Raw genomic sequence first — 72089 nt, 5'->3', positions numbered from 1 at the left:
GATGGCATTGGGATTACTTGAAGTGGTAGGTGAGTGGAAAGAAAAAGGTTGAGAACCACTGGCCATTCAGAGAATATATTTTGGTTAAGTAGGAGTTATTTCTTTTTGAAAAAGTGAATAGTTTCTAGTTCATTTATAAACCTATGTTCTTGTTTTCTTTTTCCACAGCTCTGGGAGACTTCCATTTAAGTTGTTATTCAATGGATCTGAGCTCTAAAGATTTACTTTCAATTTTATAGAAGGCAGCCTTATCATGATGTATTTTAATTAATGAATCAATGAAGCATCAGTGAGGATTTTGGAAGAAGGAGCCTAAAATGCCAACTCTTTCTGCTAACTTCAAAGACTAAGAATTCTAAATATAAAATAATAAATAAACTTTGACTCATCATTAATAAAACGATGTTGTATGAAGAGTCCGCGTTCTTGTGTAAAATAATGCACTGAAAAAATGATCTGGGAACAGGAACTCATTCTGGAAAAAAAGACAATAAAATTGCCTGTCTTATATTTACATATTTTCTGGTGCTCAGACTCGTGGAAGAACATTGAGAGCCCCTTTTTCAACAAGGCTCAGTTGAAAGCTCCTGGGCACACATCCACTGCAATGAAGAATACTACGCGCATGGATCCCATTTGAGACCAGTTCTTATATTCAGTAAAAAAAAATGTTCTTGCCTAGACATGTTTTATTTCCAAAAATTATGTTGGATTGAGTGGATAACAAGAAAAATAATTGTATTTGTAAGGGTTATTGTGTTAAAGAAATGGAATATTCAAATGAAGATCAAAATCTTATATTTGATACTTGCAGATGCTTGCTCAGAAAGTGTTTTGTAAATATGTACAGTTTTTTTGCCCATGTTATCTGATGACATCAGGCAATGGTCACTTGCCCTATTAATCAAAACATGGTTATGTTGGACTTAACCTTACAGTGATAGATTTGGTGTTTTTATGCATATAATTTGAATTTCCATTACACCAGAGATGGAGAAGCAAGCAGATAACTTAGTGAATTAAAAAAAGAAAATGCTGGAGATACTTTCCAGACCAGAAAGCATCTATGAAGAAAGAAACAAGGCTATCATTTTAGGTAGGTGACCATTTATCAGCTTTGGGAAAGTGAGAAAATAGTGTGTTAAGGGGAGAGAGAAAAAAAACGTCTCCAACTTATTGCACACCTTTCCTTTGTTTCTTTTTCCCCACCACCCCTCTTCCTCTGCTATAGATTTTCCCAGGTCTGATGAAGAGTCATGAGCCTGAAACAATAAATGCCTCTCTTACTACAGATGCCAGCTTATCTGCTCAGTGCATCCCTCAGTTCTCTGCTTTTATTTCAGATTTTCAGCATCTGTAATTTAAGAAGGTGTTCGGGTGTATGTGTACTTTATAAAACATGATTCTGTTTTTATGTCCAAACTTCATGCTGCAATGAAATATGATCAATGTTATACCACAAATTAAATAGCCAATTCGCACCAACAGGCAAAAGTATCAGCTTTTCACAATTGAATAAGATTTTAATTTTAACCAGAAGAAAAATCTTGGGAGTCATTTTAACAGTTTACTGGTATAACAGCTGAAGGAAATTACTCCACCTTGCAATTTAGGCTCTGATATCTCAGTGGTTATAGCACTGGCATTGTAAACTAGGTGTCGTGAGTCCATTCCTCGCTGGGGGCTCATTTCTGTGAGGGGCGCAGGACAAAATGGCAACTCTCTGTCTTCCTTAAGGTAGACAAAGTTAAATATTTTCATGTATGTTATAGTCTAAATGTAGTATTACGTGACAATAATGGAACCTTTACCTTTCGTCTTTGGTCCACGTTTGGACCAAGACTGTGGTGATATGAGGAACTGAGTGTTCTTATTGAAACCTAAACTGCACAGTGGTGAGTAGGTAAATGCACTGTCAACCACACCTTCCTTTCCTGATGATGATCTCTAATTAGATCTGTCCAGTTTTTTTGTGGAAGGACATAGCTGAACCATATTCCACATAGTTGGGTAGCTGCCTCATTTGGAATTGTATTGCAGCTGTATGGCAATGGGAATAAGTAGGTCTGGAGTGTACATCTTCAGAACCATGGTGACCTATTCCAGAGATTTTGCTATGTCTATTTCTGTCAATTATTTCTTATTATCACAAGGAGTGAATCAAACTGAGGCTGTGATTGAGGAAAACAATCCACTCACTATTACTGGCAGAACATTATTGTGAATGCTTTCACCTTTAGCACCACCTCTGTTGATAATGGCAATGGTCCTGAAGCTTCCTCTCAGCAGTTCTCCACTACTTACTAGATGTGGGAGGACAGCAGAGCTTTGATCTGATTGATTGTGAGATCACCTATTTCTGTCTGTTCCCCACAGACTACAGATGCTGGAATCTGAGGCCAAACAAACCGTGCTAGAGAAACTCAATGGGTCAGGCAGCATCAGTAAGAAGAATGATTGATGTTTAAGCTGAAACTCTATATCAAGACTGTGGAAATGTAGCACAGAAATCAGAGTAAAGAGGACAGTGTAAAATGATCCTCTTTACACTGGCTTCTGTCCATTTCCTTGATTAAAAAGCTTTGGCTCAAAATGTCAACCATTTTATCCTACGGGTACACTTGACCTGCTGTGTTCCTCCAGCAGTCTGTTTAGCTTATGTCTGTTGCATGCTGTTTTAACTGTTTAACATGCATGAAATTCTGTATTGCAGTTTGGCATTACATATTTAGGTATGTGCGATACCACATCCAGCATGCCCTTCTACAGTCTGATTCATAATAATGGTTAAGGTTTTATCTTGAACTAATACAAGAACTTAGCATGCTTGGATCTGGTTCTGATCATTTAGAAAAAGGATTCTTTTTCCTAGGTTAGCATAACCAAAGATTTGAACAGTTTCACTACATCTTTCAAATGTATAGACTCAGCCTTTTCAATACTTGTCTGTTTGGCCTGCCTCCCTTTTCTTCTGAAGATTAAGCTCACCTTAAATGCCAATGGCAACCTGATGCTGCAAAAGTCCCTCTGAGGTGTTGCTTCTGACTATGTTGACAGTCAGTATTCCAAACTTAAAATTCCCTCTGTGCTCTATCCAATAGCCTAAATCTATTTAATTGCCAGTCTTCTTCAAGACTCATGACCAATGCCCCCTTGTCCTTTTAACCTTCATCAATGCTTGATCAACACCGTTATTCATCTAAAACTGTAGTTTTCAAACTGCCCCCCAAACTCACATTCCACCTTCTGCAATCCCTATGCCATAAGTGCTCTGTGATTAGTAAAGGATTGCTGAAGGTGGTATGTGAGTAGAAAGAAAAAGGTTTGAAAACCACTGCTTTAATTGAATCTAATTGACTCGTTATGTGCACAGTTTCATAACTCCAAAGGAAATGGGCCAATGACAATTTTTCTTAAGCAAAATATTTCAGTAATAATTGGGTCTAGAGCAGTGGTTCTCAACCTCACCTTCCCACTCACATACCAATTTAAGGTATCCCTTACTAATCACAGAGCACGTATGGGATACGGATTGCTTTAGGTGGAATGTGGGTTTAGGGGGCAGTTTGAAAGCCACTGTTCATTGTTTGCTAATTTCACTGCACCATTAACATTGGGGTCTGGACATCTGATGGTATTTTTTTCCTTAAACTGTGCTGATCCTATCCTGTAAGTGCTTTATTGAAGCCTGACTCTTTCACCCATGACTGTCCGTCCTAACCTGGTTTCACATTCATTAATTATCCTTGTGATGCTTGAAGATACTACCTTCTACTAAAACCCAGTACAATTTAGTTATGTATTTTAATCCAAACATATAAAATCACTTGCCTAATTTTGCAAGTAGGTGAGCTGATTTAATTAGTTGTTTTCATTTAAAATATTAAGCATAATATTTTAAATATGTACATTGTGTGATATTGTTTTTGAGATTTCTCAGGTCTAGATCTGGCAGTTAAATTAGTGGTGTCCTCCATTAGAAGTATTCGTTGGATCCCTCTTAAATGAAAATAACCACACTGTAGTTCTACCTCTAATAATCAATAGGTCAGATAGGAGCAAACTAGTAATTTTTGCTTTGCAATGTTTGCTCCAATCTCATAAGATATAGTGGGAGAAAGCTGAAACTCCAGATAGAATCTCAGGTGCCACATGACTACATCACAGATAACAGACCGTAGTTATAGTGGTTTCATTATGTTTAATAGCTGCATTTGAATCCAAGTATCTTTGTATAATTTAGTGATATAATTTGAATGGGTAACCTATTTAAATATCTTAAGCAGATCAAAATACCCCTGTTGTATGTGATTCCATAATGATGGTCACATACATTATGTTTAGTTTTCTGTAGAGTATGATCAAATTATTTCAGTCAGCTTTCTCTCTACTTTTATAAAGCAAAAGGGGAGGAAATTTGCCTCGAGTTGCTCACACCAAAGCCTTATTATCATCTGCCATCATTATTATCATCATTTACTACTCATTTCCTGAACACAGTTACATTAAAAAATACGAGGTGGTGAGTGCAATTGATAGCCATGTACATTTAATGTCAGCACTCAAAGGCAAATCTCTCTCCTACAATAATCAAATAAACAATTTCCCCAAACTGCTTTGTACCTGTAACAATTTCATTGTAACATGTAACATCTTCACCTCATCAATGCATACAAATCACAAATTTGCTCAAAGTGTGGTCAAATTGATTGGTGTGCATCAATGAACCTCTCCGGCATTTTGTGGGTTTTTTTTTAACTTCAACCACGCTGTCTACAGAATTTTGTGATTTATTCTTGTGTGCATCAATGAGATGAAGATGATAACGGAGCAACCCATGACATTCTAAAGCATTCTCGTGCTTTTTTTGTTATATCCTGAAGAATTAGTATCATCCATATCAAGGAATGGTGTGGAGAGTTTTTTTTTTAAATCCCATTATTTCATCTTTACAGACAAATTTATGAGATTAAATAATTTGGATAAGATGCTTAATAATGTATTGGCTATAAGGTCAGTTAATGGTAGGTGTGGTCCTGTAAGGTGGATTCTTGTGATTTATAAAAATAATTGGTTTCAACATTAAATCTCATCACAATCAAACAAAACAGGGCTCCACATTGCTTTACAGCATTTTTAGTACCATTCTTTGAACTATTACTTCGACCTGCAAACTTGTGATTGCGCACATAAAATTCTGTCTGCCCACTTTCATTTTGATATGACAACCAACCGTATTGTAGCACATCACTGCAATCAAATATGATGTATATATAGACACATACATAATTAGGTCTATAGATAGTAAAATAACATGCCACTGTATGACACGAAGTAGATTTCTGTGGAAAAAAAAAATTGGAATGGCTAGAAGTTTCCCACTGGATACTGGAAGTGCATGTTAAATTGTTCCTCTTGCTTTCAGCCATTCTGAACTTCTCTGCACCACAGCAGCATTGTTTGCTTTACCACATCTTATGCATGTCAAGAAAATAATGTCATGTCACCATACAATTTATTATGAAGTGCCATTTAAAAAAAAACAAGTGAGCTTTAATATTTGTCTAACTATAGTGCTACAGATGCAATTGTAACAGGCTGGCTACTAATGTAATTGAGTGGAAGAGTTGTGGCAACTTTGTTGCATTGTCTTTCCATTCACCTTTCAAGCTTTCACCACTCACTCCATTTACTTGTATGAAACAGTTATAGAATTTAACTCCAATTGTATATTTCTTGTTGGCTGTGTAATGACCTAGAAAATTTTCCTTGGCTGAGTATTAAGATTCTACTGACCATGCTGTTGTATATAAAGCAACGTTTTAGATTAAAGCTTTTCTCAAACAATATTATTGTAATATTATCTTAACTAAAAAAAACCCTTCTGTTTAACTTGTAAAATAGCAGATTTCAGGTTAATGATCCTATCACCTCTGGAATGGATTTTATTTTGGTTCCAAACTGTAAATGATGGAATAGATTTTTAATTTGCTATACAAGTTTGTGAGCTAGTAGCTCATTATTACCTGACTTTAGTGATAAAAATTAATAAAAAAGAATTCTTGGGTTTTCTCCAGGATAGTCTGCTGAATTTGGTGGCAGGTACTTTTTTCGAACTGGTTTAGCTGGAGGTTCTGTGGTTTAATTCTCTTGGCCAGTAAAACATAATGTAGGATATCTGCTTGTGTTACTTGAGGTGTTTAGGATTTTCTGTAGTACCACAGCAGCCAAATACATTGTGGCACAGGGTTTGCACCACTCATCAAATGAGGCATTATCTCTGCTGAAGCTACTGTCGCTTATACAGTAGAAATAGAAAGAGAAAAAAGTTAGGTCCTTCAGCTGTTGACAATTCATTAATTTTTAGAGCATTTTAAAATATGTCAAAAAGCAAGGTTTATGACCCTTACAATACAATAATTGCTTCGCAGTCTGGTTTTTAGGACTTGTTTCACCTTTTAATTCAAAACAAAACCTATAGTAGGGTAACATTGGCCCATGCGACTGTACCACCCAAATATTCTAATTAACCTACAACCACCATAAATTTTGAATGGTGGGTGGAGACCGGAGCACCCGGAGAAAACCCATGCAGACATGAGGAGAATGTTCAAACTCCTTACAGACAGTTCAGACTTTGAATCCAGGTCATTGGCTCTGTAATAGCATTGCATTAAGTGTTATGCCAACCTTGCTGTCCTGCTATCCCAAACTGTGATATGAAATATTACTGGAATGCCGTGCAAAAGGAAGTGACCTGCAGGTGGTCAATGAGCTGACAGCATCATTGAATGTAAGATTATCTAATCCTACAGAATGGATTTCTCAATACCACTTCTTCCTGTACTTTTTGTTCTCATTGTCAATCATAGCACAGAATGGAGCAGGCCTTTCAAATCATGGTCAAAATTTCAGCTTATGACCATCAACGTTGGTAAAGGCATCTATAAATCTCAAGTTGAGGTTAGAACATTACAGGGCATTCAGCCTTCAATGTTGTGCAGACCTATATATTCCTACCAAAAAAAAAGAACTAAACCCTTCCTACCTTATAACATTCTATTTTTCTTTCATAAATGTGCCTGTCTAAGAGTTTCTTAAAGGTTCCTAATGTTTCAGCCTCCATTACCATTCCCCACCCCCCCCCCCCAAGACATGCTAGGCACCCACAACTCTTTATGTAAAAAACTTACCCCTGATATCTCTTCTAAACTTCCCCCCTTCACTTTATAGAGATGTTCCCTACTGTTTGCTATTCCTGCCCTGGGATAAAGGTGCTGGTTGTCCACCATATCTAGGCATATCAAAATCTTGTAGACCTCTATTAAGTGTCCTCTCATACTTCTGCGCTCCAAAGTGAAACTTCCCAGCTCTGCTAATCTTGCTTCATGAGACTTATTTTCCAATCCATTCAACATCCTGGTAAATCTCCTCCATAGCTTCCACATCCTTCATGTAATGAGGTGACCAGAACTGAATACTCTAAATGTGGTCTCACCAGAGATTTGTAGAGTTGCAACATGACGTCTCAACTCTTGAACTCAATCCCCCTATTAATAAATACCAACATCCCATAGGGCTTCTTAACTATCCTATCCACCTGTGCGGCGACCTCAAGTGATACATAGATTTGGACCCCAAGGTCCCTCTGGTTCCTCCACACTGTTAAGTATCTTACCATTAACCCTGTGCTCAGCCTTCTGGTTTTACCTTCAAAAATTCATCACACTTATCCAGATTGAACTCCATCTGCCACCTTTCTGCCCAACTCTGCATTCTGTCCATATCCTTTGCAACCTATAACAACCTTCATCATTCGCCACAACTCCTCCAACCTTCATATCAATTGCAAACTTACTGATCCATCTTTCCTTTTCTTTATCTAGGTCATTGATATAAATCACAAAGAGTAGGGGTCACTGAACAGATCCCTGCAGAACACCACTAGTCACTGGCCTCCAGGCAGAATACTTCCACTACTACTCGCTGCTTTCTGCATGCAAGCCAATCTTTTACTCCATACAGCCAAGGTTCCGTGGATCCCATGTCTCATGACTTTTTGAAAGAGTCTCTCATGGGGGACTTTGTCAAATGCTTTGCTAAAATCCATATAGACTACATCTACAACCTTAATTTCTTATATTACATCCTCAAAATACTTAATTAGATTTGTACGACACTACCTTCCCTTCACAAATCCATCTTATCCATGAATAGACTGTTCTTCATCAAATGATCATAGATCCTATCCTTAAGAATCTTCTCCATTAGTTTGCACACATCTGATGTTAGACTTTCCCAGGATTCTCCCTATTACATTTTATAAAAAAAGGGGACTACATTTGCTATTCTCCAATCCTCTGGCACCTTCGGTGTGGCCAAAAAGGACTCAAAGATCATAGTTACTCCCCCAGCTATCTCTTCCCTCCTTCCCACAGCATCTTGGGGTTCGTGTCTGGTCCCTGGGACTTATCAACATTAACATTTTTAAGAAGATCCAACACTTCCTCTTCCTTAATCTTAATTTTGTACAGCACACAAGCTGCTCTATTCTGACCTCACCTTGATCAATGTCAGTATTCTGGTGAATACTGAAGCAAAGTATTCATTTATGGCCTCCCCAGCCTCCTTCACCTCCAGACACATGTTGCCTCCTTTATCCTTAAGTGCCCCTTTTGTTCTTCACATGTGCATAGTATGCCTTGGGGTTCTCCTTAATCACACTGGTCATAGCCCTCTTATGCCCCCTTTGAGCTCACTTAAGTCCACTCTCAAGTTCCTTCCTGGCAACCATATAATTCTCATGAGCCCTTCCTGTTTCCTGCATCCTATATCTAATGTATGCTTCCTTTTTCCTTTTAACAAGCTGCTTCACCTGTTTTGTCAACCTTTCCCTTTTCCTACCCTCTTCCCTGTGCCAGTGGGTTATACCTATCCTTTATTTTTAAAATATCTTTCTTGAGATTAATAAAAAAATACACATTAATCCAATACATGAGAAAAAACAGATAATGTTTTTCAAATTATACCTTAATCATACATAATATAAATTGTGTATCCTACTCAATCAAACCCATTTTAACAACATATCTTAAAAGAAAAAAAAACCCTATCAATTGATCATAATTGGTTTTCAGAGAGAGAGAAGGCAAATTTACATATTATATTAGGAAATGAAGGATGATATTCAGAAACCAGACGTTGCTCAGGAGCCTCAATACAGCCTAATCCGTTAAATTATGGTAATACACCATGAATGGACCCCATGTGTTATAAAAGTTCACCTTTACATCTTTAACATTATATTGTGGCAAACTGCACCACTTCATTATCAAACCAATGTCTGTAGTTGTGAGCCCCTGCAGAATCAGGAGTTCCCAGTGGCTGGAGCACAAAGAACTGGGAGGCGGGTGACTTCAGAAGTCGGATGATTGTGATAGTGTGCCAAATGTAATTATTTAAACTTGTGCGAAGATTCCATAAAGCAGTTCTCTTGGTTCAGCTCACAGATAACTTCTGTTGTGCTTTATTCACTCCACCACTCACGACATTGGTGACCCCCGACAGTCCAAACTACATTTTGGACTTCACTAAGGATGCCAAATGCCGTTGCACCCAAACTTCCAGTATTTTGGACCTCACAGTCACAGGTCTGCTTCAAGCAGCCCGAGGCTCAGTTCCATCTACGCCAGATTACAGCTGACTCAACTAAGCACTATTATGTCATTGCATCGTTGGACCAAGACACCACGGTGCATATTGTCAATTTCTTATGCCAGCCTCCAGCCAACAACAGGTACGAAAACATCACAGTCCTGCTCATACGTATTTTTGACCTTTCCTGATGCAACAGGGCAACACGACTTCTTCATATGGAAGGCATGGGCAACCATACTCCTTCCGAAATAGTGAACAAGACCCTGGTGCTTAAGGATGGACACAAGCCTTATCTGTTTTTCGAGCAACTTTTTCTCGAGCAAATGCCAGAAGACATCTGTCCATTTTCTGCTTGAAGATGAAGACTTTAACGACCCCTGTCGCTTAGCAGTCCATACTGATGAGTTGTGATATGGTAAGCAGCATGGTAGACTTTCAGTTGGCCATGTAGTGGTGCCTCGGTAAAGGGCACGAATCCTGCCCATTCCAGATAGCGGTGCAGTGACAGACTTGACCAGATTCAGTGCAGAGAGAGAACAGTGGTGCTATTACCATCAGAGATGGGGAGCTGCAGCCCGCTACTGCAGCCATCCAGGAAGCGCCAAGGCTGGCCATCGGTAGTGGCCATGAAAGCTGGCCACAAGAACAACCTCCTTTTCCTCTGGGATCAACGCTCAGGCCAACCTCCAACACTGGAGTAGAGGTTAGCATATTTCCCTCCTCCGGAAAATTCAGGAACGAAGGGTCCTCCTCTGATGGCCGCCAACAATAACAGCATCTGTACGTAAGGGTCATGAACAATTCCACTCAATTTTGGCTCGTCACAGTTCAGCTGGTCCTTCACCATTGCTGATGTATCACAGCCACTCCTGGAAGCAGATTTTTTTTGTGAGCAGACTCCCTTCTAGTAAATCTCGAAGGTTACTGCCTAGTTATTTCGAAGATTTTCGAGTTACTTGCTTTGCACCCCGTGGTGTTTGCATCACCTTGCCTCAACTCAATGACGCTCATGAACAATGAATAAGCCAGAATCCTAGTGGAATTCCCCAGCATTATTACTCAGCAGTTCTAGACAGCCCAACTGAAACATGGAGTACAGCACCAGATTTCAACTCATAGACGTCCCCTCCATGCTTGAGCACGTAGGCTACTGTGACAGAGTATTTAGAGGTGTTTGGGAGGAATTGTTAAAGCAGCTTGCACACACACATTTTAAAACACAGAATATTTGCAGGACTTTTGCAGAATGCTTTTTGTGGAAGGCAACAAAGTATGGACAGCAGCTTGCCTGGGAAAGCAAGTGATCTTTGCAGGCAGAGAAGGGTTTTGCTCTCTGAGAGGGAGGATGTGAAACACAGAGAGAGAGAGGAGACAGAAATCATTTCTTGAAGGACAGGCTGGCAAACTTTGGAAGGCTGCCTGGTCGAAGGAGAAGACTGGCGGCGTGAAAGGTGACTTGAAAGAAAGAGGATCATCTGGAGAACCCTGAAGGGGGCAAGTTTCGTCAGAAAGACTGATTGAGAAGGAATTAGTTGTGGATGAACAGGAAAAGGAATCTCTCTCTGAAAACCAGCAAGAACCCTCCTGAGTGGTAACCATTTGCCTGTTAAGACCAAAGACTGGTGAACTTTGTTAATGCTAACTTCTGTGTACAGAACAAGAATTGCCTGCAACCAGTGAGATTAGACTGTGAACCACAGAACTTTTCTAATCTTAAATATATATTACACACACCTGCACTTAGTATTAGAGGGGGATTAGTAGTTAGGTTAAGTAAGTAGGTTAAGTAATAAGTTAAAGTTTAATTCTGTTTTCTTGTTCAAATATAATTAAAAACTACTTTTGTTTAAGTAACCCTGTGTTGTGGTGCATGTCTATTGCTGCTGGGTTTTGAGGTCCTCTGGACTCCAAAACACTACCTCCAGATAAAATGCAGTTGGCTAAAGATGAATTTCGACACATGGAGAAAATGGGGATTGTTCGCTGCTCCGATAGCCCTTGGGCATCACCGCTGCATATGGTACATAAGGCACATGGAGAATGGAAATCTTGTGGGGTCTATCGCCCAACATTACTGAACAACATTACTGCAGCAGATCGCTACCTGGTTCCCCATATAAGGATTTCACTGCAATCCTTCACAGTACTAAGATTTTCTCCAAAATGAACCTAGGTACCATGAGAGCTCAGTTCACCCAGATGACATTGCTAAGACTGCCTTGATTATCTCGTTTAGACTATTTGAATTCCTCCGTATGCCTTTCGGCTTAAAAAGTGCAGGCCAGACATTTTAATGCCTAAAGGACACAGTTACCTGGGGCCGGGATTTCATGCTCACGGCAGCAGCACCGGGCCCATCTCTGTCAACTATGTCAGTGGCTAGATGATCACAGGTTAGCGAACAATCTGGCCAAGTGCCAGTTTGGCCTCTCATCAATCGATATCATTGACCACCAGATCAGTCAGCTTGGAGCGGTTCCGCTACCTTTCAAGGTTGAGGCCATTTGCAAATTTCCAGTTTGTTGGCATGATGAACTTTTACCATCATTTCAGGCCAGCTGCAGCCAAAGTTATGCAGTCTCTTTTCAAAATCTGTCCAGACTCCCAAGGAACTTAAATGTGATGACGAGGCCACGGCTGCATTCAAAACTGCCAAGGGAGCGCTAGCAAGAACCATTATGCTTGGCACCCAAGGGTTGACCTGCCAAAAGCTCTTGACGTCAGGCTCTGCAATAGGCAGGGTCCTGGGGATGCTCATCAACAGCACCTGGAAACCCCTAGCTTTCTTTAGTCATCATTTGAGGCCACTGAAACAAAAAATACAGTGCCTTTAACAGGGAGCTCCTTGCCCTCTACTTGGCCATTGTCATTATTTCCTAAAGGGCAGAGGGTTCACAGTCTACATGGATCACAAGCCTTTGACTTTCACTTTCACCAAGATGTCGGATCCATGGTCAGCACAACGACATCAATTCTACATTTCAGAGTTTACGACTACGATGAAACACATAATCGGGAAGAACAATCTAGTAGCCGACACACTATCCTGCACCACCATCACTTCCATCCATTTGCCTGATCCCAGTTTATCGGGACTGAAATTAGAGGACATACGTTTTGGTCCAGCAAATCCCTCCCTATTTTGTAACTTATCCACCAGCCAACTGAGGCGCATTGTACCTGATGCATGGCGATGTCAGATGTATGACGCCATGCACAGGTTGGCTCACCTTTCGATTCATGTGGCATGGTCTGCCCAAGCAAGTCGGCGCTTGGGCAAGGATATGCATTCAGTGCCAGATTTTAAAAGTTCATTTCCACACCAAAGCCCCAATCCAGGTTTTTCCACCCTCACTGTGCAGGTTTGATCCCATCCATGTGGATACTGTCAGCCCATTGCCCCTGTCCGAGGGCACTACTCACCCCTTCACAATAGTAGACTAATTCATGAGATGGCCAGAGGTCGTCCAGCTCTCTGACACCTCCACCTCAGCTTGTGCAAGAGCCTTCATACCATTTGGATAGTGCATTTCAAACTATCAAAGCATATTTCCTCTGTCAGAGGAGCTCAGTTTATGTCCAGGCAATGGTCTACAATCGCCCAGTTGCTGGGCACACAGCCGCATTGATCGATGGCCTATCATCCCGGTCCAATGGCTTAGTGGAACCTTTTCACCGTCATATCAAATGAGCTCTTATGGCATGTCTTAAGATTGGATAGATGAACTGCCTTGGGTACTTTTAGGTGACCGTACTGCACCAAAGGAAGATCTAGCTATGTCCTCTCCAAACTCTGGTATGGGGGTGGGGTATGCGGCAAACTGCGCCACTCCATTATCAAACCGGCATCCGTAGCACAGGATCAGGAGTTCCCAGTGGCTGGGTAGCATGTGACTTCAGAGGTTGGGTGATTGTGATAGCACACCCACTGTCATTATTTTAAACTCCTGTGAAGATTCCAATAAACAGTTCTGTTGGTTCAGCTCACAGACAACTTCTATTGTGATTTATTCACTGCACTGCTCACTACAATATCTGTTTTTTTCCTAAACTTAGGAAAGACATTACCTCCTGTAACCATTGAGAATGAGTAGGTGGAGTGTTGCCTTTCCATTTCATCAGAATTGCCCATCTCGCTATCAATGAGGTAAAAGCTAAAATTCACTTCTGAGATGGAGTCAATTGTATTTCCTCATCTTGATAAATATCAATTAGAGCAAATAAGGAGTGGTTCTAATTTGACCCTAAAAATAACTAATAGTTTGAAAATAATTTTTCAAACCAGGTCAAGCCCAAAATGAAGCCTCAAAATTTTACATTTCGCACATAATGAATCAATATCAGAACAATACCGAGATAGAGCATATATTTCAAAAGTTAAACTATGTCCCACTTTGAATTGCAACAATGTTGCTCACAGGAGGATTCATTAATCAAATTTAGAACAATATCCCAGTTCTCATCTGTAATCAACAAATAAAGTTATGATCCCAATCACAAGTTTCAGATTCTACCATTGGGTGGTCAATATACATAATTGTTTCTTTTGTTCAAATTTCAAAAGTAAGTTGACTGCCCTTCTTGGGTGTAAATAGAATTGAATTTTTCTAAAAATACACGTATGTTGGCAGTCTTAGGGTTCGTTTTCTGATAATGAGGCATAGGTTTGAGAATATGGGCACAATTTAGAAATTTTTTTTGGAATCCGTATTTTTCATCCTTTTTTTTAACTTCTTTGTCATATTTAGGGAGTAGTATAGATTGCATATCAAAAATTTTAAAGATCTTTTTATTTGAGATCATTTCACTTCTTTTGAACAATTGAGAGCAAAATTTAAATTATCCAAGTCATTTTTTTCAGATATCAACATTTAATTCAGTCCATACTTTCTGATTTTCCCATTCTTGATTTACTTTGTGACTTTCAATTTTCTCATAGAGGCTTAATGTCAATTATAATAATTTGATGGACTTGAGAATAGCTTCGCTAGTTAAGATCAAGTGTGATTGGGAGCATGTCTTGGATTTGTCACTTTCAGACGAGGGTCATAACCTATCCTAAACCCAGTGTAAGTGGTCCCTAAACTTCCTCCACGTTCTGCGCTTTCACCCTTGAACATCTTTCCAATTTACCATGTTCCTGCCTCGTCCCATGGTAATTGGCCCTTCCCCAATTGAACACTTTTCCATTTTGCCTGTATTTATCCTTGTCCATAGCTACATTGAAGCTAAGGGAGTTGTGGTCACTCTCACCAAAATGCTCCCCAACCTGACCAGGTTCATTACCCAGTATTTAGATCCAGTATGATCTCTCTTCTCGCCAGCTGGTCCACATACTGTGTCAGGAATCCATTTTTTAAAATATTTTGATTTTCACAGACTCATATAAATTCAAACATACAATGCAATGCAATCTTTTCCAACACCAGTTTAACATCTGCTTTTTTTATTCCCCCCCCATCCCCTTGCCCTAAGAATAAAGTAATATTAATTATACAGATATGAAAAACACAAATACAGGTGGGGTCAACGATCCCTAGGAAAATGCCTAGGAGAGAGAGAAAAAAAAATCCAAGGCAACCGAAGAGACAAAGAAATTAAAAAAAGAAATGACTAACAGAGCACATCACCCACACCACGTCACATATCATTAATATCAATCGTTTCTCTGTTGGGACTGATTGTTCCATTACCCTTATTCTGAAGGGGGATAGTCATATCTGTAGACCCATATACTGCAGATAAGGTTGCCACACTCTAACAAATATGTCATATTTCCTCCTTAAATTGTACATGATTTTCTCCAGGGGAATACAACTCTACATTTCCATATTCCATCGTGTAATATTTAGTTGGGAGATGGACTTCCATGTGACCGCTGTACATTTCCTGGCTACCACCAAGGTATAACCTTTACAAACTGAATTTGGTATTTGGACAGTGTAAAACACTCATCCATAATGTTTCCCAGATGGTACAATTCCAATCTTGTGGAAAATTCTCCCTGGCAATTTTTTTCGGAATATCCCCCAGGTCCTCCCAGAGGATTTCACCTTTGTACACAGCCAGGTTGAATGGATAAAGGTTCCAATCTCCACACCACACATAAAGCACATTTCTGCGATTCCTGGTTTAGAGGTGTGAGGTACAGTTGCTGCAGAAAATTGTATTGCACCAACCCGCCTCCACGCTCACGGCTCTCTCCACTCCATGGTCGCACGACAGCGCTCCCGCCTTCATGCTCACCCTCCCCACTCCATGATCGCCCGATGATGTTCCCAATTGCACTCCTGCCTCCATACTCATGGCCCTCTCTAGGCCCCCTCGTACTCCTGTTTCTGCCATGCTGACTTCACACCCCACTGGGTAAGTTTTTGATCCATAGGATGATTCGGGGCTCCACTCCCACTGCTGCCGATGTCTGCTTGTGCCCGAGGTTTGCCTCTTTCCCCCTTCACCAAGATGCGATCCTCTCCCATTTTCTCTTCTATCTTGATTTGTTGCTTTATTCTTTCTTCCCATCTCTCTTGATGTTTCTTTATTATTTCTTCAATGTTTTCTTCCTTTACGTTCTTTGGAAGGGGTTCTTTTTCTCTATCTTTTTCTTCTGGGGAGCTCTGCCTCTCCAGCACCATCTTGAAAACCCCATCAGGAAATCTTCTTGAACCAACCTGATAAATTCAGCCCCATCTATCCCTCTTGCAGTCAGGAAGTGCCAGTCAATATTAGAGAAGCTGAAGTCTCCCACAACCACAACCCTGCAATTTCTGCATCATTCCAAAATCTGCCTGCTTATCTGTTCCTCAATGACCTGAGAGCAATCTGAGGGTCCAGTGATTGCTCCTTTCCTGTTTCTGTCTTCCACCCACACCAACTCAGTGGACATTCCCTCAGCAGCATCCTCCCTTTCTACAGCCGTGATACTATCCCTGACCAGTAATGCTACTCCCTCACTGCCACTTCTCTTACTTTCCATCCTTTTACACCTAAACTCCACTAGATTAGTGGTTCTCAACCTTTCCCTCCCTCTCCCCCTGCCCCCCCCACATACCACCTTATGCAACCTACGCTATAGATCGAGTGGCCAAACTTGCTTAACACAAGTCACATATGATAAACCTCAGATGTGAGCCGTGAGATAAAAAAGTGTTACTTACATGTTTTTTCACTCTTCCATGCATAATTTATATAAATCTTATATACAGAAATTCATGCATGTAAACTGCTGTGTATACTGTAGATGACGTAAAACCACAACGCTGAAGAAACACAGCAGGTCAATGAATGTATTTTATCTTTGGCTTGGCTTCGTGGACGAAGATTTATGTAGGGGTATGTCCACGTCTGCTGCAGGCTCGTTGGTGACTGACAAGTCCGATGCGGGACAGGCAGGCACGGTTGCAGCGGTTGCAAGGGAAAATTGGTTGGTTGGGGTTGGGTGTTGGGTTTTTCCTCCTTTGTCTTTTATCAGTGAGGTGGGCTCTGTGGTCTTCTTCAAAGGAGGTTGCTGCCTGCTGAACTGTGAGGTGCATCCTCCTGAATGGGCAGCAGCTCACAGTTCAGTGTATTTTATATAGCACAGATAAATATACATAGCCAACATTTTTCGGCTTGAGATTTTCTTCAAGGTATTTTCAAAATCCTGACCGATTTTCTGTGGAAATCTCTGCTCAAGGAAACAGTAGCGGCTGCCTCAATAAATATATGTAAGATACATAGGGAAATTAAGGGTTATGGTAGAAAGGCAGAGATAGGTCCATGGCCAGATCAGCATTGATCTCACTGAATGTGGGAGCAGGCTCAACAGGCTGGATGGATGACTCCTGCTCTCGATTCTGAAATGTTCTCTTTAGGAAAGCTGTTGTCACTAGTGTCCGCAGACACCTGCACCATTGCAACATCTACAGCTGATCGCATGATGCAGGAAGTGACCTGATACAAAGCTGCCTCCTGTGGCAGGGCATGGCCAGGGAGCCCTCAGGTCTGCTCCCCCCTGTTTTCTCTTCCCAGTTGTTGGCAGGATAGAAGGAACAGATGCTGGAAGTGGAGGCTGGTGTATGGAGCAATCTAACCTCTGCACTGCCTGGTGCCAACTCTCCACCTGGTAGGGCCAGGGATTCCCATGGCCATGGACAGAACCTTCATTGCTGCGACCTGGCTTGGCACCTGGATGAGGTCCTCATTGGGGACAGCCTCCAGCCTCTCCTCCCTGTCTCCATCATCTTGCTTCCCCCTGCCTCTGGGGCAGGCCCAGCCCCGGTTTCCTGACCTCTGCAGCCTCTCCCTGCAGAGGACCCTCAGCTTTTGCCCGATCCTCCTACTGCACATTCCACGTTGGCGGCATTCTGCTGTAGTGTTGCCTGTCCTGATCAAGCAGTACCCGACTCTGATGTGCGCTACTTGCCCCACTCCTCTGTAGGGGTTGTTCCTCCAGTACCCACTCCCTTTTCCCGCAGCCTGGGATGTGACTGTCTTGGAACCCCTTGGTCTGACTGCAGGTATTCGGAGTGTCCTAGAGCGGCTTTGGGAGTGTTGGTATCTCCTTCAGCAAGCTGTACATTACATGTTAAAGAGTAGCATGTGGGTCGCAAACCGTAGTTTGACCTCCTCTGCCATAGGTGCTCTGTGGCTAGCAATGGATTATTTAAGGGAGTGTTGGGGGGGGCGGAGTGGAGAGAAAATGTTGAGAACCACTGGGTTAGATGGATTTAGCTTTCTGAAAGCTTGGCTCTTCTGTTGCGTGTCTGCAGCTCCTTCATCAGCACATTTGTTCCTAGTACCAAGCTTAATTTCAATAGAAAGCAGAGAACTCTTTTTGTGGACATCTGAAGCAAGTATCAAGGTCACAATCCAAAGCAATCCCCAAAATGCTGGCCTGCTTTAGAACGCTTAGTTGAATTGATTTTAAACCAACCCTCCTCCCTATTCCTGCCATGGCTCCCACAAACAATACAGATGAGCAAAAGAGGATAGAGCAATAAAGGCAATGGCATGATCTGTAAATTAGGATGTTCTTCACAGGAAAAGCACAGGCCTGATTGGCCAATGCAGTCTTGTGCACAGCAAATCTTTAATTATGAAAAATCTATTTTATTGAAAATGGTCTTCGATTAATTTGCAACCAGTTTTACCACCTGTCCTTCACAAATCCTTTAAACATAAACAAAATCTGAGCATAAAATGTCAAATTAATTGCATCTTTTAACTATGTATGTGTTTTCCCAGAAGACTCAGCAGCCCCAGTCCTGATAATTAATGGCGTAAATATTTTCAACATGTGTTCGAATGCAAACTCTGTAGTTTTTCAAGCCTATAATATTCATTTTCTAGATCATTCTGATCATCCAGTGATTTTCGAATACAGTTTTTCAATTCTTTAATTCCATTTCCAGTTACTGCAGAGACTGGGATGATGTGCTCAAATTGGAATGGTCTCATGGGAATTCTCTCTTCTGGTGTTGCGTGAGAGAAGTCTATCGGGAGAAAAGAAAAATACGTGAAGACACAAGATTAAAAAAACATTTAATGCCTTTCTTTTTTAAACTGCAAATAACAATTTGAATTCAGAAATGGTAGCTGGGAGCTATTATGAAATTAGGAAATGCTAAATTTCTGGTCAGTAAATTTTATCAGTCAGCTGGAGCCAAGGGTTTAAACTATGTGTTAATATAAAATAGACAATTATCAGTAGTTTCTAATGTGTATTTTATTATTCAATGACTCATATGCACTAATATTGTAATACACAAAGTACATGGAAGGTTTTACTTTTAATCCAATAGATGTTTCAGACCTAAAACAGAAAGTTGCCTAATTAAAAAATAAAACTCTGTATTAAATAATGCATAAATGGAAAAAAAGTTGCTCCCCAACATACATACATCACAAATTTCCCTCCACTCTTCTAGTACAGCTGATTAAAAGTAACTATTGGAAGAAATATGTAAACTCTGTTACACTGTCTAATTTGATGGGGCAAGAAGGCAATGTTCATGGGTATATAAAACCCATGGTTCCCAAATATTAAAAACAAGTTCCCAAACCACCAGATAAACTGGGTCAGAAATTTATGCGTCTCAAAACTGCCAACACCTCTTCTTTCATAATATTGTTATATTTCAAGATATAATTGTTCTCTTCTCTGAATGTCCTCCCTTCTATGATCTTTTCTCTCCATGATAAATACAGGTGAGTCCTCTCCAATCTCCCATGCCTCAACACATAGATGATTATATCTCAAGGGGCCTACTCTCTCCCTAGTTACCAACTTCTATTGCCACATTTTTGATACATAAGATAATAAACTTGAATTTGACTTGAACTTTTGGGATTTCCTTTTGTAAAGTTTAAAACTCTGTGTTTTTAAACCCTTAGCTAATTTTGTGCATGTCTCTTTAAGAGAACTATTGTTTATAGTGTTACCATAGTGACTATGATGTAATATACTGTTATATCCACCCAAACTAACGGCTTGCAAGATGTGAAGGAAGGCACAAGAAATTTTTCTTTGAATTGTGTATCTCTTTAAAGTTTTTGTATTTCTTTAAGCTAGTATCTCTACATATCTTTTGTATCATTATACAGTAAAAACTTTGTAATGCATCGTTATGAAAGTCTTAATGCAAAGCTATACAAACTGTTTATCCGTTTTATCAACAAATTAAAACTACATAGAGAAACAGCCACAGAGTTTGATTTGTTGGATTAAAAAGATCTAAATTCGGAATATTGCAGCTCACGCTTTGGAAGATGATACTTTGAAATTAGGATATATTAGAATAAGGAAAGTGTCATCTATATTTTGATTCAAAGAAAAATTTAATTGTGAACTTTGTTTGGAAGAAAGGCTTGTAAAATTTGTCTAAAATAATTAACAACCAGATTTAAAGTCAAGAGGCATCTACTCTGTAATAATAGAATATTCCATTAGTCTTTGGGAACATGTCTGGGAATTGCGCAGTTTGAAATTGAGCCAAGGTCTGGCCAGACACCTGCAACCTTGAAAAGATAAGCCAGAGCTTTGGTAGAAGAATTGGCAGGAAGCCCAGAATGTGTTATTATAAACAAAAACAACCAGAGATAAGAAAGTCTGTGTGTAGAAACAGAGACAATTAAGCCAACAACTCTCTTAAAGGGACTAAATAAAATTAAAAAAAATCACTTACATCTCCCAGGACCAAGGGAAGCCAGGTTGCAGTGTGAAGAACTCAAGATGGATAAGAAGTCTCATAGGGCTAAAGACCTTGAGCAAACAGCTCCTCTCGAAGAACTGTTTGATCATGATTTGAGCCAGCAAGGCGGACTCACAACACTTGGCAGGAGGTTGGAGCCAGTAGCTAAAGAAGAAATGGCTTCAACTAGCAAGCAAGAAGACGACTCTGTCAAGGCATTGCAGGCCTCATTCACTGGCTTAAAGGTTAGTGGAACTGGAACAGATGAATGCATGTTGCAAAGTCCCATTGGTTCTATACCAAGCGATATGCAGAAGAGAGAGACTCAATCAACAGTATCTGAAAGTTCAGATGTGAATCCTGATGATAGCATTTCCAAGGTTATGAGCACAGGAAGATCTTCAAAGGCATCTAGAGCAAATACAGCTTCATGTGCTTCAAACAAATCAGTTCTGCATGCTAAGGCGCAAGCAGGCTTGGTTACTGTCTGTGCACAACAACAGTGGTTAGAGAAAAGATATGCTTTAGATGATAAGAAGGTTCAAATCAAGAAACAGCAAGAACAAAATAGATTATTGGTTAGAGAAAAGAAAAGACTAGAGCTGGAGGAACAATGTGTTATGAATATGGCCTGAGCATTAGTTCAGGCTTCTGCAAGGTTTGTCACTCAAAGTGATATACACAAAGCCATGGGTACCGGTGGTGCTGCTAGTGGTCAAATGACTACGACCAATCCTATGGAAAGAGCTAACAACATTCAATCTCTCCAGAGGGCACAATACAAGAATCTTCCTGAAAGGACGGTATTTTTAAAAAATTCAACCACACGAGTTGATCATACTCAACCATTGATAACTCTTCATGTTGCTGGAGAACCAGCTACAAACCAAAGATTGCCACCAATGTCATCACTTACAACCCATGGATTCCCAGCACTCCCATCACTTACAAGTCAAGGTTGCTTAACCTATGGTACCAGTTCAAGATCCGTTTTCTCCATTCACCTTAAGAAAACCAGTCACAAGCCATGGTGGACAAGACAATATAATATCACTTATAGCAAAACAAAATGAAATCTCTGCTATGCTAGTACAGCAACAAGGTTAATATGGTTTATCCAAGAAGGAAATTCCAGTTTTTAAATGGAGATCCATTACAATATCTGTCATTCATTAAATCTTTTGAACATCACATTGAAAGTAATACTAAAATCACTAAAGATAGTCTTTATTACTTGGAAGAGTATACTGGAGGATGCGTGAAGGAGTTGCCAATAAATGAATCCAGAACAAGGTTTTAAAAGTGCAAAAGAATGATTGCATCATTATTATGGGAATGAACACAAAAATCGCAAGGGCCACATCTTGGTCAGCAATAAAATCAGAGGACACAAAGACTTTACAAGCATATGTATTATTTCTGAGAGGATGTTGTAGCGCAATGGGAAGTGGACATTTGCAACAGCTGAATTTGCTTGCTAATTTGTTGATTATTATAAACAAATTGCCTTATAAGCTGAAGGATTTATGAAGACCCAAAGTTGCAGAGCGAAAGATTCTTCCCAGAATGGACACCACTTTTGAGGATGCTGTACAATTTTTAGAATGGCTTGTGCGTGTTAATACTGTACCAGTATTTCAAAATATTAAGGATACTTCAATAGTTCCTAAAGATGTAAAGAAGTCTAAGTCATTGTCTCAACAGAAACCAAAGGGAAGTACCTTTGTTACTGTTGTGTCAGATACAAGCACAGGAAAGAATGAGGAAACAAAGGAGAAGGAAGATCAGACTGTTTGTATTGCAAAGATAAGCATGCTTTAGAAAGATGTTCACGATTGGAGAAAAAGTCACATGACGAGAAATTAAACCTTTTTAAAGAACGGAATATGTTTTAGCTACTTGTGTAAAGGACACACCACCAAAACTTTTAATAAGCAACTCAGTTGTGATATATGCAGTTTAAAACAACCCAAGTTACTGCAAGCTCAATGAAGTTAAAGATGTTCACGATTGGAGAAAAAGTCACATGACGAGAAATTAAACCTTTTTAAAGAACGGAATATGTTTTAGCTACTTGTGTAGAGGACACACCAGCAAAACTTGTAATAAGCAACTCAGTTGTGATATATACAGTTTAAAACAACCCAAGTTACTGCAAGCTCAATAAAATAAAGTTGAGAAGGAAGTAAAACAATCTGAATCCAAGACTATCAAGACAGTCAGAGAGGATGCTTCAGCTTTAGTTCAAACAGTCTGACTGAGGCCAGTGACAAAGCTCTCTTATTAGTTCCTGTGCAGGTTAAAGCTAAAAAGGGGAGCTTCATACTGAAGACTTACACATTTTGTACTGTTGAATTAATGAATAAACTTAATCTTCATGGAAAAATATCTCAGGTCTTATTGAAGACAATGAATGATGAAAGGAACATTGAAATAACATAGTTTCAGATTTAGAGATTGCTGGATTGAATAGCAAAAAATTTTGTAATCTTCCAAGTGTATATACTCAGAATATACACTTGTGAATATATACTTCTGCGAATAAGGAGAATATTCCAAATCAGGATGATATCAAACAGTGGGCTGATCTAAAAGATGTTTGGTTACCCAAGATTGATGCCAAGATCGAGATGTTAATTGGATTAGATGCACCAAAAGCTCTCAAACCTCTAAAAGTCAGAAGGAGTCAAAATGACAGACCTTATGCTGTGAGAACTTTGCTTGGATGGACAATTAATGGACCATTAGGAGGAAAAATAAATAATGATCAAGAGATATTGAAAATGAATGTCAACAGAATTTCAGTTGTGAAACTTAATGATCTGTGGGAACAACAGTTTAAAATTGATTTTCCTGAATATCTCACAGATATTCAAGAACCTTCAAAGGAAGATAAGCAGTTTCTGGATTTAGTTTAAAATTCTGTTAAACATGTTCATGGTCATTACTGTATAGCATTACCTTTGAAGAAAAAGGAAATATGTATGCCAGATAATAAAATAATTGCAGAACAGTGTATGCTAAATTTAAAGAGAAAATTCAAGAGAAATTCTTCCTTTCATTTGGAATATACAAAAGTCCTGTTGGACGTGATAGCCAAGGCTTACATAGAAAAGAGATCAGAAGATATCTTGGAACGTAAAGATGGTAAAAAATGGTATTTACCTCATCATGGAACAAACTTTGCATAGTATTTGATTATGGAGCATCATTTCAAGGAGTTCCATTGAATTCTCAACTTCTACAAGGTCCAGACTTTCTTCTTTCTTTGACTTGGCTTCGCGGACGAAGATTTATGGAGGGGTAATGTCCATGTCAGCTGCAGGCACGTTTGTGGCTGACAAGTCCGATGCGGGACAGGCAGACACGGTTGCAGCGGTTGCAAGAAAAAAATTGGTTGGTTGGGGTTGGGTGTTGGGTTTTTCCTCCTTTGTCTTTTGTCAGTGAGGTGGGCTCTGTGGTCTTCTTCAAAGGAGGTTGCTGCTCGCCGAACTGTGAGGCGCCAAGATGCATGGTTTGAGGCGATATCAGCCCACTGGCGGTGGTCAATGTGGCAGGCACCAAGAGATTTCTTTAGGTAGTCCTTGTACCTCTTCTTTGGTGCACCTCTGTCTCGGTGGCCAGTGGAGAGCTCGTCATAGAACACGATCTTGGGAAGGCGATGGTCCTCCATTCTGGAGTCGTGACCTACCCAGCGCAGTTGGATCTTCAGCAGCGTGGATTCAATGCTGTCGGCCTCTGCCATCTCGAGTACTTCGATGTTGGTGATGAAATCGCTCCAATGAATGTTGAGGATGGAGCGGAGACAACGCTGGTGGAAGTGTTCTAGGAGCCGTAGGTGATGCCGGTAGAGGACCCATGATTCGGAGCCAAACAGGAGTGTGGGTATGACAATGGCTCTGTATACGCTAATCTTTGTGAGGTTTTTCAGTTGGTTGTTTTTCCAGACTCTTTTGTGTAGTCTTCCAAAGGTGCTATTTGCCTTGGCGAGTCTGTTGTCTATCTCGTTGTCGATCCTTGCATCCAATGAAATGGTGCAGCCGAGATAGGTAAACTGGTTGACCGTTTTGAGTTTTGTGTGCCCGATGGAGATGTGGGGGGGTTGGTAGTCATGGTGGGGAGCTGGCTGATGGAGGACCTCAGTTTTCTTCAGGCTGACTTCCAGGCCAAACATTTTGGCAGTTTCCGCAAAGCAGGACGTCAAGCGCTGAAGAGCTGGCTCTGAATGGGCAACTAAAGGGGCATCGTCTGCAAAGAGTAGTTCATGGACGAGTTGCTCTTGTGTCTTGGTGTGAGCTTGCAGGCACCTCAGATTGAAGAGACTGCCATCCATGTGGTACCAGATGTAAACAGCGTCTTCATTGTTGAAGTCTTAACCAGTACTTTAATAGGTGTTCAGATAGATTTTGTAAAGAGCCTATTGTAATTTCTGCAGATATTGAAGCGATGTTTCATCAAATGAAAGTACCATCAGAAGACCTGATTTTTTACAATTGTTATTTGGTCTAATGGAGATTAGATGAAAGATATGATTGAATACAGAATGACAGTGCATCTATTTGGAGCAACTTCGTCACCGAGTTGTGCAAATTTTGCTCTCAGGAAATGTGCTGAAGATAATGAAGAGCAATTCAGTTCTCAAACTATAAACATCATCAGGAATAATTTATATGTTGAGGATTGTCTTACTTCAGTGGTTTCAGAAAAAGAAGCAATAAATCTTTATCAAGAGTTAAAGGAGAACTGTAAATAAAGGATGTTTCTTCCTTACGAAATGGATTAGCGACAGTTGAGATGTATTAGCTGTTATTCCTGAGGCAGAAAGAGTAAAGGAGTTAAAACATCTTGATTTGGATTGTGATGTTCTACCTGTCGAAAGAATTCTTGGGGTGCAATGGTGTGTTCAATCTGATGGTTTCAAATTCAAAACTGTTCTGAAAGAACAGTCTTCAACATCAAGAGGTATTCTTTTGATTGTAAACTTAACATACAATCCTTTGGGGGTATTGGCACGGGTAGTATTAATAGTCAAAAACAAATTCTGCAAGAACTGTGCAGAGGAAAATTTGGATGGGATGCAACTATACCAGAATCCATTGCACAAGATTGGATAAATTGCATTGGGAGTCTTAAAATGTCAGAAAATTTTGAAGTCAACAGATGCTTTAAACCAAAAGACTTTGGAATTGCCACATTTGCTCAATTACACTTTGCTGATGCAAGCACAGGTGGTTTTTGTCCTGTCGGTTATTTAGTACTATGAAATAACCAAGAGTGAGTACATTGTGGATTGTAATGGGAAAAGCCAGAGTGGCTCCATCAAAGACAGTCACCATACCTCGAATGGAATTGACTGCTGCTACTATGGCGAGCAAAATGGACACTATGTTAAGAAGAGAATTACAGATGGAATTAGCAGACTGTATATTTTGGACTGATAATGCATCAGTACATTAATAATAAAACGATAGGGTTTCGTACCTTTGTGAATAACAGAGTTAATTAAATCGAAAAGGTTTCACATGTAATCAATGGAGATATGTTAAAACAGTGGATAATCCAGCTGATATGGCTTCACTAGGATCAAAAGTTCAATCTTTTCTGAAAAGAGCCAACACATGGCTGTCTGGTCCTCAATTTCTTACGCCATATCAAAGAGAGTGGCTTCAAAATCCAGAAGAGTTAAAAAGAAATTTCAATGGAGGGTCCTCAAATCCAAAACATTAATGTAAATACTATTCAAATATCTAATGAAAATAATCCAATCACTCAATTAATTTGCTATCAGTCTTCATGGTTTTGTTTGAAAAAGGCAGTAACGTGGATGCTTTTAAATTGCATCAAGAAAGAGAATCTTGAGACTCGAAAGAGCTGTTACCTAACAGTTGATGAGTTGGCGAATGCTGAATTGGAAGTAATTTGTTTTTGTCAGAAAAAAGTGTTTGATAACGAGATATCAAAATTGAAGAAGAATCTGAATGTTACAAAAACAAGTCGTGTTTACAACCTAAATCCCATTCTTACAAATGAAGTATTGAGAGTAGGAGGAAGATTGGAAAAGGCAATAATACCAAAAGATATTTATGCAAGATGCAGATGGAAACGTGCAATTTATTGCAGATTTATTTTGGAAAAATGAATTAAAGATTATCTTTCATTATTACAAAAATGACAAAAATGATCTAAAGCTAAACACAATTTTGTATGCAGAGATGTTATAATTATCATGGACAATTCTTCACCAAAAAATTCTTGGTTGCTGGGGAAAATTGTGGATACAATTCCAGACAAGAAAGGTTTCATTCAGCATGTGTGAATTAAAACCAAGACTGGTTACTTAAATAGACCCATTACTAAAATACAGGAAGCTGAAAGTTTTGATTTCTAATTTTATACTTACTATATTTACTTTGTGTATCTGTAATAGTAATTATTATATATTAGCCATTAATGTCCATTATAATAATTATGGGCCGGAAGTAAAGTTTAAAACCTTGTGCTTTTAACTCTTAGTTAATTTTGTGCCTGTCTCTTTAAGAGAACTATTGTTTGTAGTGTTACCATAGTGACTATGATGTAATATGTTGTTATATACACCCAGACTAATGGCTTGCTTATTATTTTATGAGATGTATCTCTTTAAAGTTTTTGTATTTCTTTAAGCTAGAATCTCTACATATCTTTTGTAACATTAAACAGTAAATACTTTGTAGTTCATTGTTATGAAAGTCTTAATGCAAAGTTATGCAAACTGTTTATCCGTTTTAACAAAAAATTAAAACTACATAGGGCAACAGCCACAGAGTTTAATTTGTTGGATTAAAAATATCTAAATTTGGAATATCGCAGCTCACGCTTTGGAAGATGATACTTTGAAATTAGGACATATTAGAATAAAGAAAGTGTTGCCTGCACCTTTATTTTATGTCAAGGACAACTTCTGTCTCTTAAAATGTTTTACATATAAAGATACAACACACTAACAGGCTCTTCCAAGCCACAAGCCCATGTCACCAAAATATAGCAAGACATTCAAACCTCATTATGTTACTGGAGGATGGGAGGAAACCAGAGCACCTGGATAAAAACCACACAGGCACAGGGTGAACATACATATTCCTTACACACAGTGCTGGATTCAAACCCTGTCACATTGTGCTAACCATCCTACCCTTATTTTCTTCTCCAGTTTATTCCGACATTCCTCATCCTCAAAGGATTTGCTGGATCCAACCTGTCTATACTTGACAGTAGCCACTTCATTTTCCAGACCAGAGCCTCAATAACACACACTGCCAGTCATGCCATTCATTCAAACAGGAACATATTGGCACTGAACTCTCCTCATTTCACACTTAAAAGCCTTCCACTTGCTAGATATCCCTTTACCTGTACCTCCCCACCCCCCCATGCCACTCATAGTCTCTGCCTGAAATTAACAAGGCAAATAATAGCAGCAATCCTTAAAAATGGTCCATTGTTGGCTCCAAATTACAACCAAGGCTCTGAATGACATTTTAGTTAGAGCTTGCACACTGTGAACCCAGGGCAATGCAGTCCTTCAATGTTGATAAAAATAATCTAGGATTTTAGAACATAGAACATTATAGCTGAGTACAGGCCCTACAGCCCACAATGTTGTCCCAACTTAATATAAATTAACTCAACAATCTAAACCTTCCTTATCTCACATTAATAATCCTCTATTTTTCTTGCATCCATGTGTCTGTCTAAGAGTCTTTTAAATGTCTCTATTGTACCAGCCTCCACTACCAGCCCCAGCAACACATTCTAGGCATCCACTAATCTGTTTTTAAAAAAAACTTACCAAACTTTGTTCCCCTCATCTTAAACAGATGCCTTAAGGTATTTACTACGGTGGCCCTGGGAAAATAGTGCTGGTTGTCCACCTTATCCATGCCTCTGATAATCTTATAGACCTTAATTAAGTCACCTCCCATTCTTCTTTGCTCCTAAGGGAAAAGCCCCAGCTGCATTCACACGTTCTCCAGTCCAGGAACATCCTAGTACATCTCCTCTACACCCTCATCAAATCTTCCACATCAATCCTGTAATGTGATGACCAGAACTAAACACAATTGTCCAAGTGTAGTTGAGCCATAGTTTTATTGTGCTGCACGTTACCTTATGGCTCTTAAACTCAATCCCTCGACTAATTTATGGCTAGCATACCATAAGCCTTCTTAACTACCCTATTAACCTGTGCAGAAACCTTAAGAGATCTATGGATTTGGATCCCGAGGTCCCTCTGTCCTTCCACATGGTTAAGAATCCTATCTTTAACCATGAATTTCACTTTCAAGTTTGATCTCTCAAAATGCATCATTTCATAATTTTCTGAACTGAACTCTATTTGCCATTTCTCCACCAAACTCTGTATCCTGTTATTATTCTGTTGTAACCTAAGGAAACCTTCTACACTATCCACAACATCTACAACCTCCATGTCATCTGGAAAATTTACTGACCCAATCTTCCACTTCTTTATCTAGGCGAGGGGTCTCCAAAGTGGCCCAGGGGTCGATGGAACCATCCAGAAGGTCGATATTGCAGGGTAGGGGGGGGTCAATTTAAAATAGCGCCTCCACCAGGGAGGTGGGGGGCGCGAGTGGGGGGGAGAAAGCTTACCCGCCATGAACCTTCGGGCACTGCCATTACACTTCCCCCACATCGCTCATGCACCAGCCGGCACTCCGAACATCATTGTCACATTTCCCACTCATCGCGCGTGCACCAGCTACCTACACAGGTCCTGCAAACCCAGGGACGCCGCCTTTAACAGGTAAGTGCCCTTTCTGCTCCTTAATTTGTCCTCTATTTGAGGGTGTAGGGCACCCAAATGGAGGATAAATTAATGTCTGGCTCAAGGTAGCGCTGGACAGAGGACAGAGGGCTCAAAATCTGGACCGTAGGCCTAAAACCAGATGTCTAGCCACCCCCACCCTCCCCCATCCCATCCAGTGCCAGGATTCAATGCCTTGGAGGTTAATGAGGGACCACGAGGTACCTGAAGGGGGTCAATGGTCTAAAAGGTTTGGGGACCCCTGATCTAGGCAATTTATAAAAAGATAAATTCACAAAGTGCAGGGGTCCCAGAACAGATCCCTGCAGAGCTTGACTAGTCACTGACCTTCAGGCAGAATATGTTCCATCTACCCTCAGCTTTCTGCAGGCTCATGACTTTCCAAACGAGTCTGCCATGAGGATCCTTGTCAAATGGCTTACTAAAATCCATATACAAGACATTTATCATCCTTCCTTCATCAATATCTTTTGTCAATTTGTCAAAATCTGAGATAAGCTTGTGAGGCACAACCTGCCCCACTCAAAGCCATGCTATCCCTGAACAGACAATATTTCTTCAAATACTCATAAATCCTGTCCCTAAGAATACTCTCCAGTAGTTTGTCCATCACTAACACTAGACTTGCTGGTCTATAATTCCCAGGAATCCCCATTACCTTTTTTAAGCAAGAACACTACATTTGTCTTTTTCCCATCTTCTGTGGCCAGGGAGGATGCAAAAGATCAATGCTAACGCCCCAGCAATCTCTTCCCTCACTTCTTGCAGAAACCTGGTGAACATCTCATCTAGTCCCAGGGACTTATCAATCAGAACATTAAGAAGATTCAGTACTTCCCCTTTTTAAACTTAACATGCTCCAGAACACAAGCCTGTTCTGTACTTATCTCACACTGACCAAGGTCCCTATTTATAGTGAACAATGAATCAAAATATTAATTTAGGTCCTTGCCTACCCCCTCTGCCTCAAGGCACATGTTGCCTGCTTAACCTTCAGCAGCCCTACCTTCTGTTCTTCACGCATGTATAGAACACCTTAGGATTTTCATTAATCCTGCTTGCCAAGGCCTTCTTGTGCCCCATTCCAGCTCTCCTAGCTACCATAGAATTTCTACAAGCCCTTCCTGTCTTTTGCTTCCTAAACCTTATGTATGCTTCCTTCTTCCTCTAATCTAGCTATCTCACCTCTTTAGTCAACCATAATTTTCTTATCCTACAATCTTTTCACGGTCTCATTGAATTAAACCTAGCCAGAGCCCCACATGTGGTCCTCAAACATCCTCCACATTACTTCTGTAGCTTTCACCAAAAAATATCTGTTCCCAATTTACTTTTCCTACCCCATATCAATTTTTTTGGAGATTTTCCTCCAATTAAACACTACCATTTTGTCTACTCCTATCCTTGTCCATAGCTATGCTAAAGTTCAGGGAGTTGTGGGCACTGCCAATGAAATTCTCACCACCAAGAGGACTATCCACCCGGCCAAGTTTATTACCAGTACTAAATCCAGTTTAGCCTCCCTCCTAGTTGGCTGGTTCGCATACTGTCAGGAATCCTTGGTTGCACCTGACAAATTCTGCCCCATTTTTCTCTCTTGCGGTAAAGAGGGGCCGGTCAATATTAGGGAAGAAAAATTCTCCCGTAACAACCCCATTATTTTTGCACATTCCAAAATCTGCCTATATATCTGCTCCTCAGAATCTTTTTTTAAAATTTTTCACACTATGAACCATATTAACCAAAATACACACAAACATTTCCTTCTTGAATAAACAGTGTCATTTTCTCCCCTTTTCCCCCCTCCCTTCCCTCCCTCCTTCCCATCCCCCTCCCTACCCACTAAACATTCAACATATACAATACAATAAACCCATTAAACAATGTCATCACACAATGAAAATAAACAAGAAAATAGTGTCATCTACTTTTACACACTGGGTCAGTTCATTTCGTCTTCATCTCATTCTATCATTTTAGGTGGTGGAGGTCCGCGGTAGGCCCTCTCTGTTGTGTTCCATGTACGGTTCCCAAATTTGTTCGAATACTGTGACTTTATTTTTTAAATTATATGTTATTTTTTCCAATGGAATACATTTATTCATTTCCATGTACCATTGCTGTACTCAGGCTCTCTTCTGATTTCCAGGTTGACATTATATTTTTTTGCTACAGCTAAGGCTATCATAATAAATATTTTTTGTGCTTCATCCAATTTGAGGCCTAATTCTTTGCTTCTTATATTACTTAGAAGAAAGATCTCTGGATTTTTTGGTATGTTGCTTTTTGTGATTTTATTTAATACCTGATTTAGATCTTCCCAAAACTTTTCCACTTTCTCACATGCCCAAATTGCATGTACTGTTGTTCCCGTTTCCTTCTTACAGCGAAAACATCTATCTGATACTGTTGGGTCCCATTTATTTAACTTTTGGGGCGTGATATATAGCCTTTGTAACCAATTATATTGTATCATGCGTAACCTCGTGTTTATTGTATTTCTCATAGTTCCGGAGCATAGTTTTTCTCATTTTTCATTTTTTATTTTTATGTTTAGATCTTGTTCCCACTTTTGTTTGGGTTTACAGCTTATTTCATCGTTCTCTTTCTCTTGCAGCTTGATGTACATGTTTGTTATAAATCTTTTAATTATCATTGTGTCTGTAATCACATATTTAAAGCTGCTTCCTTCTGGTAACCTCAGCCTGCTTCCCAATTTGTCCTTTAAGTAGGTTTTCAGTTGGTGGTATGCAAACATTGTACCATGAATTATACCATATTTGTACTTCATTTGTTCAAAAGATAATAAATTATTTCCCAAAAAACAATTTTCTATTCTTTTGATCCCTTTTCTCTCCCATTCTCTAAAGGAAAGGTTATCTATTGTGAAAGGGATTAGTTGATTTTCCGTCAATAATAATTTTGGTAGTTGGTAATTTGTTTTTTCCTTTCTACGTGAATCTTCTTTCAAATGTTGAGCAGATGGTGCAGTACTGGTGAACTTCTATGTTGCACCAGTTTTTCATCCCACTTATAAAGTATATGTTCTGGTACCTTCTCCCCTATTTTATCTAGTTCTAACCTAGTCCAATCTGGATTTTCCCTTCTTTGATAAAAATCTGATAGATATCTTAATTGTGCTGCTCTATAATAATTCTTAGTTTCGTAGCTGTAAGCCCCCTTGTTTGTACCATTCTATTAATTTAACTAGCGCTATCCTCTGTTTCCCCCCTTTCCATAAGAATTTCCTTATTATTTTCTTTAGTTCATTGAAGAATTTCTCTGTTAAGGGAATTGGTAATGATTGAAATAGGTATTGTATCCTTGGGAAGATATTCATTTTAATGCAATTTACCCTTCCTATCAGTGTTAGTGGTAAATCTTTACAATGTTCTAAGTCTTCTTGCAATTTCTTCATTAATGGCTGATAATTTAATTTGTATAGATGGCCTAGATTATTATCTAGTCTAATACCTAGGTATCGGATTGCTTGTGTTTGCCATTTAAATGGTGATTCTTTCTTAAACTTTGTGAAATCCGCATTATTATTCATTGGCATTGCTTCACTTTTAATTGCATTGATCTTGTACCCCGATATTTTTCCATATTCCTTCAATTTCTTATGTAGTTCTTTTATTAATAATTCTGGTTCTGGTTCTGATGTCATCTGCAAATAGACTGATTTTATATTCCTTCTCTTTTATTTTTATCCCTTTTATTTTATTTTCTGTTTTTATCAGTTCTGCCAAGGGTTCTATAGCTAAAGCGAACAGTGAGGGAGATAGTGGACATCCCTGCCTAGTTGACCTGCTTAATTTAAATTGGTTTGATATATATCCATTAACTGTCACCTTCACCAATGGTCCCTTATATAATACTTTAATCCAATTAATATATTTCTCTGGTAGGTTGAACCTCTGTAGTATTTTGAATAAATAATTCCATTCTACCCTGTCAAAGGCTTTCTCTGCATCTAAAGCAACCGCCACTGTTGGTGTCTTATTTCCTTGAACTGCATGGATTAAGTTAATGAATTTAGATATTGTCCATTGTTTGTCTTTTCTTAATAAATCCAGTTTGATCTAGTTTTACTATTTTTGGTACACAGTCAGCCAATGTTTGTTAATAGTTTTGTTATTATCTTGTAATCTGAGTTAAGAAGAGATATTGGTTTATACGATGCTGGTGTTACTGGATCTTTCCCCGTCTTTGGTATTACTGTAATTATTGCTGTTTTATATGAATCTGGCATGTTTTGTGTTTCTTCAATCTGGTTCATTACTTCCAGGAGAAGAGGAATTAATAAGTCTTTAAGTGTTTTATAGAATTCTATTGGGAGTCCGTCCTCTCGAGGTGTTTTATTGTTTGGTAGCTTTTTTAATATATCCTGTATTTCCTCTATTTCAAATGGTTTTATCAATTTGTTTTGCTCCTCTTCTTGCAATTTCGGTAGTTCAATTTTAGCTAGAAACTCATCTAATTTGTCTTCTTTCCCTTCGTTCTCAGTTCGGTATAAATGCTCGTAAGATTCCTTGAAGTTTTCATTGATTTCTGTTGGGTTATATGTAATTTGTTTGTCCTTTTTCCTTGATGACAATACCATTCTTTTAGTTTGTTCTGTTTTAAGCTGCCAAGCTAGTATTTTGTGCGTTTTTTCTCCTAGCTCATAATACCTCTGCTTTATCTTCATTATGTTCTTCTTCAACTTATATGTTTGCAGTGTTTCGTATTTTATATTTTGTCCGCCAATTCTCTTCTTTTTGTTGTATCTTCTCTTGTTACTAGTTCTTTTTCTGTACTTACTATTTCCCTTTCTAGCTGTTCTATTTCCCGATTGTAGTCCTTCTTCATCTTAGTTACATAATTTATTATCTGCCCTCTGATGAAGGCTTTCATTGTATCCCATAATATAAATTTATCTTTCACTGATTCCGTATTTATTTCAAAGTACATTTTAATTTGGTGCTCAATAAATTCTCTAAAATCCTGTCTTTTAAGTAGCATAGAGTTTAATCTCCATTTATACGTTCTTGGTGGAATGTCCTCCAGCTCTATTGCTAATAACAGGGGTGAGTGGTCCGATAACAATCTAGCTTTATACTCTGTTTTTGCTCCTCAGTATATTGAGGGCAATTTGGGGGGCCTAACAGAGTGATTTCTGACTTCCACCTACACTGACTTAGTAGATAATGCTCCACAATGTTCCCCATTTTTCAGCTGTGATACTATCCCTGATTCCCAAACCAACTCCTTCCCCCACCCCACCCCTCCCATCCTATCTCTTTTGAAACATCTAAATCCCAGTACCTACATCTTCCAATCCCGTCCTTGCATCAGCCATTTCCTGAGGCTTGAATCCAGCTAATAGCACATGGATATCTGGTTTGGTGCTCTGCAGCTCATCTAATAAACTCAAATAATATTGGATACTTTTGAGGAAACATTAATTTGGTTTTTCCCTCTCTCTCTGTATACAGATCCTGTCCAACCTGTTGAGCATTTGTAACAATTTGTGCTTTTGTTTTTTCTTCAGTGGCCATTTGTTGCCACAGGGCAACAACAGTTATTGAATGCGTAGGTCCTACTTACCTCATCAAATGAAATAGAAAATTTAATTTTGGATTTAGTGACTGATATTGATAAAAAATTTCAGGTACTTACTTGAATAGATATTCAAGTTAAATAAACAATATTCTTTACCTTGAGGTTGTTGAAGCTGTTGCATCAGCTCTTTAAATTTTTCTTCAGCATTCTCCAAATCCATTTTGCTTACAGCTAACAGTGCAGGCTTTGATAAAAGTTCCGGTTTATATAGCTCCAACTCCTGAATGTGGAAAAGGACCACAATGAAAGACAAGATCTGCAACATAGTCCACCAGGTGGGTCTACTAAAATATTGAAATTTGTCTGTGACTATATGCCAAATTGAAAATAACAGTAAGAGACATACAACAATATACTTCTTCAAACAGAACACACATGGTACATTCTTTACATCTCAGCATTTTCCAGAATAAATAGCTGTAAATAGCAGAAATTGAAAATCGACCTAGTCCAGAAAACGTCAAAATAACAAAAAAAAAATCCTAGAGGAACTCAGCCAGTCGAAAAGCATCGGTGGGGTTAAAAAAAAAATGCGTCTACTTTAACTGAACAATTCAAATGTAGATAGCAACTTGGAAACTATTCTCTTGATGGAAGGCTCAAATCACAGAAAGGAGATTTAAAATAGTGCTGGCAATCAAAGGCAACTTTCTGCAGGTCTGCAGAATTTTAAAAAGAATCAAATGTCTACTTTGGCAATCAAATCCAAACACTGAAGGACTTTGCACAGATTAGTTTTCCAAGTATTTTTCATTACTAGTATTTGAGAAGATTAAGCTGAGGTACACATTTCTGAATTCATAAATGAAATCTTTGCATCTTCCATTCTGGTTAATGCAAACCTGGCTACTATCTCAATTGCTCGTAGTGAAAATCTTTGAGGCATTTAAAAAAAAGTTATGAACTATGCTGGAGGAGAAACATAAGGCTCAATCTAAAAAAGTGAAGTCGCAAATAGTAAACATGTGCTATGGTGAACAGTGAAAGTGGTTATAGAGTTTATAACAGGACCTAGACCAGATAGGGTAAGAATGGAAGATGCAGTTCCACTCAGGGAAGTAAAAAAAATACTACATTTGGGTAAATTGAACCAGGACAGGGATTACTCTATTAAGGTCTGAGCCTAAAGAGAATTGTGGAGCAGAGGGTCTTAGAAGTGCAGATACATAGCTTTTTAAAGAAGGCAGCACTGGTGGACAGAATAGGGAAGAAAACATTTGGGACAATTGCCTTTATCGGTCAGAGTATTGAGATGTCACATTGAAGTTCTACAAGACTTTGGCAAGGCCCTATTTGGAATGTTTTGTGCAGATTTGGTAACCTTGCTAAATAAAGGATATTATAGAACTGAAAAGGGTGCAGAGGAGTTTTATGAGGTTGTTTTTCCAGAATTAGGAATTTGAATTATTGTGAGAGACTAGAGAACTGGCCCTGTTTTCCTTGGACCTGAGGAGGTGGTGGTGCGGGGGGGGGCGAGGGGGGTGATCTTATTGAGGTCTATAATATCATGAGGATCATTGATAGGGTGAATAGTCATAGTGTGTTTCCTAGAGAGGGGGATCTAAGATGAGAGGTCATAACTACAAGGTGATGGGGGTGGAATTTAGAAGGGTCATGAGGGGGCAGATTTTCCACAGAGAGTAGTGGGCATGTGGAACAAGCTCCCAATCAAAATGATGGAACCATAAGCTTCCCATAAAAAAAAAACACTTGAACAAGTGTTTTATGGATGGGAGGGGGTTGGAAGAGTATCAAACTGGTCACAGGACTGTCCATTAAAAATACAATCTTTAAAAGCACTTCAAACTTTATCTGGTTTATACTTACACGATTAGCTCACCTTTGTTAAAAACTGAATAGCTTCAAATGCTGTTCTAAATGAAGTTTTAGATGAGAGTTGAAATCCAGTCACATCCACCTGAATAGAGTAAATGAAGAACTGTACACATATAATATTTACAATCACAATCCTGTTAGTAAAATCGATTTTGACGTGTATTAAATTTTAAAAACAGATGACACATCACCGGAGGCTCAATATATTGTTAATCTTTCAATTCAAAGTGTCGAGTCCCCTGCATATTCACAAGATTTCTTCAGTTTTTAAATAACATTTATTTTGTGAAGATAGATATTACTACATGGAATTGTTCAGAGGTCAAAGTCACATTTTCAATTCTGACTGTGCAATCTGACACTTCCATAAAGTAGGTGCAAGCTGTTAGAGCTATCCACGATACGATGTTTTTAAGATGGCTACTGATGGGAAAATGATAAGCCATTCTTGTGGTTAAGTAAATATATGAAGGCTAATTACATTGTTATCAAACTAGTGGTGAGTGGAAACAGCTTTTTAGATGAAAAACTAGTATGAAGGAGAAAACAAGCAAAAGTCATGTGATTTAACAATTTTCATCAAAGCAAATATGGTTAGAGTAAAGCATTTCGCCATCTTGTCTTTTTTAAAGTTACTTTTTCATCCCCAAACCAGAATTACAGCAAATAAAAGTTAGAAATTAGGGTTGAATCAGATAGATTTGGTCCATATTATAAACAAGATAAATTCTTAATATCATGAAGATTTGCTTCCAGTTTTGGTCAAAATTGTTTTACCCTACAAATATTCTTGATTAAAAAATATTTTGTATAAATTTCATTATAGCAATTATTTTTGAACTGCAAATGCTGAAGATCTGGAATAAAAATGAAAAATGCCAGAAATACTCAGTAGTGCACAGCATTTGTGGAATTAAAATATGAGCAATTTTCTACAGTAAAAACAGAAAAATAATGGAAGTACTCAACAGATCAAGCAGTCTTTCTGGAGAAAGAAATTAACCTCTCTGACAGATGAGCTGAAATTTTAATTCCACAAATGCTGTGCACTACTGAGTATTTCTGGCATTTTTCATTTTTATTCCAGATCTTCAGCATTTGCAGTTCAAAAATGTTTCCAAAATTGAAATCAATTTTCTTAGTACAATTTAATAAAGTGCAGCATGGTTGGTGGAGTGGTTAACGCAACACCTTTACAGCGCCAGCAATCAGGACCAGGATTCGAATCCCGCACTGTCCAAAAGGAGCTGTACGTTCTCCCCGTGCTTGCGGGTGTTTTCCCTTGGGATGTAGGTTATTTAGGTGTAAATTGGGGGACACAGACTCGTGGATTGAAATGACCTATTACCATGATGTATTTCTAAATTTAAATTTATTATTTTAAACATTTTAAAAAGTTAAAAGAAAAAAAAACATATTAAACACCACTTCTTGCTAAATAAAAAGATAACATTTAAAAACTATACTTTTTTTAATTTACTGACCACATAAAGAAGTTGCTTGGTTCTCTCTACGTGCTTAAGAAACTTGTGACCCATTCCTTTATTTAAGTGTGCACCTTCAATCAAACCAGGCAGATCTGCTACTGACACCTGTTACAATAAAACCAAAGGCTGCTTTGAAAAATGTTTGAAAGATGAAAAGCTAATTTTATCACAATTGAAAATATCCTCTGTTCTAATTAATGACTGGGCATGGTGTGATTAAAGGGAATAGTAGACATGCAAGAATTTCCCTTGTCCACTTTTCTGTTAGGAATCTCAGGAGGTCTGGAAGATTCTGTTAAAGCTTAGTGAGTTGACTCACTGTATCCTATGATAGTATCGACTTCATTTCTAATGTATCAAATATGGACATATGTATACAGCATTCAGTGGCAATGGTACTGATATGAATGTTCTATCATTTTTAATGTCAGTGTTATCGATAATGCATCCATCCAGGCAAGTTTCAATGTTTTCATTCAAATTCCTGAGAAGCACTGTGGACAAGAATAGAACACTGAAATGAGACAATCAATGTCGATTATCCAGCCTGTTCTCATAACATATGGCTGGATCAAGTCAGGTTGCCACACAGATTCATCCTGCTCAATTAACCCTCTTTAGTCACAAACACAAAGTAATGACTTTAATCCATGGTGCACAATATATGGCATGTGAACCTCAACAGCTTGTTGGAAAGGTGCAACCCATTGACTCTCAATCTTGTATGACCCTCTTCTGTCTAATTTGGTTTACATGGTTACCTACAGCTCTGAGGATTCCCAGAACATGCCCTTAAAAGGATCAGATTGTGACATCCTATTTCTCTGTGATCTATTGTTGCCCACATTCATTAACATTTCCCTGATTCTCCACCAAGCATCTATACTGGAGACGATTAACAATACTAGCCAATTAACCTACTAGCTAGCATGTCATGGAGCCAAAGGGAGAGAGAGAGGGAGAGAGAGAGAGAGAGAGAGAGAGAGAGAGAGAGAGAGAGAGAGAGAGAGAGTGCACACTTTCTTCAGCTCCCTCCTATCACAAACAAGATTCATGAGTATGAGATCACACATCACCAGATTCAAGGACAGTTTATTTTCTGCCATTACCAGATTCTTGAATAAATCTCAAAGTGTAAAATTGATGCTGGCTTTGCTCCATACCTACTGATCTCTCTCTCTTTAATTTGCACTTTTTTATTGTCTTACTTGTTGTACTCTGTATGAAATATTCAACAGAGTGCATGCAAAGCATCTTGGTACATAAGATCTTAAATCCAAGTCCACATTGACCAGCAACCACCCATTTATATTAATCTTTCATTAGTCCCATTTTTATGCTCCCACATTATCATCGTTTCCCCTAGATTCTATCCTTCATTTAAACTCTAGGGATAATATACAGTGATCAATTAATCAATTAACCTACCAACCTGTACATGTAGGAAGAAGCTGGAGCACCTGGGAGAAACTCAAGCAATAATTGGGAAAGTGTGCAGACAAACAGCTCTGGAGATATGAAGTGACCCAAGAGGCAGCTAGACTACCTGCAGTAATACATTAACACCACTCTTCAGATATTGCCTTTTGAGAAATTTAGAAGAAAAATGGCCATATAATTTGTGTAACATATTACTAGACTGATTCACCTAAGCATTTAGCAATGATATGTTCCCTTGCCTAACTGCTCCAAAACTCAAGGATATTGTGAGGATAACGTCAAACATGCTTTCAATATTCAAAACAAGAATATTTGGAATAATTTGTATTTTATAATAATATTTTCCCTACAAGAGTGCTCAGCAAATTTTTATAAAATTTATATTGTCAAAAATGAACATAAATGTTACAAGATCTCACATTTTTATTCTCACCTGTTTATAATCACTGTACAATAACGTTCCAATTTCTGGTCTCAAGGTAGTGACTAAAAATTTTTAAAAAATTGTAATTGAACAAAACAAGTTTTAAAAATATACACAATATTTTGAGGATAGAAAATTAAGGAAAAATTAGAGCTCTTTAGGAGAATGCACACCTGAAGAATTTTTGTGATGTAATATTTGGATCTCAAACCACATTATTGAATACAAAGAAATTTCAATTAGAGCTTAAAGTGGAAGACAACATGAGGAAAAGCAGTTAGCCCACAAAGTCTTTTCCAAGCAATCATGACACATTAAGTATTTCTGAACCACTGGAGTGAACCCACATTAAACATGTGTTAGTAAGTTGTACTAGGTAACTGTATCAAGAAAATCCTCCCATCGCTGAATGCAATTCAATGCTTGAATGGCTTACATGACTTTTAATTAAGCTCATTCAAATAGTCAACCCACAGCTGCTCAGTGAATGTAATCCAAGGACAATTCAGTTAAATAAAAATGCTATAAAGTTCTTCAACTGAAAACAACTGAGGCCTTATCTGGAATTCTGTGCCTCCTTTGGCATCCTCAAATAGTGGATTATACAAACATCTTGGCATTGGTTATTTATCTTAAATTCATGCACTGTGCACTTGCTCAATACACTAATTCTGTACCATGAATGGTAAATGTATGCTTAACATTTGTTCTGCAACCATATGTAACATTATACTTACCTATAACTAAATAACACTGTCATTTGCATATACATCCACCAAAACCCTATCCTATCCCGTCCTCCCTTCTCCATATCATCAAGATTAGATTGTGAATCACCCGTCTCAACAAAGACACTATTTTTTTTTAAATTACCTGTGACGTTTTGGAGTATATATCTATTTGTAATTTCCAGCTTCTGCAGTTTTTAATTACAGGTCAGTTATGAGAGTGACTTAGTCTTAAAATAAATTACTTTTCATGTTGTACCACATCAGTGGATGATTCCATTGCACCAACAACCAACATATTTTATGTAAACTACAATCTGAATTGTACTGGAAATGGAAAAGAGAACAATACCTTGCATCTATTTGTTATGTATATATTTTTTTAATTTTAATCACATTCTGTGCTTAATATCAGACTTTAATTTTGTTAAATCTAATTTGTGCAATAGTGAGTCTACATTTTACCTTTGACTTTAGAGTATTATATACAAAGGATCAATGAAATAGTATGATTAAAACTTCAGTCACATCTGATTCGATAAAGCAGCAAGAGGAAGTCTTAAAGGACAGGCTCTGGTAATATTTAGAGGAAAAAAATACAAAATAAATCTCTTCAATAATTTGCACTTACATGGATAATCTCCAATTTTCGGCTTTGCGTGAGATAACTGACTCAATAATGTAGATTTCCCAGCATTTGGAAATCTGAAATTAACAGGAAAAATGTATCAACTTAAGTCTAACTTAAGAAGTACAATCAATTAAGATTTAATAAATCTGCAAAAGTCAATCGAGTATAGAATTTCAAAATTTAAAGTTAGCATCAGATTTAAAAGATTTACAAGACCGAATTTAATGAAACCTGATCGGAATTGAATTTATTTCAAGTAAATTAAACTAAATAATTAAAAGTTCAATAAGTATTACTACTTCAGTTTCAGGGCACATATTTTGACTACAGTACAACTTCGATTATCCAAAATCTTCATTTATCTGAAGTTTTTTTGGACCTGGAAGTGACATCTGTCAGTCTCTGAAATATTTCTGATAAATGAGGATATCCGAAACAATCAGAAATCCTCAGTTATCAGAGCAAAACTGACCTCACAGATTGAAAAAAAATTCACCTGAGATGAAATTAGAACGACGATTGTCCTCGTTTCAGGTAACTCCCTCCTCTCTCTCTTTCCATTTCTTCTTTACCTACCCCTGTGAATTTTTCTCTCCAGCTCTCCCTCTCAAACTGTGTGCCACTATAGAACAGCTGCAAGTGGTCGGAAGAATCCCTTGTCCCAGCATCATCGAGGAGAGTGGCCTCAGAGGCAGAAGCAGGACAGGCATTCGCATTTCCCTGGCACTGGCACTGTTTGTTTTGCATGTGATTTGCATGTTGCTATTGGCTATTTTTTTTTAAAATGATCAGTTATCTGAAAAATGCAGTCATCTGAAATAGGTCTGGTCCTGACCATTTCGATAATCGGAGTTATACTGTATTTTGCAAATTATTTAGAACCACAGAACCATAGAACATTACAGTACAGAAACAGGCCCCTTTACCCTTTCTAGTCTGTGACGAACCATTTTTTTTTCTTAATCTCATTGACCTGCACCCAGCCCATAGCCCTCCATACCTCTCCCATCCATGTACCTGTCAAAATTCTTCTCAAATGTTTAAAAATTGAGCCACATTCACCACTTCAGCAGACAGCTTGTTCCATACTCTGAGTGAAAAAGTTCCCCCTCATGTTCCCCTAAACCTTTCCCCTTTCACTTTTAACCCATGTCCTCTCAGTGGAAAAAAACTTATCTACATTTACTCTTCTATCCCCCTCATAATTTTAAATACCTCTATCAAATCTCCCCTCATTCTTCTATACTCCAAGGAATAAAGTCCGAACCTGTTTAATCTTTCCCTGTAATTCAGTTCCTGAAGTTCAGGCAACATCCTCGTGCATCTTCTCTGCACTCTTTCTATCTCATTGATATTTTTCCTGTAGTTATATGACCAAAACTGCACACAATACTCCAAATTTGGTCTCACCAATGTCTTGTACAACTTTATCATAACATCCCAACTCCCATACTCAATACATTGATTTAGGAATGTCAAAAGCTCTCTTTACAACCTGTGATACCACTTTCATTGGATTACGTATCTGAATTTCCAGATCCCCCTGTTCTACTGCACACCTCGGTGCCCTACCATTTACCGTGTGTGTCCTTTCTTGGTTTGTCCTTCCAAAATGCAACACCTCACACTTGTCTGCATTAAATTCCATCTGCCATTTTTCCACCCATTTTTCCAGCTGGTCCAGATCCCTCTGCAAGCTCTGAAAACCTTCTTCATTGTCCAGAACACCTCCAATTTTAGTGTCATCTTCAAACTTGTTGATCCAATTTACCAGATAATCATCCAGATCATTGATATACATGTATATGACAAACAACAATGGTCACAGCACCAATCCCTGAGGCACACAACTAGTCACAGGCCTCCAGTCTGAGAAGCAATCATTCTCCACTATTCTCTAGCTTCTCCCATCTAACCATTTATTGAATTCAGTTTTCTACTTCACCATGAATACCTAGTGTCTGAGCCTTCCTGACTAACCTCTTGTGGGATCTTGTCAAAGGCCTTACTAAAGTCCATGTAGATGACATCCACACTCTTTCTTTCATCAACTTACCTGGTACCTCAAAAAACTCTATAAGATTGGTTAAACAAGATCTACCACACACAAGGCCATGTTGACTATCCCTCATCAATTCCTGGCTATCAAAATAATTGCATATCAATCTCTTAGAACACCTTCAATAATTTACCTTCTACTGATAATTTTCAGGGATACTTTTGGATCTTTTTTTAAACAGTGGAACAACATGATCTACCTTCCAATCCTCTGGCACCATACCTGAGACTAAGGGCAATTTAAATATTTCTGCCAAATCCCCTGCAATTTCTATGCTAGCCCCCCTTAAGGTCCAAGGGAATATCTTGTCAGGCTCTGGGGAATTTATCCACCCTTATTTGCTTTCAGACAGAAAACACTTTCTCCTCTTAAACCTGTACAGGTTCCATGTCCTCACTACTTGTTTTCCTTATTTCCCATGACTGTGCCAGTTTCTTGAGTGAATACTGATGAAAAAAAAATCACTGAAGATCTCCCCCATCTCTTTTGGCTCCATACAAAGCTGACCACTCTGGTCTTTAAGGGGACCAATTTTGCTCCTTACTATCAATTTGCTCTTGATATTCTGTACCTATAGAAAGCCTTTGGATTTTCCTTCACATTGTCTGCTGATGCAACTTCATGTCTTCTTTTAGCCTTCCTGATTTATTCATTGAGGAGTATAAAAATGCAAGAAAAACCTCAAGTACCTCATTTGCTCCATGCTGCCTACACCTGTTATATACTTCTCTCGTCTTCTGAACCAGATCTCCAATATCCCTCGAAAACCAAGTTTCGCTATGCTTGCTAACCTTGCCTTTAATCCTGACAGGAACATGCAAACTCTGTACTCTCAAAATTTCACCTTTGAAGGCCCTCTATTTACCTTGCACATCCTTGCCTGAAAGCAACTTATCCCAATCCACGCATTTTAGATCCTTTCTCATTTTCTCAGAATTGGCCTTTCTCCAATTTAGAATCTAAACCCAAGGCCCAGACCTATCCTTCTCCATAATTAACTTGAAACTAATGGAATTATGATCACTGGACTAAAATGTTCCTCCACACATACTTCTGTCACCTGACCTGTCTCGTTCCCTAATAGGGAATCCAGTATTGCACTCTCTCTTGGTATCTACATATATTGATTTAGAAAACTTTCCTGAACACACTTGACAAACTCCAAGACATCCAGCCCTTTTACGGTATGGGAATCCTAGTCAATATGTGGAAAATTTAAATCTTTGACTATCACAACCTTATGTTTCCTGCAGATGTTTGCTATCTCTTTACAGATTTGTTCCTCCAATTCTAATTGGACAGTCTATAATACAACCACTTGAGTGTAGTCATACCTTTCCCGTTCCTCAGTTCCACTCACATAGCCTCAGTGGACGAATCCTCTGCTCTGTCCTGTCTGAGCACAGCTGTGGTATTTTCCCTGATGAGCAATACCACTCCTCCCCCTTTTATTCCCTATGTTCTATTGTATCTGAGGCAACAGAAGCCTGGAACATGAGCTGCCAGTCCTGCCCCTCCTGCAGCGAAGTTTCACCAATGGCCACAAAATCATAATTTCATGAGCCAATCCACACTCTAAGCTTGTCTGCTTTTTTTAACGATACTCTTTGAACTGAAATAAATGCACCTAAGAACATTTCCACCATGTACAACCCGTTGACTTCTCACGTTACCTGCAATTTTCACATCATTTTTTCCTTCTTCTTTCTATCTGGCACTCTCATTCCCATCCCCCTGCAAATCTTGTTTAAATTCACCAGAGCAGAACCTTCCTGCTAAGATATTAATCCCCCTCCAGTTCAGATGCCAACCCATTGGAACAGGTCCCTCCTTTATTGGAAGAGAGCTCAATGATCCAGAAACCTGAAGCTCTCCTTCCTGCATCATGTCTTTAGCTACGAGTTAGGTTACATTCTCCTCCTATCTCTAATCTCACTACCATGTTGCATAGGTAGCAATCCTGAGATCAAAATCCTGTAGGTCCTGTCCTTCAATCTAGTATCTTTCAACCTTCTACATTAACATTTTGAAAAGAGAATCCTCACCATTGCGAACACTATTCAAGTGTACAACGTATACAAGAATCATATATGATTTCATCATTTAGAGGAAAAAAAACATTCGTTTACAATTATAATGGAGGAAATTTGATGTCAACTTCTGTATTGCAGGCACAAGCAGATGATGTTGGAAATCTGCTTTCCTACAGGAAGGGTTGTTTTGGTCAATTCTTTAACAATCTGTAGAAATTAATCATAGTCACAGAACTATACAGCACCGAGAAAGGCATTTGTCCATAACGTCCAAGTTGCCTACCTGATCTCGCCCCATTTGCTTGTGTTTGTCCCCTTTCCCTTTAATTGTCTCCTATCCATGTACCCATCCATATGTCTTTTAAACATTGTAATTGCACTTGCCTCTACCACTTTCCTGGAAGCTTGATCCACATACCCACCACCCTGATGGTGAAAAAAATTGTTCCTCTAGATCAGGGGTGTCAAACTCAAATTCAAGGAGGGCCAAAATTAAAAACTTGGACTAAGTCGAGGGCCGAACTAAATATTTATTGAAAATTTTCAACAACATCTGCATGTTTTCTCTTCTTTCAACATATGTAATGTTAAACTTTTTCTTATTAAAATAAATGTTTAATAATAGTTTTGGATAAACTCTTTCATTGTCATTGGCCCATTTCCTTTAGCGTTCTGAAACCGTGCACATGACAAGTCAATGAGGGATGATTAAAGCAGTGGTCTTCAAACTTTTTCTTTCCACCCACAGACCACCTTAAGCAATCCCTTACTAATCACAGAGCACCAATGGCACAGGGACGCGAGTGGAAAGAAAAAGGTTGAGAACTGTTGTATTGTGGTAACTCCACATCTGATTAGGTTAATTGTTAGGCAAGTGGTCAGAGAAGGACCCCCCCCCCACCCCAAGAAAGGCTTAAATCACAGGAACAAAATAAGCTTCCGTCTCACTGCTCCCAATCTTACACACAGTCCTGATGTGGAATGTGGGGTCGCAGCTCCACGTTCACCCGAGTTCAGGTGCTGTCTGTGTGGAGTTTGTACCCTCTCCCTTGTCTTGGACCAACAGGTCGGTCGCCTGACGAAGGCACCCGAACCCCCCGTTGAAACGCTGGCATCCGGGGCGGTGGAGGAATTGGCTGAGAAGAGCGCGTTGCTCCCACCCCCCTTCCATGGTTGGAGAGGGATTAAACTGCGATCTCACGGCGCTGGGCTTGTCTCCAACAAAAGGAGCGGGAGGCAGGGTCCGCCGCGCACGGAGCGAGGGGGAAGGCATCGCCAACGAGACGTTCGATCCGGCGTCGCCGCTGAAGTGCAGACCCAGCGAGGATGGTCCCCAACTCCAGCTGCGTCTGTGTGTCCGGGAGCCGGGCGGGCTGAGTGCGGCGCTCTGATCCCCGGGATTCAGGACTCTGAGATCCCTCCACACCTCCGGCGTCTTCATTTTCACCTTCAGTGTGCATGCGATATACTGGCGCAGCGGCCAGCGGGCCAACTCTAATATATATTTAATCTGATCTTGCGGGCCAAATATAATTATATCGCGGGCCAAATTGATCAATGGTTTTCAAATTCCCTCACTAAACTCACATTCCATCTTAAGCAATCCCCATGCCATAACTGCTCTGTGATTAGTAAGGGATTACATATGATGTTTTGTGAGTAGGAAAGGAAGGTTGAGAACCACTGCTCTAGACCCAATAGTTTCTGAAATATTTTGCTTGAGAAAAGTTGTCACTGCTCCATTTCCTTTGGACTTAAGAAACCGTGCACACAATGAGTCAATTAGGTATGGTTAAAATAGTAGTTTTCAAACTACTATTTAGTAGTTTTCTTACTAATCACAGAGCACTTTGGCATAGGGATTGCTTAAAGTGGAATGTGAGTTTAGGGGCAGTTTGTAAATATCTGAAAAAATTATGTTTAGTTATTTTGGTCAATAAAGAGATCTTGGAAAGATTGGTTACCAAACTCTGACCATTAACAAAATCTTGTACCAAAGTTTTTAAAAAAGGAATTAGCTAAAAAGGACCAGTTAATAAAAATCTATGGCATCCAAATTTTTTTCTAAATTGAAACCAAATCCTCAACAAACATTTAACAACAAAAGTATCAGTTAATCAGAGGCAGAAAAGGGTAACGGAGCCCAAACTATCAAAAAAAGGGAATACTTCTTGGTAGAATCAATTTCTTAATTAATCCAACTAACAACATCCTGTCTGACCTTATGATGAATCCAAAAATTAATGTACTGTATCTAATATTAGCTGCCAAATAATATAATCTAAATTTAGGCAATCCCAATCCCCCTTTCTCTTTAGGATTTTGAAGGAAAGTTTTATTAAGATGAGGGCATTCATTTCTCCAAAGAAAGAAATAATAGAATTGAGCAAATCAAAAAAAGGTTTTAGGAACAAGGTTTTTGGAATAAGCAAGTCAGCTGATTTAAATTTATCTGGGCCACAATCCCATGTAATTGCCTTTGGTTTTAGTATTGCCAGAAGAGCTATACTTATGAAATGGAAGGATGCTGTCCCTCAATGGTTATCTGATGTGATGGCATGCTTGACTCTGGAAAAAATTAGATGCTCTACTAATATAATGATTGTTAATTTTCTAAATTGATGGGGTCCTTTCCTTAATCATTTTCAGAATTTATAAGATTATTGGATCCCATTTTACAGTTTGGTTGTCCTTTCTATCATGCATTAATGGACATATGTTTTATCATAACTTCACAAGGGAAGGGTTAGATTAATGGAATAGTTTTTGTTTTATGTATAATTTGGTTTTTTTTTGTCTCTTTCAGCTTTTGTTAATATGTTTACGTTGTTAGTATTTTATATATATCTATATATATATCTATATATATATATAGATATATATAGATATATATATAGATATATATATATCTATATATATATATAGATATATATATATATACACATATACACACACACAAAATAAAAATATTGGAAAGAGGGGGCAGTTTAAAAAGCACTGCTCTAGATCTTTCATTTTAAATCTATGCCCTCTAGTTTTAGACTCCCCTATCCTGTGAAATAGACCGTAGCCATTCACCTAATGAATTCAGTATGGTAATAGGTCCTTCCCGCCCAGGAGCCCGTGCCTCCCAATTACACCCAATTTACCTATAACCCCCGTACCTTTTGAAGGTTGGGAGGAAACATCCAGAGGAAACAGACACAGAGAGAACATACAAACTCCTTTCAGACAGCACTGGATTCAAACCCGAGTCCTGGCAGTGTAACAGTGTTGCGCTAACAACTCCACTAACTATGCCACCCCATCATGATTATCTTGTCCCTCATGATTTTCTATAACCCTCAGTCTCCAATGCTCCAAGGAAAAGTAATCCAAATCTATCCAGTCTCTACTTAAAAGTCAGGCCCTCTAGTATGGTCTCAGCAATGTCTTGTACAGTTGTAACTCAACATCCCAATTCTTGTACTTAATGCCCGAACCAACCTGTCACCATTTTCAGAGAACTTGGTCTTTCTGTCCTACAACATTCTTCAGAGCCGTCATTTACTGTTCTAGTCCTGCACTGGTTTAACTTCCCAAACTTCCTATTGATCTACATTCTATCACTGAATTTGGTGTCATTTGAAAATTTACTAACCATGTGTTTGTATTCTCATCCAACTTGCTAATATATGACAAACAAAAATGGATCCAGCACCAATTAGTGTTTCACTGCTAATAAAAGGTGCTCAATCTGAAATACCCTCCACTATTATGATCTGCCATCATATACCTCTATTGCTTTGCAGCCAATAATACATTTCTGAAGATTAGGAGGCAATTGAACATAGAATTGTGTAAATAACATTTTTTTGAAAAGCAGTAGTTGTGCACTGGATAATAAAAAATGTGATCTAAACCCAAAGAAAGAAATAATTCTTGAAAGGAACATAACCATATAACCATATAACCATATAACAATTACAGTACGGAAACAGGCCATGTAAGAAACAGAATAGTTGTCTAGATTAGCCATTCCAAACCTTTTTTTGGCTATTCTTCAGACTCTGCTCAGTTTATGGGCTCCCTTCACTATGAAGCAGCTGGTTTCTTCTGTACCTCTTTCCTACTGACTTCTTAATTTTTTTTTTAGAATTTCAGTCTGTTGGCTCTCCTTTATGTGTTGTGGCCCCCATTTTTGGGGGAGGGGAAGTATGGCCCCTGTTAAGAATGGCTGGTCTAGATGGTCCCTCAATAATGATTGCCATTTAATGTGAAAGTTGATCTTTTACCTTTCTTCTCCTTCCTAATACTTAATAGTACAAACATCTAATCAATTCCATCTTCAAAATACACAATGATTGAGTAACGCAAGCCTCTGGGAAACAGTATTCCAAATTTAAAACTCTAAAGTAACTGCTAATCGGTCTTTCCTTTCCCAAGGAGCATAACCTATTGTTCTATACACTCAAAGTGGGCAAACAACTCTTCAACAACCACCCTATCAACAACAATGTTGTGCTCCTTCCTGACAAGTTGATGAGAAATAGGTGCCGTCAAAGAAGGTCTCATCTCCCCCTGAAGAACAGATCTTATCCAGGGCGAACCCACAAGAAGTGGTGAGGAGGTCGGGGTGGCCTAGCTGACAGAGGTTGTAACAGACATCTCCAACATCTCACTGCAGCAGTCCACTGCCACCATCATCCTGGTGCCCAAGAAAGTGACGACTGGATAGAACGACTACTGCCTCTTGGCACAAATATCTAAGAACATGAAGCGCTTTGAGCAGCTTATAAAGGAACATATCAAAGCTCACCTTCCAGTGACTTTGGACCCATTCCAGCTTGCCGACCATCTAAACCGGACCACAGATGATGCAATAGCCTTAACTCTCCCTCTGTCCTGGCCCACCTGAGACTCATCATCCCTCTTCAAATGGATTCTGGACTTCTTGACAGAAAGACCACATACTGTCCTGGTTGGCAGCAAAACCTGAAGCCCCGTCGCGCTGAGCACTGGCACATCTCAGTGCTGTATGCTCAGCTTGCTACTGTTCACGTGACCAACTCATGACTGCACTGCCATATTCAGTTCCAACAGAATCATCAAATATGCAGATGATACAACAGTAGCTGGACTCATCAGTAATAATGACATGTCGCATTACAGAAAGGAGGTTGAATGGCTCATAAAATGGTGCAAGAACAACAATCCAAGTCTCAATGTGGACAAGACAAAAAGAGACGATTGTGGACTTCAGGAGGAAGAAGGTCAGCCATTTTCCACTACACATCAATGATTCTGTCATGGAAAGAGTAGAAAGCACACAGTTCCTTGGCATTCATTCAAGGGATGACATATCCTGGACTCACACCTCCTTAGTTAAGAAGGCAAAACAGCACTTACACTTCCTAAAGAGAGAGAGCAGGGCAAGGCTACCGATCCCCATCTTGATAACCTTTTACAAGAGCATAACTGAGTGTCTTGTCCAACTCACCATTGTGTGGTATGGGAGCTGCAAAGCATCAGATTGGAAATCTATATAGAGGATCATTAAAACTGCCGAGAGGATCCCTTTCCTCTACAGACAACACTAACTGGAAGCGCCCTCTATCAAGAATTTATAAAAGATCTTTTCCAGATAGTGCACTGTATTTTCAACCCACTATCATCAACAAGGTGGTAGAAGAACATCAAAAATCAGAACTGCCAGGCTGGGGAATAGCTTCTTCCCACATCCTGTAATTGCTTAAAATAATCCCAAATATTAATACTTTTATTTTGATTTATTCACGAGATCTTTATGTTCTGTGTATTATAGGTTTTTGTGCATGCACCATGGTCTGGAGGGATGCTGCTTCGTCAGGTTTATGTACAAGTTGATAATAAACTCAAGCTTGAACTTAATAAACTTGAACTAATAATCCCATTAAGTAACATTTTCTGTGTCCTATTTATTACTAACACTGTGTGATGCAATTTTTTTCTATGGATAGCTTAACTTAAACACACACCAGCCTTTTAATTATTTCAGTGATTACAAAGGACAGATTATGAAGTGGAAGATCAAGATGAACACCAAAATTAGAATAACTAGTATCCCATTCAAGGAATTCATGGAAGCTTTTATTTGCTATTAAGATCATTGTTTCCTTAGTTACAGTGAATATATTGGCAAAAAAAAAATTTCAACTTACCCAACCAATCCTACATCAGCTACCAGCTTCAGATCCAATCTTATGATTCCAGCTTGGCCCTTAGAAGGCAGAAAATTAGTCTTAAATGACCCTCCACGACCACCCTGGGCTACAAGTAACTTATCCCCTTTTTGGTTTAGATCACCTAGAGAAGAAAAATAACTTCAGGTTTTTAAAATAGCAATTGTAACTATTGAAAAAAAAAATGCTCACTGATCTCACAACCACAATCAAACTATGGAGGTAATTGGTGGAACATCCATCTCCTATGAACAAATAAAATTAAACTGCATGAATAAACATTAATAGCAACCAAATTTTTTAGGACAAGGTAAAAGGCGCTTTCCCTCAAAATTCTACAGGCAAGGCGGCTATATCCATACTCCAGTACTGACTCCAGAAAGACTGATCAGAAACAATGTTCCCTGCCTACCTTCTTTGCAAGATATACACCATGATGGAAAACGTAAAAAAAATTAAATGAAATTAAAAAAAGATTGTAACTTAAAGGTAAGAAAATGAATCTTAAAGAGAAGCAATAAAGATTCCCTCTTGACTTAATAAATAAAATAAACAAAAGTATACAGATCAAAGGTGTTTTTTAATTAAATCCATGATTGTGGGAATATTTTAATTAATTCATTTTTTCAAGATTTGAGCATTATGAGCAGGCCAACTATTTATTCACAACTGTCCTTAAAATAGCAGCAAACTTCTTGAATTTTTGCAAACGTTAGATGAAATTCCCACGGGGATGTTCAAGATGAAATTACATGCAAGACCAAGTGATGATGAATGATTTCCAATAAATTTTCAAGCCAGGTCAATGTGCATTCTGGAAAGGAAAATGCAAGTGATCTATGCTCATGTGCACAAAGTCCTCTTCTTTTGTAGTGATAATTGAATTTGGCAGGGAAGGTCAGGTAGTCTAAACAAGTAAATGCAGTATGCTTTGCAGATGATGCACACTAGCCACTGTGTGCCAGTAAAGGAAGTCAAGCTGCAGCTCTATAATACTTGGGCTAGGCTACATATGGAGTATAGAGTACAGTTCTGGTCACTGTATTACAGGAAAGATGTGGAGGCTTTGGAGAGGGTGCAAAAGAGGATCACCTGCATGTTGTCTGCAACAGACGGTATAAGCTCCAAGCAGAGGTCAGACAAACTTGGATTGTTTTCTCTGGAGCATTGAAGCCTGACTAAATTATATAAAATTATGAGAGACAAAGTCAGAGTCTTGGAGGAAACCAGAACTCCTGGGGAAATCCCACAGAGATACGGGGAAAACATACAAAGTCCTTACAGACAGCACCGGATTTGAAACTGGGTCGCTAGCGCTAACCACTACACTAACCATACTGCCCAATAAAAGAGGGTATGAAGTTAGAGGGGGAAGAGATTTGTGAGGCTTTTCTTTAAAAAAGAAATGGTATATGCTGCCAGGGGAGGTGAAAGCTGATATAGTAGCAACATTTAAGAAGCATGCAACCTGGCACATGATTTGTCAGGGAACAGAAGGATATAGACTGTGTGCTGGCAGATTGGATTCATTTAGATTGGCATCATGGTTGGCACCAACATCATAGGCCAAAGGGCCTCTTCCTGTTCTGAAATGTTCAATGTTCATTTTCCCATTTAGTTTCATGTCATCAGCAAACTTGGAATAGATCAAACTTGGAAATGTTATCAACAAACTATTAATTGAGCATAGTTGGGGAAAAAACATCAATTCTTTATGCTTACACTTTGCTATCTACAAGATAACCAATTCTCAAATGACTCTAGTATATTATCCCCAATGTTATGTGTTCTAAATTTGATCATCTGTGGGACCTCACTGAAAGCTTCCCAAAAATCCAAATGTACTACATCCACTGATTCCTCCTCATCTGCACAACTAGAAACATCCTCAAGAACTCCTGTAAAAACATATTTTCCCTTTTATAAATAGATATTGACTCTGCATAATCATATTATTTCCTATCTTGCTATTACATCCTTCATTACAACTTCCAGCATTTTCTAACTGTTAACAACAAACGATTAGAAGATGATAAAACAAAGCATCCACAATCTCTAGAGAAAGTAAAACATGAAATTCTATAGACGCTGTAATTGTATTAAAAACATTAAAAATGTTGGAGGAACTCAACAAGTCTGGCAGTGGTCATAGGAGATAAAGATCTCTAACCAACATTTCAGGCCTGAGCAGTTCAGGGCTATGTATTGGGGTGAGTCCACTTCCTTTTGCTCCCAACCAGACCATGAAACAGTTGGTCAGCACACTTCCCATTACACATCTGTAGAAGTTTACCAAGGTTTACAGTAACATACCAAACCTCCGCAAAGTGCTGAGATTGTGGAGGCACTGATGTGCTTTCTTCACAATGGCATTAGTATGATTAGTCCAGGAAAGACCCTCCAAGACAGTGACTACCAATAACTTAAATTTGCTCACCCTCTCGTTCTCTCATCCCTCAATGATCAATGGATTGTACATCTCTTGTTTTCCCTTTCTTTAGTCTACAATCAGCTTCTTGGTCTTGGAAACATTGAGTACGAGGTTGTTGTTGGAACACCATTCAGTCATATAACATATCTTCTTTCTTTCTTTGGCTTGGCTTCGCGGACGAAGATTTATGGAGGGGGTAAAAAAGTCCACGTCAGCTGCAGGCTCGTTTGTGGCTGACCAGTCCGATGCGGGACAGGCAGACACGATTGCAGCGGTTGCAAGGGAAAATTGGTTGGTTGGGGTTGGGTGTTGGGTTTTTCCTCCTTTGCCTTTTGTCAGTGAGGTGGGCTCTGCGGTCTTCTTCAAAGGAGGCTGCTGCCCGCCAAACTGTGAGGCGCCAAGATGCACGGTTTGAGGCGTTATCAGCCCACTGGCGGTGGTCAATGTGGCAGGCACCAAGAGATTTCTTTAGGCAGGCCTTGTACCTTTTCTTTGGTGCACCTCTGTCACGGTGGCCAGTGGAGAGCTCGCCATATAATACGATCTTGGGAAGGCGATGGTCCTCCATTCTGGAGACGTGACCCATCCAGCGCAGCTGGATCTTCAGCAGCGTGGACTCGATGCTGTCGACCTCTGCCATCTCGAGTACCTCGACGTTAGGGGTGTGAGCGCTCCAATGGATGTTGAGGATGGAGCGGAGACAACGCTGGTGGAAGCGTTCTAGGAGCCATAGGTGGTGCCGGTAGAGGACCCATGATTCGGAGCCGAACAGGAGTGTGGTTATATAACATATAACCATATAACAATTACAGTACGGAAACAGGCCATGTCGGCCCTTCTAGTCCGCACCAATTTAAGTGAACTCCACAAATCCCACAAAATGTGGGAATAAGCTATTTCCCAGCCTGGCTCTCGTGATTTTGATGCTCCTACCTGATGGTAGCAGGTTGAAGATGATGTGTAATGGATGTTGGGGGTCTTCAATAATTCTTTAAAGTTGATTTAAAATTGCAGTGACCTCCTGTTGAAGAGTTCAGGGCCGAAATATTGATTGTATTTTACTTCACTTTGGCTATTTTCAATCTCTCTCCTATATGCTAATTTATTGCCCTTTTTATTTATAATATATCTATAGTCTGCTGGGATGATTTCATTAGCAAATTTGTAAATGGTGGTGTTCTTCCAAGCCACATAGTCATCAGTGTAGAGCGAGTAGAGCTGGGGCTAAGTTTACAACCCTGTGATGCTCTGGCACTGATGGAGATTATTCAGATGTTCTTTCCAAACTGCACTGATTGGGTTTGGACATGAGGAAATCTAGGATTCAACTGCACAGTGGGGTATTGATGTTTGCTGATTAGTTTTAAAGGGATGATGGTGTTGAATGCCGAACTGTAGTCAATAAAGAGCAGCCTGATGAATGCATCTTTGCAGTCCATCTCATGTCATTGCCTAAATTTCTTCACCCATGATTGTCATTTCACTATTTAACTGTCTACTCCTTAAAGTATGCAGCTCCCTCCCAAAATGTCTCTGCTCCTCCACCTTCTATTGCACATGAAGAAATTCTAAAGCCAGGAAAAAAAAGTGTGCTGGCAAAGTTAATAATGGTAAAATGCAAGATAGTTTTAGTGAAAGAAAATATAGAGAACCCATTTACTAAATAAAGCACATATTCCAGAAAGTAAATTGCAGAAAAACTCTGATAATACAGCATCTGATTGTTCAGAAATCCTGATGGCTCTGCATCTGGCCCTATCTTCAGCCTGGAATGTGAACCACAAGTTCAGAGTGCAAATGGAGTGTGTTCAGACCCAGGATCCAGAATGTGGCTCAGGCTGATGTCTGTAAAGGGATTAGGCTAGGTGTCCAGCAAGAACTGAATAGAGGTCAAGATGAGGTGGTCAGAAAAGTTAGATATGCAGCCAGAATATCTGCACATTGTGACTTTCCCTCTACCTCCATCAACTCAGCCCTCACTCACATATCTTCCATTACCTGCAGATCTGTCCTGGCCCCCTCCACCCCCTCACGCATCAAGGACTGGATTCCCCTTGTCCTCATCAACCACCCCACCAGCCTCCACATCCAACATATCCTCCTCCTCCATTTCCACCACCAGACTTGTATTCCCTCTCCACGCTGCAGGGACCATTCCCTCTGTGACTCCCTTATCCACTCCTCTCTCCCCACTAATCATACCCTTGGCCCATACCTCTGTGACTGCAGGAGATCCTCCACTTGTGCCCCTACCTCCTCCCTCACCACTATTTGGAGCCCCAAACAGTCCTTCACAGTGAAGTAGCACTTCATTTGTGAATCTTCAGGGGTCATCTACTGCATCTGGTGCTCCCGTTTGTTGTCTCTACATCGGAGACTAGGCAGACTGGGAGATCGCTTTGTTGAGCACCTGAGCTCTGGCACAAGAGCGTGGATCTCTGTGTCCACCCATTTCATTTTCCCATCCCATTCTCTTGCTAACATGTCTGTTCATGATCTCACACACTGCCAGACACAGACCACCCACAAATTGGAGGAATAACACCTCATCTTCTGTCTGGGCACCCTCTAACCATATGGCATTAAAATTGACTTCTCGGGTTTCTGTTAAACTATCCATCCCCCCCCCCACCTTTTTCCCCAATCGCCTTTCCCCCCAGCTTTGTCTTTCTCACTCTCTCTTCCCTTTTCCTTCTGTCTCCTTTCACAGAGTCAGAATCAATTCTCACTTTTCTTCTTATTATATCAAATTAACACCTTTTGGTCTGCACTCCTCCCCTCCCATTCTTCCCCCTTTCTCTCTCCAGTCATTATTCAGATGCCTTCCTGTTTTTCTCTTATACCTTAAAGAAGGGTTCAGGCCTAAAACATAGGTAATACATCTTTACCTCCTATGGATGCTGCCAGACTTGCTGAATTCCTCTAGTATTTCTGTGTTTTTACTACAATCACAGCACTTGCAGAATTTCATGTTTCTCTCCTGTCTGTATATTTCCCACACCATTTAAACCATCCAGGCTCACTGAAAATAAAAAAAGTGAAAAGTGTATCTGGAGTTCCATAATCCAAAAGTTTGCTTATTTAACACAACCAAAGTCTCGTAGGTACTGGGCTTACTGGAGTTTTGCTCTACTAACTTGCCATTTTACCAATTGGATAACATATGTTACCTAGTAAATTCTTTTATTGATTGACCACAAGCATGAGCTGCCTCATTTTAAGTGAAGTCCTTCTTCAGTTACAGGATGTGAAATTCGTGCGTTATACTTTGGGGTTAAAAAAAACATGAATTTACTTGCAATTCAAGTCAAGCCATTCAATATGGTAATTATAGTAGCAGAGTTCAGATGAAAATGCGTGGTGAGAATTTGTAAAGGCTAATTTAACATTCTAATAAGCAATTGGACAACTTAGAAAACATAAGCTTTAATCGATGTTAACAAAGAATATCTTACCTATTATTTTCCCATTATCACCAGTGATTGAAATTCCAATTGGGGCATAAATTGCACAGTCTTTTCCCTTTGCACCTTTTAGCGATTGAACGCTGAAGATGAGGAAGACATAGTTAGATAATTCATAACCCCCTTTATGAATACTCACTTTATGCAAATTTCCTTTTACAAAGAAACTTTGTTCGCTGACCAAAAGAAATTTGAATGGGTTTTCGCTTTACACAATTTGGCTTATAAAATGTTTCATAGGAATGCTCTACTTTCGTAAAGCGGGGTAGACCTGTATTCAACCCTTCAAAATTGGCAATCTTTGCACTTCTCAGTATTCTTAACTACACCCCTGCATTAGAAGATAAAGGAAGTATGGCATATCACCCATGTCCTTCAACATATAACATACTTGCTGGTTGCATAATAGCATGGTACAGGGGCCGCTTTGCTAAGTATCAGAAAAAGTTGCAGAAGGTGATGAATACAACTCAGAACATCATGCAAACTTCCCTCCTCTCCATGGACTACTTCTACATCATCCACTGCTGAGGAAAGACGACCAACATACAGAAGTAAAAACACCAAAATGCTGGAGGAACTCAGCTGGTTCATTCAGCAACTATAGAAGACAAATATATATTGCTGTCATTTCAGACTTGAGCTCTTCAAGGAAAAAAAATCGGAAAAGTCAGAAGCAGGATATATTAGGAAGTCTCAGAATTCATTGGGGGAGGAATACAAACAACAAAAGGTGTTAATTGGATGTAATAAGGGTCTAGGTGGAATTTATCATGTCTGTGCAAAAGGAGACAAGGGGTCTGTGCAATGGAGAGATGGGGGGGGGGAAATTTAATGAAAGCCAGAGAAGTTGCTATTAATGCCATCAGTTGTAGGTGTTCCTGCAATTTACAGGTGGTCTCGGTCTGGCAGTATATGAGACCATGGACATGGAGAATTGAAATGGGTGGCCACTGGAAGATTTATGCTATTGCGATGGATAGAGCCAAGGTGCTCAACAAAGCAATCTCCCAGTCTGTGTCCAGTCTCTCCAATGTAGAGGAGGCCACAGCAGGAGCACCAGATGCAGTAGATGACCCCTGCAGATTCATGTGAAACACTGCTTCACTTGGAAGGAGGGAGGAGGTGTGGCACAATTAGAGTATCTCCTGTGGTCACAGGGTTAGGTCCCAAGGGAATGATTGGTGGGGAGGAAGGAGTGGAGCAGTCCCTGCCAGAGGCAGAGAGGGGAATATGTATCTAGTGGTGGGATCATGTATTAGGTGCAGAAATGGCAGAGGAGGATGTGTTGGATGAGGATGCTGGTTGGGAAATAGGTGAAGACGAGGAATCCAGTCATTGTTGCACGTGACTTTCTGATACATCTTTTCTGATTTTTCCTTGAAGAAGCGCAGATGTGCAGGTAAAGGACGATAGGCAGATGAGTACTAAGTTGATGGTGGTAGAGGGAAAGCCATGTTGTTTGAAGAAGGACATCTCTGATGATCTGGCTTGGAAGTCTTCATTCTGGGTGCAGATGTGATGGAGACAGAGAAATTGAGAGAATGGAATGGAATGGAATCCTTACAGGGGACAGGGTGGGAAGAGGTAGCTGTGGGAGTTGATGAGTTGGTCTGGCTTTTGTTAAATCCCCCACTCCCTTGCTTTCCCTGTCCACCTAGACCCATATCACATCCAATTAACACCTTTTGTTGGTTTGGATTCCTCCCCCATTGTTTGAATTCTGAGACGTTCCGATACATCTTTTCTGATTTTTCCTTGAAGAAGCGCTCAGGCCTGAAACACTGGCAATATATATTTGTCTCCTATTGATGCTGAATAAACCAGCCAAGTTCCTCGAGCATTTTGGTGTTTTTACTACAATCATAGCATCTTCAGCCTATCGTGTTTCTCTCAACATACAGAAGTACCTATCATACTCTGAACAAACACTCTTCTCCCTCCTTCCATTAGGGATGGTTCAAAAGTGTTGAATTGAACGCCAACAGGGTTAAAGACAGTTTCTTCCTTGCAGCCATCAGGGTCCTTAATGAACCCCACAACAGTGATCTTATGCTACCTTTGCTTGCTAATAATTAATCTTGTTTTTCATTGTTAGTCTACACTCTGATTGAGCTCTTGCTCTTTTACTTGATAAGGTTGTTTGAGAGTTAGAGTTGATTAGTTTGACTGCCCGTAAAATAACCCTTCTCAATGTACCAGACATAATGTGAAAAATAAACAAAAGTTATAAGCTTACTAATGAAGAAACCCATTTACAGACATTTTTGTACTCATATATCCCTTTATTTAATGCATTTTGGACAGGCTATAATATTTATGATCTTTTGTGGAACTTTTTATTTATGAAAACACAAAATGACTAACAAATTTTCCCTCTCATCTTGCTCATTACTTGTTTTAATTATTGTCTCATCACAGCAACCAAGTAATTTAAATCAAGTACATTCTGCAAAATAATCTTGGAGTTAATTAGGAATGGAGAAAGTCACATTCTCATTCTGTAAACAAACAACAATACTTTGTTTCAAGGAATTGATGCAATTGAATGTCAATCATGCATTGTCAAAGAAATGAAGGATTATATGCATTTTTTAACCCAAATATATCCATTGTAACTTAATGACCAGTTAAAGGATTTTCTTTTAGTCTTGCATGTGTATCCTTTACCTGAAATTCCTTTGGCTCAGTTCCATTGTTTTTAAACACAAAGAAACAAATGTAGACTAAACAAATGGAACATTTGTTAAATATTGTCAAATCTTTATCTTTATTCACATTGCCATTGTCAGAAACTGGCCTGACAGCCAAAATTGTCAACGCTGACCATTATGCCTTCCTGCACTCAAGCCATTTGCCACCAGAAGGCCCATATGCCTCAATTCATTTCCTACCCAACTGCATGTCCAAATACCTTTTAAACAATAACGGTATCTGCCTCTATCACTTTCTCTGGCAGCTCACCCTACCCCACCATCGACTGATCCAAATCCCTCTGTATCCTTTCATAATGTTCTTCACTATCAAGTGCTCTATTAATTTTTACATCATTAAACCTGAAGGCCAACACACTATAAGACAGGATTAGAAATAGGTTATTCAGCCCATCAAGTTTGCCCCACCATTAGCAAACTTACTAATCAATCCACCAAAATTATCAAAGTGATTTATCAATCAATAATAGTTCCCACATTGATCCCCATGATACACCAATGGTTACAGACTTCCAGTCAGACAAATACCCTCTGACAACTACCCACTGCTTCCTTATACTAAGCCAATTATGGAGAATAGAGCCTCTGTTTCAAAAATCTGAATAAAATGGCATGCCTAAGGCCATGGGGATCATTTCAATTAGAAATTTGCGGCTCGGGATTCACTTATCCATGAATTTGGAGGATTTTTCAGAGATGTCTTTTGTTGGCATTTTTCCAGTGTCTTGAGGTGTTTCCAATTGGTATCCAGTTTCAGAAGAATACAGATATGACAAAAGCAAGAATTTTTATTCATATACAGTACAATAAAAATAATCTTGCTTTCACATAGGATCATAATGATTGTAAAATGTTCCAATTCTCTCATTTAAGTATGTTAAACAAAATTTGATGCTAAACTTGAATCCAGCTCCAGCTCCAACAGAGACACCAAGTTTGCAGAAGTCACCACGTTGTTGGGCTCATCAGCAACAAGAAGTCAAAATACAAAGAGGTGGAAAATCTAGAGTCAACAATGAGAGTCTCAACATGGACAAAGCAAAGGAGATGATTGTGGACATCAGGAGGATCAGGGACAAACACCTTCTACTATTCATTAATAGCTCAGTAGTGGAGAGAAAAACATTCATCGAAGTCCACTTAAGAAATTTATGATAGCCCTAGCTGTAGCAAAAAAATGTTTTATGTCAACCTGGAAATTAGAAGATAGCCTGAGAATACAGCAATGGTACATAGAAATGGATAAATGTATTCCATTGGAAAAAATAACATATAACTTAAGAAATAACATCACAGTATTCGAACAAATTTGGGAACCGTACATGGAACACAACAAAGAAGTCCTACCGCGAACCTCCACCGCCTAAAATGACAGAAGAAGTCGAAATGAACTGACCCAGTATGTAAAAGTAGATGACACAAATTTCTTGTTTATTTTCATTGTGTGATGACATTATTTAATGGGTTTAATGTATCAAATATGTTGAATGTTGAGTGAGTGAGGGGGAGGGGGTTAAGGAGGGAGGGAAGGGAGGGGGAAAAAGGGGAGAAAATGACATTGTGTATATTCAAGAGGGAAATGTTTGTGTGCATTTTGGTCAGTATAGTTCATAGTGTGAAAAATAAAAAAAAAAATTTAAAAAGTCGACTTAAGAAATGATCTATCCTGGACACATACATCTCTTCATTCGTCAAGAAGGCACAACAGCGACTGCATTTCCTTAGAAGGATGAGGCAGGCAAGGCTACCAGCCACCATTCTGTCAACTTTCTACAGGAGCTCAAGGCAGATCATCTTAGCCGGCTGCATCACAGTGTGGTACAGTTGCTGTAGAGCATCAGATCGAAGGTCAATCCGCAGTACCATAAAAGTGGCAGAGAACATCATTGGGGTCACCGTGTCTTCCCACCATCAATGTAATTTACAGGGATCATTGTTTAAAGAGGGCTTGCAAAATCAGGGAGTCCCCTACCACCCCACATTCAGCATTCTCCAGCTACTCCCGTCGGGAAAAAGATACAGAGAAGTACTGCGAAAACAACTCCACTCTTTATAAAGAATATTTATTTTCATATATAATTTTTCTCTGCATATGCCCAGTAGGTGTGCATATGTATCATTTGTCTGTATGTGTACAGTGTCTGTATCCATGGTTTGCACTGAAGAAGAATATTTTGTCAAGTTGTATGGAACAATCAGATGACAAATAAACTTGAACTTGAAAAGGAGATATGAAAGCAAGTAAATTCCCTCCCCAAACTACTTCTCTTCCTAAATACTTGCATCCTTATCCATGCTTTTGATCATCTGCCCTGATATCCTCTTGAGGCTCAGCTAAATTTTTTAGCACTTAAAAATTATTTCACCCAGAACTGTAAAGGTATTGAACACATTTCCAATATGTTGCTCATTATCTTTATATTTTAAATGTATGATTTGAACAGTGGATTAACAATGAGTAAAATAACTTTTCATCTAAAATAAAACAACTGATTAACATTTTGTTATAAAATATAACAGCTGTATTATGTCATACCTGCTGTTAGCCCCAACGCCAGCTACAAAACGTTTATTCGGATATTTATCTTTGATCATCTTCAAGGTTACTCCTTTTTCAGAAATAACCAAGACGTTCCCACCATCCCCACCTTCACCTCCAAGTCGGCGAAAGCCCATTCCACCACTTCCCCCACGGACATACAGTCTAAGATTGTCAATGAAATTGCCATACTGCAAAAAGAAAAGGTAATTGGAAAGATATTTGAAAAGGCTGCTAAACAAACAGATATTTCTAAACCTTTATATTATTATTTATTACCAATGAACATGATAAAAGCTACATGATAGAATTTGCATATTGGATCATATTATATTTACATACACCAAAATTGTCACTTGTCAGTTTGTTCAATTGACAAAATAAAAAGAACAGCTATTGTAAAAAGTAAGTACATATTGTGCAATGACATTGCTTTATCTAAAAGCTATAAAGAGAGGTGAGCTGTGTGACAAATTAGAGGGTGCAAGGGTGGGGGGAGGGGTGGAAAGGAGGCAAAGCAAGATGTAAATGAAATGGCCAATCTAATAGTGTTGGATCCATGTATAATAAACTATTCTGAACTTTCCTAAAAGGCATTACCCAGTTAATGCAATGACTTTTTTTTTTAATTGGAGCAAAAATCTGCCAGATTAGTCAGTGTCTTTTGCATCACTGGAATGAAAGAGTGATAGGCCCCTTGGATGAAGGATAATCATAAATCATTACCCACTCTGCACCAGTCCTTCACTCAATTCCTTATAATTATTCTCCAATGTGTTCAATTCTCGACAAGATGAATAGGGAAAGGAGTCTTACTCTATTGGGCATATCAAGAACTCAGAATCACTGTTTAAAAATAACATACAAATGAAAGATGAAGCAAATAATTGTTCCTCATTGTACCTCTTCTTCAAAGGGTGAGAGAAGCAAAGTCCTTGAAGGTTTACACAGTGGGAGCAAACATTTCTTGATAATCAAGGGAATGAAAGGTCACCTCAGGTATTTGAGATGTTCAGAGTTTATTGTCGTATAGGAGCTTCAAAATTCTTAAATTTATTTACAACATAATAAAAGCCCAATTCCAGCCACTGAAACCTATGCCACCCAGTTAACCAAACAAGCCCATGTTTTTTTTTCCTTGCAGTCACACAGGTACATAAACTCAACTACATAGTACAAATTAAATTACCATAATATACCAAGGTAGAGAAAGAAATAATAAATATAAAAGGACAGGAAAATAAATAGACACCATTGCAGTTAGAACGGGGCGGTAAATACATAAAGCTTACTTACTGGTCAGGGACCTAGATGGGCAATGAGGAGGTCGAAGAGGAAGTGTGTTGGCTGAGCGATGGGGCAGTAAGCTTACTAACTGGTCAGGGGCCTAGTCAGGCGACGAGGAGGTGCGTTGGCTTAGTGATGGGGTGGTAAGCACATAAAGCTTACTTACTGGTCAGGGACCTAGTTGGGCAATGAGGTGCATTAGCTGAGTGATGGGGAGGCAAGTACATAAAGCTTACTTACCGGTCAGGGGCCTAGTCAAGCGACAAGGAGGTGTGTTGGCTGAGCAATGGGGAGGTAAGTACATAAAGCTTACTTACCAGTCAGGGGCCTAGTCAGGCGACGAGGAGGTGCATTGGCTGAGCGACGGGGAGGTAAGTACATAAAGCTTACTAACTGGTCAGGTTTAATTGGTAAGGGACCAATAAAAGTAGGGGAGAGACAAGGAGCAGCCCAGCGAAGGAATGGAACTTGGGACTTCCAGGCTTTGGCTCAACAGGCCTCGGCGAAAGCAGGCGAGGAGATAAGCCTCATTATTTGCCTTTCTCAATAAGTTTCATAAAGAATTCAGTCATGCCTATGGGGTTCGTGCTCTGTTCTGTATGCCAGATGTGGAAACAATGGCCACATCTGTGCCAGGTGCACGGATGCAGTTACTTAAAGACTGAGTGGGGAACTGGAACTGCAGCTTGATATCCTGTGGCTTGTTATGGAGAGTGAGGAGGTGGTTAATAGGACCGTCACCCTCTCCAACGGTCACACCTGCACTGGGTGCACCAGGATGCAGCTCCTTAAGGACCAAATTAGGGAGATGGAGTTGCAGCTTGAAGACCTGCAGCTCATTAGGGAGATTGAAAAGGTCATTGCTAGGATGTACAGGGAGGTAGTTACCCCTAGAGGAGTCGGGTAAGTGGGCAACTTTCAGGGGAGGGAAGAAAAACACCAGGATAGTGGAGAGCACCTCTATGGCTACTCCTCTCAGCAACAGGTATATTGTATTGTATTGGATGCTGTTGAGGTGGATGACCTGACAGAGGATGGCCACAGTGACCAGGTCACTGCCACTGTGGTGCAGAAGGGAAGGAAGAGGAATGCAGTGGTCATAGGGGACTCCATTGTCAGGGGTACAGACAAGAGATTCTGTAGCCTGATAGATATACCCACAGCGTGTGTTGCCTCCCAGCCAGGGTGAGAGATATCTCAAATTGGGTTCAGAGTATTCTGAGAGGAGAGGGCAAGCAGCCTGATGTCTTGGTACTTGTGAGTACCAATGACATAGTTTAAAAAAAATGGAGGAGGTCCTGAAGAGGGATTACATAGAGTTAGGGTGGAAGCTAAGAGACAGAATTTCCAGGGTAGTGATCTCTGGATTGCTACCTCTGCCAAGTGCAAGTGGGGGAAAAAATGGAAGGATCAGACAGATGAATGTGTGACTGAGGGGTTGGTGCAGAAGGCAGGGTGTCAGATTGTTAGATCATTGAGATCTGTTCTCAGGGAGGCATGACCACAAGAAGCATGGGTTACACCTGAACCCATAAGGGTCTAATATCCTGGCGATCAGGTTTAATAGAGCTGTTGGGTATGATTTAAACTAATTTGGCAGGGGGGTGGGAAACTGAGTAATAGGGCAATGGATAAGAAAGAGAAAATAGGAGAAGTTCAGTTAAGCAATGAAATTAAAAGGGCAGAAGGAACAGAAAGGGATCAGAGAGTATGGCCAAGTGCATCAGGTAACGAGGTGATGGGTGTAGGGAGTAACAGATTAAGGTATTATACATAAATACACAGAGTATAAGAAAAAAAATGGATGAGCTTGAGCTGCATATTGGAGGGTATGTTATAGGAATAACAGAGACATGGCTGCAGGAGGGCCAGGACTGGGAAATTAATATTCCAGAGTACAAGTCCTATCGAAAGGACAGACGAGGTAGGTGGGGGGGTTGGCTCTGTTGGTGAAGAATGATTTTTAGTCCATTGAAAGGAGCAACATAAAAGCAGGTGGAGTAGAGTCTGTTTGGATAGAGTTAAGAAATTGGAAGGGCCAGAGGACAATAATGGGAGTCATATACAGGTCCCCAAACAGTCGCTTGGATATAGGAGGCAGAATAAATCAGGAGTTAAGATTGGCATGTCAGAATGGTAATGATACAGTTGTTATGGGGATTTCAACGTGCAGGTAGACTGGGAAAATCTAGTTGGTGCAGAACTGCAAGAAAGTGAGTTTATAGAATGTCTCCGGGATACATTCTCAGAGCAGCTCGTGATGGACCGCACCAGGGGAAGACAATTCTGGATTTGGTGTTGTGTAATGATGCAGATTTGATAAGGAACCTTGAAGTAAGGGACCCATTAGGTAATAGTGACCATAATATAGTAAGTTTTAATTTGCAATTTGAAAGGGAAAAGGAAAGAAAGTCGGAAGTATCAGTATTACAGTTGAATAAAGGGGATTATGCAGCCATGAGGGAGGAGTTCACCAAAATACAATGGGAGGATACCCTGGCTAAGAGAACAGTGGAACAAAAATGGTAGGTATTTCTAGGCATTTTTCAGAAGGTACAGGACCAGTTCATTCTAAAAAGGAAGAAAGGTTCTAAGGTGAGCAAAGGCTGACAAAGTAAGTTAAGAACAGTATCAAGACCAAGGAGAGGAAGTATAATATAGCAAAGAGGAACGGGAAACTAGAGGATTGAGAAACCTTCAAAGACCAACAGAAGATAACTAAGAAAGCTATTTGGGAGGGAAAAATGAGGTACAAGGGTAAATTACCCAATAATAGTAAAAGCTTCTTTAGTATGTAAAGGGGGAAAAAAATTAGTTAGGATGAAAATTGGGCCCTTAAAACAGAAACGGGTGAAATTATTACAGGAAGCAAGGAAATGGCTGACAAGTTTAACATTTACTTTGGATGTCTTCACCAGGGAAGATACAGGTAAAGGTCAGATAGGGGGTAGAAGTTCTGCAGTATCGGAAGGAATTGATGGAAATTCCAATGATAATGGAGGAATTGATGGAAATCCAGATTTGGAACAATGTGGTCTTGAGTAAATTGAAAGGACTGAAGGCTGACAAGTCCCCAGGGCCTGATGGACTGCAGCCCAGGGGGCTTAGAGAAGTTACTCCTGAAGTTGTGGACGCATTGGCCGACATTTTCCAATGTTCTATAGATTCAGGAGAGGTGCCTGTGGATTGGAGGGTGGCTAATGTTGTGCTGCTTTTTAAGAAGGGAGAGAGAGAGAGAAAATAGGCAATTACAGAGCAGTTAGCCCAACGCCAGTAGTGGGGAAGATATTAGAATCTATTATAAAATAAAAAAAATAACAGAACATTTAGACAGAAATAATAGTATCATTACAAGTCAGCATAGATTTCTGAAGGGAAAATCATGCTTGACTAATCTTCTGAAATTTTTCGAGGATGTGACGAGGAGGATGGACATGGGAGAGCCAGCTGATGTGGTACACTTGAACTTTCAGAAGGCTTTTGATAAAGTCCCGCATAGGAGATTAGTCGGCAAAATCAGAGAGCATGGTATTGGGGGTAGAGTGCTGACATGGATAGAAAATTGGTTGACAGACAGGAAACAAAGAGTAGGGATTAACGGGTCACTTTTGGGATGGCAGGATGTGACAAGTGGGGTCCCACAGGGCTTGGTGCTGGGTCCTCAGTTGTTTATCATATATATTAATGATTTAGATAAGAAGATTATAAATAACATTAATACATTTGCATGACATGAAGCTGGGTGGCAGCGTAAGGAGGATGTCAGGAAAATGCAGGGGGGCTTGGACAGGATAGGTGAGTGGGCGGATGCATGAAAGATGCAGTTTAATGCGGATAAATGTGAGGTTATCCACTTTGGTGGCAGGAATAGGAATACAGATTATTATTTAAATGGAGTCAAGTTAGGGAGTGGGGAAGTGCAACATGATCTAGGTGTACTTGTACATCAGTTACTAAAAGCTAGCATGCAGATTCAACAACCTGTGAAAAAGACAAATGGTATGTTGGCCTTCATAAAGAGGGGAATAGAGTATTGGAGTAAAGATGTCCTTCTGCAGTTGTATAGGGCCCTGGTGAGACTACACCTGGAGTATTGTGTCCAGTTCTGGTCTCCTAATTTGAGGAAGGGCATTCTCGCTATTGAGCGAGTGCAGCGTAGATTGACAAGGTTGGTTCCCGGGATGGCGGGATTGACATATGCCAAAAGGTTGGATAAACTGGGGTTGTATATGCTAGAATTTAGAAGGATGAGGAGAGATATGATTGAGGTATATAAGATTATTAAGGGATTGGACATAATAGAAATTGATTACATGTTCCCGATGTTGGGGGAGACTAGGACTAGAGGCCATAGTTTAAGAATGTAAGGAAGGTCCTTTAGGACAGACATGATAATTTTTTTTAAAACCCAGAGTTGTTGGTCTGTGGAAATGCTTTGCCACAGAGGGTGGTAGAGGTGGGTTCTCTGGATGTTCAAGAGGGAGAGAGATAAGGTTCTTGTGGACAAGGGAATGAAGGGTTATGGGAAGAAGGCAGGGACAGGGTACTGATAGTGAAAGATCAGCTATGACTAAATGGATGGGCCGAATGGTCTACATCACTGTCTATAAAAAGCGAGGTTTCGAAAATGCAGACAGATCTTTGATGGATTTTTAATAAAAACGGTAATGAATTTAGTGTATGGCTACGAGGGTCGTGGCCTCCTGTACCCAATTCGCAGGTACAGACGGGTGACGATGACAGTGGCGAAACCAAATGGATCCCTATGATGGAGATATTTGTGTTAAGGTCCCGGCGCCCGCTGAATCCGAAGCCGGAGGTCTGACCCACTTTAGTCTGAGAAACATTGGGAAGCAACGCCAGTAACATGCGCGTATCCAGCTACCCCAAAAAAACCCAGAAAGATCCCTCCGGTCTGCTCTCCGCCTTCTCTGTCCTGGTCGCCCCCCCCCCCCCCCCCCTCATCGCCGCCAGTGGCTGCGGCTGCGGCCCCAAACCCCCCCCCCCCCCCTCCCCCTCCCCCTCATCGCCGCGGATGGCTCCGGCCCCAACCTCCACCATCCCCGCACCAACACCCAGATCGACCGACAACAGAATCAAACCAAAGCACCTTCCTCAGCAGCGCCGAGCCACACCGCACCATAGCAACACCAACCGGAAACCGCCCTTCATCGTGTTCCCCACCCCCGGTCCCAAACCCACGTCCATCCCATTGCGCCGAGGTGGAGTCACCCATTTAATAACGATCTATCCTGTCGAAGTTTCTAAAACTGTTGCACTGTTAATTTGTCCAATATGAGAGAATTTTTAAAGAAGCCGAGAAGTGTATGCAATTGTCGTTGACACGGTGGGTGTTTCGTCATTACGTTCCCCAGACAGCTGGGAACCTTCAATGAGTTCCAGTTGCCCTGAGGGACCGTGTCGCATTTGCCCACGTCCACGTTAAAGAGAAAGATTTCCGCGTCATCTTTTGCAGGAATATTTGAACTCTCGAGGCAAAGAGAAATAGCCCCACGCATGCGACGTGATGGTGGAATAACATTGCAGCACCAGGACTGCTGTCAGGCTCTTGAACTTCCCTGTACTGCCCAAAGTAATAAACTACTCCGAGGTCACCAAAAGAACTGTCTGCATTTTTGAAACGTCGCTTATTTCTTGCATTAACTACAACTGCAAACGCTTCCTCTCCTTTCATTTTTATGACCTCTTTTCCTCTCCTGGCACGTTGTGGTAATTGAATTTGAGTTGGTGCCTCTTAATACGTACTCATTTTTGGTGCATCTGCACATTGTACTGTGCATATTGTGAGAGATGGAAAAATTGATCTAAAATTCATCAGTTAATGGCTGTAACCAGTTCAAACAGGATGAGCTTGGGGATTAGGATGCAGGAAAGCAGAGTCAGCACGATTAACATAAGAATCTTCTTTGTGACAAGAGCCACCATAAGACTAAGAAAAGGAATGGTAAGGTACAATAGAATGTAGGAAGTTGAGGTAGTCTGGATCAGATAAAGGTCTCCTAGCCCTAGATAGAAGTACCAAGTCCTACATATCTAATTAGCTAACCTTACACAGATTTATACATATTAAATTAGCCAACCCTAGATATGATGAGTCAACTCTGCATACCAAGAGACTGTAGCCCCGAGAATCAGGAAGGTGTGAATAAGGACAATGACATGATTGGACACCCACAGGATACCCCCTGGTCCTCCAAGTGTAGCACATAGGCAGGAAGGATTGCCTATGCCAAACCCATCCAGGGGGCAGAAGAATGTAAGGGGGAGGGCACTCTGATACTGAAATTGACTGTATAAAAGTTGGGTGAGCCCCAGTATGTGTGTGTATTCCCAGGGTAAGGGGAAGCACCCAACTTTGCATTGTTGTAAAATAAATGTTCTTTGTACTCAATTTTTGTCTCGAGCAATTTCTTTAAAGGTACTTCAATTTCTAACAAATGGGGGCTCGTCCGGGATCACACTCCCTCCACTGACAGAGTACCCCGACGACGAGAGTAGGTGCACCCCAGCTGATTCAGCTGGACTCACGGACGACGGGTGGCTGGTCAGTGGAAGAAGCGAGTGATATCCGAGAAGAGGCATTGAGAACAAACGACGGGAGGAAGCGCACTAGAGCATTGCTACTGGAACTCGGTAAGAGGAATTTTATTTGCCTATCAGTATGGGAATTATGAGTAGCAAGGAAGAGAGTCCTGGTTCAGGATGTGAACACCAGATAGCTACGTACAGCCCGCTTGGGTTGATGTTATCTGAGTGGGGCACGGGAAGGACCCGTGGGAAAGACAAACTGACAATGGTCAGGTATTGTTGTATTGAATGGGTTAAACGCCCGGTTAAAGGGAGCTCCGTGTACTGGCCAAAGTTCGGATCCGAGGATGAATGGATGTGTCAAGCTTTGAACATATGGCTCAATCAAAACCAGAGAGAGACAATGTTGAGAGCAGGGAATATGCAGCCTGCTGGCTCAAGGGACCCATTGAACAACTGGTTTTGAGTAAGAAAGAACTCAGGGATAAGAGAGAGGAGGAACCTTTTGTCCCTGAATCACAGGGGTGGGATGTGCTACATTCCCTCCCTCCACCTTATGTTCCTCCTATGCCGGCTCCTATCTTTCCTTCCCCTCCTATGACCTACCCTTCTGCACCTTCCCCTCCTCCCCCACAGCTAGAGAAGAGAATAGGAGTGGTATGGTAACTCGCTCACAAAGCGCTCGATTACCATCTCCGTTGACAGGAGAGAGAGATTGTTGTAATTTAGAACAGAGTGAGAACCTACTGGAAGAAAGGGCAGGTAAATGTGCCCTTGACCAGTACGAAGGTAAATGTGCCCTTGACCAGTACGGAGGTACGTAACCTACTGGAAGAAAGGGCAGGGTCAGAAATAATAAGCTAGAAGTTAGCTGGATGAGACCCCTGCAGGAGGTTCCCATGGGAGGGGGTCTCGGTTTTGTAAATGTGACTGAAGTGCATAACTTTAAGAAAGAACTGACCTCCCTGATAGAAGATCCCCAGGGATGTGCCGAACAGTTAGACCAATTTT

At 39.8% G+C, this 72089-nt stretch overlaps 2 protein-coding genes across 2 annotated transcripts in view; one reads left to right on the top strand and one right to left on the bottom strand.

The window, feature by feature from the left end:
* adam22 (ADAM metallopeptidase domain 22) overlaps positions 1-736 on the top strand; it is a 319406-nt gene extending 318670 nt beyond the window's left edge. The window contains exon 29 of the mRNA XM_069914278.1: positions 169-736. Coding sequence (XP_069770379.1) covers positions 169-189 — 21 coding nt within the window. The 3' untranslated portion in view covers positions 190-736. The remainder of the gene's footprint in view (positions 1-168) is intronic.
* Positions 737-18726: 17990 nt separating this feature from the next.
* On the bottom strand, positions 18727-69886 carry gtpbp10 (GTP-binding protein 10 (putative)). The gene is made up of 10 exons (XM_069916652.1): positions 69640-69886; positions 63240-63433; positions 57981-58072; positions 52074-52218; positions 41803-41876; positions 40453-40505; positions 38577-38684; positions 37097-37174; positions 35353-35476; positions 18727-19130 (listed from the first exon to the last, which is right to left on the bottom strand). Exons 1-10 carry the CDS (start codon positions 69763-69765, stop codon positions 18928-18930), a joined length of 1197 nt encoding a protein of 398 aa, XP_069772753.1. The 5' UTR covers positions 69766-69886; the 3' UTR covers positions 18727-18927.
* Positions 69887-72089: the final 2203 nt, after the last annotated feature.

The sequence above is a fragment of the Narcine bancroftii genome, chromosome 1 (assembly GCF_036971445.1).
Source record: "Narcine bancroftii isolate sNarBan1 chromosome 1, sNarBan1.hap1, whole genome shotgun sequence".
NCBI classification, from domain to species: domain Eukaryota; kingdom Metazoa; phylum Chordata; class Chondrichthyes; order Torpediniformes; family Narcinidae; genus Narcine; species Narcine bancroftii.
The sequence above is the reverse complement of the archived record's forward strand: the minus strand, read 5'-3'. Positions and strand labels throughout refer to the sequence as shown.

Coding starts and splice junctions, on each gene's coding strand:
- gtpbp10 (XM_069916652.1), bottom strand. CDS start 69,765: ATGGGTGACTCCACCTCGGCGCAATGGGATGGACGTGGGTTTGGGACC. Junction 37,175..38,576: donor CCAAGCAACTTCTTTATGTG/GTCAGTAAATTA, acceptor TACTCTATTCAG/GTGGATGTGACTGGATTTCA. Junction 19,131..35,352: donor ACAGCTTCAACAACCTCAAG/GTAAAGAATATT, acceptor TTCTCCCGATAG/ACTTCTCTCACGCAACACCA.